Below are 72089 nucleotides of genomic sequence, written 5' to 3'. Positions count from 1 at the left end.
TCTATTGAACTTTGATTTTGTGCTTTTCAAATATTTGCAAATGTGAAGACACTTACCTTCTCACATACATGAAATGCTTGTCATCCATTAGAGTGCCATAAAACTTACCTTCCGCTATATAGTGATCTATTTACACGGCTGTCACTACAGCCCTCTGAATACGAAGTTCCTATTTATATGCATAATTCTCAGAAGCGTTGTGGCATATGACAAATGAAAAATGCATAGGAGCACTTTATGGTTTCCTTGTTGTTGTTGTTGGAACCAGATAAAATTTCACATCTTGTTTGTGTTCCTTTCTGACATTCTAGCATTGTTTTTCCAGTTTACTCCATAGTTTCGTTACTTTCTTGCACTTTATCCCATCGGTTACCGCGTATATCTCATTGAAAGAGTTTATATGCCAGTATGACGTGCATCATGCACCAGCTATGATTTTGCGCTTTCAGATTTGCAAACGTAAAGACACTTACCTTCTGTAAGTCATGAAATGCGTGTCAGCCCTCAGAGTGCCATAAAACTTACCTTCCGCTAGTGATCTATTTACACGGCTGTCACTGCAGCTCTCTGAATACGAAGTTCATCGAGAAAGGAGTGTAGAGGCGGTCGTTTGTCGGCATCGCAGGAACAGACATAATTCCCCATATCGAGTAAGCCTTCGATCTTGATTTCTTGGCCGACGAAGCCGATCAATCTGCCCAGCTGGAACAGGTCGCTCAACTGTGATGTTGGCTGGTTTTTCAGGGCACATTCGGGTGCGTAGTGGCTGTAATTCACACCCTGCTCGTACTCAATAACGGCCTCCTCGTTCATGTTCAACTTTCTGGGTCCAAATGATGACATTCCAAAGTCAATCAACTTACCGTACCATCTGTCCTTCAAAACCAACAGAACATTGTCCTCTTTTAAATCGTTGTTAAGAATGCCTATCTCGTGCATAGCCTTCAGCCCACAGACTACGTCGATGAGGATGTCATACCAGGCAACGTATGTAAGTTCGGGTCCTTTTCCATCGAACTTGTCGGCGATGGAATGTGCCTTTCCAGTACTGGCATCGCCGAGAAACTCCATAGCCATAGATAGCTTATCCTCGGAGATTCGGAAGGCGCCATAAAACTTGGGGAAATACTGCAGTCCGTCTAGGGCCATGTGAATGTCGATTTCTTTCTGGAAGTTCTTCTCGATCCGCTTTTGATAATCGATGGCAGTACTAGACGGAAGGGTGAGGATTTTGAGGGCCACAGGTGTACCAGTGGCGGCATGGCGATGGAGTGAGACCACACCAAAGGCACCCTTGCCAATCTCCTGACAACTTCCTGACACATCCCACGGGGTCAGATCGTCCAGGCCAGCTACAGAAATATTTTTCGCTGGTGGGGAAAGATCCAAGGGGTGGGAGGCTGCACGACGTCTTGGTTGAGGACTGTTGGCGGTTAGTCTGTTGGATGATTGAGCCACTTTGGTACCTCCCAGTGACTGTGACTGTCCAGGGTTAGAAATCTTGACAGTGGAGGATTCTCGTGCCGCTTCCGGCGATCCTGACAGGTGGACAGTCTGGACCTGCTTTGTAGCGAGATGGGGAGATTTCGTGTTCGATTCCTGCTGAGACTGAGGAGTCTGAGTCTCTACATCTGAGAAGGTAGGCTTTGGTGTCCTGAGATAGGCCTGTCATCAATTGAATAAAAGGGCAAAAAATCTGCTAAAATTACCGTGACATGAAGATGCAAATTTCAATTCACATTCTAAAACGGTGCATCAACCAAAACATATTGGTGTATCCTAAATTCCATTTAGACATTGGCCATAAATTTTGTTAACTTGCAATAAGCTATGAGCGATGAATTACTGCAAATGAGAGAATAGATCCAACCTTTGACTAAATACTCACACTTAAAGTCTCTTCTGCCTCCTGGGCTCTCAAACGCTCCTTCTCCAACTGCCTCTCCATCCCCTGCTTCTCCTCCTTCAGCGACCACCACGCCTTCTCGATGTCTTCGACGATTCGCTCATTACTTACCTTTATGTCTAGAGTTCTGGCCAAGTTCTGTGAAAGTGACAGACATGCATTCTTTATCTGGCTTTTTCTGCGTTAAGTTGTCCTTCATTCTTTGTCGATGTACTTCTGCACACTTATTTGTTGATGAGTGGATTTCTGTTTTAAACCCCGAAACTCGTTAATGCCATAACTCTCACAGAAAAGGAACATTCACATAATCGAAGAAAGTCAGAACAGTTGGCTTTCTCTAGAGATCGACATCTATTGCACAAAAAAAAAACCCACAAAAAAAAACCCAATTCCATGTCAATTTTATTTCAATGAATGAAATCTACCATTTATATGAACAAGAATGAATGTTTTTGTGCATTTTATCTTGCATGGTCAAAACTCTTACCTCTAAATCAGACTCTATTTGATGATATCTTAGCCGACTTTCCTCCATCCTACTCGTCAGAGTCTGAAATTTAAAGAATATTGAAAAGAAGTGATTTATAGGAGCGAAACATGATTTTTTTTTTTGACATTTCAATCTGGTGTGCCCACAATACAACTAGAGGTCATTAGATTAATATCCACCGAACAATATAATGACCCCCCCCCCCAAAAAAAAAAATAAATAAATAAGTAAAAATACAATGAACTCAAAGGAAAGATACTTACGCGAATGTTATCCTCTGTGTTGTTTTGTTCCTGCTGGAGGTGCAGGATCTGGAGGAGCAAAGCACCAGACAAGTTGAGGCCCGGAGGGGAGCCGGCAGACTTGATCCGCTCATGGCTTCGTGTGCGAATCACGAGGTCTTGCATGTTCTATTATAGGTATGGTGAAATATTTTGATTTCAATATGTTATGGGATTGCTTTCATTGTCATAAACTTCCGGTGGCCAATGACACCGGTTTGCGTCACTCATGAGCTTTTCATTGCATTAAACGTAAGGGTCTCGTCTGTCGGTTTTCTTGTTCCGTTATGTAGTTTGTTTTTTTTTTTCTACAGTATTCCGTATCTTCCCCGACGAAATATCATGTGTAAAACTTGCCTATGATGACACTATTGAATTATAACTCCAATTCCTGCATAAATTTATTTATTTGGTATCCGCAATGACAATTTGTAACGATCACATTTACTCTGTATTTTTGATTGCCAGCAAAAAAAAAAAAAAAATGAAATAGATAGATAAATTAATAGATAGGGAAATAAATAAAGATATTCGGCGAAATTCTAGTAATTACGCGGCTAGGCCCTATATCTCTGAGAACATCTACTGTTTCTTAAAATGACGAAAAAATATGTAACAACCATTTGGCGCCAAATTTTCGGGTATACAAGTAGCTACAAAAAGTGTCGATTGTATGTACTAATGTATAGCGCGTATATTGTACGTGGTATTACCACTTTTTCTGATCAGTCTAGCTACGTCGTGCAACATTTCATGTCATACATGCAACATACGTAAAGCCGACTCACCGATGTTCGAGTCCGCGCCTTTCTGATGATCTCTTGGCTGAGAGGTTGAGATGGTGATGTACTCATCAGCCAAAGAGAAAAGATTCGCAGAAATTCAAACATTCTGAAAGACAAATCAAGCGATTTAAACAAGTATGAGAGATTAAGTGTATTCAGGGTTCCTAGATAATATGAGGTATTGGAGAAGGGATTATCACATTTCTAACAACTTTACCACTGTACCATCCTTCCAATATAGGCCTACACGATACTTTGGTATTGCTACTTTTGACCTTGAGGTGACTTTGAGAAAACTGAAAGCTGTGTTGGCTTTCTTAAATGCCGACAGAATCCAAGATTTCCGGAAGGGAATCTATCTGTGTTATGATATAAGTGGAAAAGAGGGATTATGTTTACCTTGAAGCAAATTTGCTGGTGAAATAACCGTGATTCTGAGAAGAAATGAGGAAATTTCAAGAGAAATTTCTGAGAATAAGTGTACTCAAGCGAGAAGCTCAGTTATCACTGGCGTTTGTTGACACAAGCTGGAAGGACGTCTCCAAGGAGTTCAACCACAGAACTATATAGGTAGAATGATCAAGTGGGGTCTGAAAGCATAGCCAGCGCACGCGATCTCCGCCATTTTGGTTAGTCTTTTGTTACGTCACGGCTTGCGTGCGCAGAACAGGGTTAGCAGAGTTGCAGCATAGTGCAGGCCTACGCTGACTTTTTTTTTTCTTCTTTTTTACTTCCCCCAGCCATGTTCATCGCAAGCCGTGACGTAACAAAAGACTAATCAAAATGGCGGCATGTAATGTGCGCGCAACTGGCTATAAAGCTACGCGTGGGTTGTGAATGGGCTTGATCAATCTACCTATTTATATCTGTGAGTTCAACGCGTCATGCATGACACGCAGGTGTCTGACAGCGCTGTAGCTAAAACTCCAATCACGGGAGAGATGACAAGAAGTCAAAAAGCATTAGAGTAACTTTCAACCAATCGGGTGTATTATTAGAAATCAGATGTTCATGGCTGTTACGCGCAAAGGGGAGCGCGTACTGAAAACGGGGTCAGACGCGTGTACACGCTGCGTATTGATTGCGTATTGTGGTAGACGTCACAATGACCTTTGTTTAATCATCCGTCTTTAGTTCTCTACTTTATTACGTATGAACGTTACAGGTATGAAGATTTTAATTGAGTCTTTGTTGCGTTTGTAGTGTAATATCTGTGCTTTTGATTTGTGATTGTGTTTGTATTATTTCTTAGAAATGCTGAGATTCATGTTTCACCGTTGTTACATGCATCAAAATGAACACCACCTTGCCATTGCATTGTTCCTTATATGTTTTAGGAATTGTGTGTGTGTGTGTGTGTGTGTGTGTGTCTATGTTTGTGTGTGTTTACTAGTATATCGCATGCTTATGAAGTTTCTGTAGGCCGAGAAAAATATCTATTTGATTGATTGATTGATTGATTTATCTATCTATCTATCTATTTATATGTTCATTCATTCGTTCATATATTTATTTATTTCGTTTTGTTTTCAAAGTTTAGCCCTTTCTGTACAAACAAGGCATAACAAAACAAAAACTGATTTACACAAGACTGATACAAAATGACATACAAAAATGCAATCAATTTAAAATACAAATTGAATACAAAATTAAGATTATTAAAAAGGAAATTAGATGGGAGGCGAAACGTCATTCACACAAAGGCTCGGAAAACATTCCAGTCTGAATTATATCTCCCTAAATGTAGCTCATACAAAGAGAAGAACACACAGGAATATCAATTGAAATCCTAATGACCTGTCTATTTAACAATTTAACCAGATGATTCCAATTGGTATATGTATCCAAGAGATATAGGCCTACCAATGTATTGTCGAAGTGTGGAAGTCGGGAGGAGGGGGAGTAAGGTGCAAATATCACTTAGTTTTATTAATCCATAACACAATGTAATCAGTGGGAAACAGACATCGTTGATACAGGATCAAGTACTTCTCATAATGACATAAGGGTTAAGACCTTACTTTCTAAATGGGAAGATATTGAAAATGTGATGATAATGCAGATATGCTGTGTTTTAACCCCACTGCTCCCAGACCCACTCAACAAGTAGACCTGATACTTGTATTAGAGATGTAGGTCCTACATGCATTACAGTTTGTTTGTGACATAAATCTCCAAACATCTTTCTCAACTGCTTCATGATTTAGTGCTAAAATTATTACATTATAGCAGGATCAATTTATTGTCATCGTCAACAATAACGACAAAATTATATCTGTTGGACGGCTGGGATATTTGTCATTTTGTGAAGTCTGTAGGCCTATAGGGCATTGTTACAACGTTCACACTAGTTCAGGGTCTGACTGTACGACCGATCTCACGGAATGTTGGCTGTTATATCATTAGAAGTAAGTATTCTCATCTCATATTTATGTGCTCAAAACATTTAATTAACATTGGCATTGCAAAGGGAGCACAGTAGTGCAAAGATTTTTTTTTGGTTTTTTTTTTTTGGTGGGATGCTCCTCCAGCTTTCTGAACATTTTCCCATTTACCAGTACAAACTTGTAGATCCTACGAGAACTGAAATTTGTAGTGATACAGTACACTCCCGTTATAACGAACACGGTTATAACGAAATTCCGGTTACAACGAAGTAAAAATGGAGGCCGCAACATTATCCACTCTATGTATTTTTGTTTATTTGTTCGGTTATAACGAAATTTCGATATAACGATTTAAGAGAACAGCCGGTCCCGAGAACTTCGCTTTAATGGGAGTCCACTGTACTTGTCAAAAGCCTTAAAAAAAAAACAAAAACAAAAAAACCGCTGTGTTTTGTGTTTGTGTATATCATATATTTTACATTATGTTTATGAACAATTTGTTGGAGGTCATCACTGTTTTGAGTGAATGAAGATAGGAAAGAAACAGTTGGTAAACCTACGAATTCAACTTTCTCCTTTATTTTAATCTTTGATTCATGCCTCTAGTACTACATTCGTTTTGTTAATTAGATCCGTGTAATATGCAGGCGTGACACTGAATGTTGAAAGCACGACTCTTGATATGCAGTTCACACAAAACAGCAGTCACACACAAATTCAATACGTACACACACATTAATACATTACGACGTTCATATGTGTGTGTGTATGTGTGTGTGTGTGTATGTATGTCTGTGTCTGTGCTGGTATGTAACATTCCCTCATGTATACCCGTACATTGATATTTGTGGATCTGCATTTGGTTTATCTGTATGAGAGACTCTCTCCTCCTCTCTTATACTTCACTCTTCTCCCTCTCTCAATTCCATTTACATTCGTTAATCCTCTCTCTTTTATCCTTTAACTGCTTTACACTGTCTCTACACCATTTGGCTGTTATTGTCCGAACTCCTCTATATTTTTTCTCTACTTCTCAAACTTTCTCTTTTCAGCAATCGTTCGGCTGTGGTAAGATAACAGTTTTCCTCATCATACCTCACTCTCAAGAAATTTGTCTCTCCATAGCATTTCTCAACATCGGCTCGACTGTGACAAAGTAGAAAACCTAAGAACCACTCAGGGAAGCAGGTGTAAATTTTGGAAAAACGTATATACAAACTGTACAGATTTTATTAACTCTAACTTTAGTAACCAGATTTTTTTCCCATCACCGTGAGATTATAATCTACCATCTTATTGGTCCATTTACATTTTCAAATTGACATTGTTTGAACAGAAATCCCATTAATGTTTTCAGATTCTCAGTCCTTTTCCAATTTCCCGAGGACAAACTATGCCTCAATTTGTCATTGTAATGTTATATATCTTATAACATTTCTATAGAAAGAAGCGAATGGTTCTTCAGTTGCATATTTCCCTGTTTGTTTGTTTTTCTATACGCAACAGTTTATCATGAGCAAGAACTGAAGAGGTTGTTTTACTTTCTTGATGGCTGGCTATAATTTGTTTGAAAGATTGTGAAAAAAAGACGTAAAATATGTCCTTTCTTTATATGAATTTCATTCACAGCATAGAGTCCAGTCCAACCTGAAAAGAAATGCTGAAACATTGGTTGATAATAATTGTTTGCATCCGAGCCAAGATTTTCATGAAGATTTCATATCGAAATTTCATCAGATTCGCAAAATTCCTCCATTGTTTTATAAACATGCAATAACAGTGTGAGCATCATTTGCTGAGACTTGAATATACTCAGAATCATGACAAAATCTAGTGAAAAAATTCAATGGAGTACTTTATGGTATTCTTGTTTTCTTGTCGATGTTGTAACCAGTTAAAATTTTACATCTTCTTTTTTTTACACTTTCGATCAGTGTCTATTGAACTTTGATTTTGTGCTTTTCAAATATTTGCAAATGTGAAGACACTTACCTTCTCACATACATGAAATGCTTGTCATCCATTAGAGTGCCATAAAACTTACCTTCCGCTATATAGTGATCTATTTACACGGCTGTCACTACAGCCCTCTGAATACGAAGTTCATATTATATGCATAATTCTCAGAAGCGTTGTGGCATATGACAAATGAAAAATGCATTGGAGCACTTTATGGTTTCCTTGTTGTTGTTGTTGGAACCAGATAAAATTTCACATCTTGTTTGTGTTCCTTTCTGACATTCTAGCATTGTTTTTCCAGTTTACTCCATAGTTTCGTTACTTTCTTGCACTATATCCCATCGGTTACCGCGTATATCTCATTGAAAGAGTTTATATGCCAGTATGACGTGCATCATGCACCAGCTATGATTTTGCGCTTTCAGATTTGCAAACGTAAAGACACTTACCTTCTGTAAGTCATGAAATGCGTGTCAGCCCTCAGAGTGCCATAAAACTTACCTTCCGCTAGTGATCTATTTACACGGCTGTCACTGCAGCTCTCTGAATACGAAGTTCATCGAGAAAGGAGTGTAGAGGCGGTCGTTTGTCGGCATCGCAGGAACAGACATAATTCCCCATATCGAGTAAGCCTTCGATCTTGATTTCTTGGCCGACGAAGCCGATCAATCTGCCCAGCTGGAACAGGTCGCTCAACTGTGATGTTGGCTGGTTTTTCAGGGCACATTCGGGTGCGTAGTGGCTGTAATTCACACCCTGCTCGTACTCAATAACGGCCTCCTCGTTCATGTTCAACTTTCTGGGTCCAAATGATGACATTCCAAAGTCAATCAACTTACCGTACCATCTGTCCTTCAAAACCAACAGAACATTGTCCTCTTTTAAATCGTTGTTAAGAATGCCTATCTCGTGCATAGCCTTCAGCCCACAGACTACGTCGATGAGGATGTCATACCAGGCAACGTATGTAAGTTCGGGTCCTTTTCCATCGAACTTGTCGGCGATGGAATGTGCCTTTCCAGTACTGGCATCGCCGAGAAACTCCATAGCCATAGATAGCTTATCCCCGGAGATTCGGAAGGCGCCATAAAACTTGGGGAAATACTGCAGTCCGTCTAGGGCCATGTGAATGTCGATTTCTTTCTGGAAGTTCTTCTCGATCCGCTTTTGATAATCGATGGCAGTACTAGACGGAAGGGTGAGGATTTTGAGGGCCACAGGTGTACCAGTGGCGGCATGGCGATGGAGTGAGACCACACCAAAGGCACCCTTGCCAATCTCCTGACAACTTCCTGACACATCCCACGGGGTCAGATCGTCCAGGCCAGCTACAGAAATATTTTTCGCTGGTGGGGAAAGATCCAAGGGGTGGGAGGCTGCACGACGTCTTGGTTGAGGACTGTTGGCGGTTAGTCTGTCGGATGATTGAGCCACTTTGGTACCTTCCAGTGACTGTGACTGTCCAGGGTTAGAAATCTTGACAGTGGAGGAGGATTCTCGTGCCGCTTCCGGCGATCCTGACAGGTGGACAGTCTGGACCTGCTTTGTAGCGAGATGGGGAGATTTCGTGTTCGATTCCTGCTGAGACTGAGGAGTCTGAGTCTCTACATCTGAGAAGGTAGGCTTTGGTGTCCTGAGATAGGCCTGTCATCAATTGAATAAAAGGGCAAAAAATCTGCTAAAATTACCGTGACATGAAGATGCAAATTTCAATTCACATTCTAAAACGGTGCATCAACCAAAACATATTGGTGTATCCTAAATTCCATTTAAACATTGGCCATAAATTTCTGTTAACTTGCAATAAGCTATGAGCGATGGATTACTGCAAATGAGAGAATAGATCCAACCTTTGACTAAATACTCACACTTAAAGTCTCTTCTGCCTCCTGGGCTCTCAAACGCTCCTTCTCCAACTGCCTCTCCATCCCCTGCTTCTCCTCCTTCAGCGACCACCACGCCTTCTCGATGTCTTCGACGATTCGCTCATTACTTACCTTTATGTCTAGAGTTCTGGCCAAGTTCTGTGAAAGTGACAGACATGCATTCTTTATCTGGCTTTTTCTGCGTTAAGTTGTCCTTCATTCTTTGTCGATGTACTTCTGCACACTTTTATTTGTTGATGAGTGGATTTCTGTTTTAAACCCCGAAACTCGTTAATGCCATAACTCTCACAGAAAAGGAACATTTACATAATCGAAGAAAGTCAGAACAGTTGGCTTTCTCTAGAGATCGACATCTATTGCACAAAAAAAAAACCCACAAAAAAAAAACAATTACATGTCAATTTTATTTCAATGAATGAAATCTACCATTTATATGAACAAGAATGAATGTTTTTGTGCATTTTATCTTGCATGGTCAAAACTCTTACCTCTAAATCAGACTTTATTTGATGATATCTTAGCCGACTTTCCTCCATCCTACTCGTCAGAGTCTGAAATTTAAAGAATATTGAAAAGAAGTGATTTATAGGAGCGAAACATGATTTTTTTTTGACATTTCAATCTGGTGTGCCCACATTACAATTAGAGGTCATTAGATTAATATCCACCGAACAATATAATGACCCCCCCCCCAAAAAAAAAGAAAATAAATGAATAAGTAAAAATACAATGAACTCAAAGGAAAGATGCTTACGCGAATGTTATCCTCTATGTTGTTTTGTTCCTGCTGGAGGTGCAGGATCTGGAGGAGCAAAGCACCAGACAAGTTGAGGCCCGGAGGGGAGCCGGCAGACTTGATCCGCTCATGGCTTCGTGTGCGAATCACGAGGTCTTGCATGTTCTATTATAGGTATGGTGAAATATTTTGATTTCAATATGTTATGGGATTGCTTTCATTGTCATAAACTTCCGGTGGCCAATGACACCGGTTTGCGTCACTCATGAGCTTTTCATTGCATTAAACGTAAGGGTCTCGTCTCTCCGTTTTCTTGTTCCGTTATGTAGTTTGTTTTTTCTACAGTATTCCATATCTTCCCCGACGCAATATCATGTGTAAAACTTGCCTATGATGACACTATTGAATTATAACTCCAATTCCTGCATAAATTTATTTATTTGCTATCTGCAATGACAATTTGTAACGATCACATTTACTCTGTATTTTTGATTGCCAGCAAAAAAAAAAAAAATGAAATAGATAGATAAATTAATAGATAGGGAAATTAATAAAAATATTCGGCGAAATTCTAGTAATTACGCGGCTAGGCCCTATATCTCTGAGAACATCTACTGTTTCTTAAAATGACGAAAAAATATGTAACAACCATTTGGCGCCAAATTTTCGGGTATACAAGTAGCTACAAAAAGTGTCGATTGTATGTACTAATGTGTAGCGCGTATATTGTACGTGGTATTACCACTTTTTCTGATCAGTCTAGCTACGTCGTGCAACATTTCATGTCATACATAAAATGTTCGTAAAGCCGACTCACCGATGTTCGAGTCTGCGCCTTTCTGATGATCTCTTGGCCGAGAGGTTGAGATGGTGATGTACTCATCAGCCAAAGAGAAAAGATTCGCAGAAATTCAAACATTCTGAAAGACAAATCAAGCGATTTAAACAAGTATGAGAGATTAAGTGTATTCAGGGTTCCTAGATAATATGAGGTATTGGAGAAGGGATAATCACATTTCTAACAACTTTACCACTGTACCATCCTTCCAATATAGGCCTACACGATACTTTGGTATTGCTACTTTTGACCTTGAGGTGACTTTGAGAAAACTGAAAGCTGTGTTGGCTTTCTTAAATGCCGACAGAATCCAAGATTTCCGGAAGGGAATCTATCTGTGTTATGATATAAGTGGAAAAGAGGGATTATGTTTACCTTGAAGCAAATTTGCTGGTGAAATAACCGTGATTCTGAGAAGAAATGAGGAAATTTCAAGAGAAATTTCTGAGAATAAGTGTACTCAAGCGAGAAGCTCAGTTATCACTGGCGTTTGTTGACACAAGCTGGAAGGACGTCTCCAAGGAGTTCAACGCGTCATGCATGACACGCAGGTGTCTGACAGCGCTGTAGCTAAAACTCCAATCACGGGAGAGATGACAAGAAGTCAAAAAGCATTAGAGTAACTTTCAACCAATCGGGTGTATTGTTAGAAATCAGATGTTCATGGCTGTTACGCGCAAAGGGGAGCGCGTACTGAAAACGGGGTCAGACGCGTGTACACGCTGCGTATTGATTGCGTATTGTGGTAGACGTCACAATGACCTTTGTTTAATCATCTGTCTTTAGTTCTCTACTTTATTACGTATGAACGTTACAGGTATGAAGATTTTAATTGAGTCTTTGTTGAGTTTGTAGTGTAATATCTGTGCTTTTGATTTGTGATTGTGTTTGTATTATTTCTTAGAAATGCTGAGATTCATGTTTCACCGTTGTTACATGCATCAAAATGAACACCACCTTGCCATTGCATTGTTCCTTATATGTTTTAGGAATTGTGTGTGTGTGTGTGTGTCTATGTTTGTGTGTGTTTACTAGTATATCGCATGCTTATGAAGTTTCTGTAGGCCGAGATGATCTATCATGGCAGCAGTATTATTTCCAGTCATTAAATAATTTTGTTTGCCAGCAAACAGATGCTCTGCTTTGACGCCGATTGGGAGAAAAATATCTATTTGATTGATTGATTGATTGATTTATCTATCTATCTATCTATTTATATGTTCATTCATTCGTTCATATATTTATTTATTTCGTTTTGTTTTCAAAGTTTAGCCCTTTCTGTACAAACAAGGCATAACAAAACAAAAACTGATTTACACAAGACTGATACAAAATGACATACAAAAATGCAGTCAACTTAAGATACAAATTGAATACAAAATTAAGATTATTAAAAAGAAAATTAGATTGGAGGCGAAACGTCATTCACACAAAGGCTCGGAAAACATTCCAGTCTGAATTATATCTCCCTAAATGTAGTTCATACAAAGAGAAGAACACACAGGAATATCAATTGAAATCCTAATGACCTGTCTATTTAACAATTTAACCAGATGATTCCGATTGATATATGTATCCAAGAGATATAGGCCTACCAATGTATTGTCGAAGTGTGGAAGTCGGGAGGAGGGGGAGTAAGGTGCAAATATCACTTAGTTTTATTAATCCATAACACAATGTAATCAGTGGGAAACAGACATCATTGATACAGGATCAAGTACTTCTCATATTGACATAAGGGTTAAGACCTTACTTTCTAAATGGGAAGATATTGAAAATGTGATGATAATGCAGATATGCTGTGTTTTAACCCCACTGCTCCCAGACCCACTCAACAAGTAGACCTGATACTTGCATTAGAGATCTAGGTCCTACATGCATTACAGTTTGTTTGTGACATAAATCTCCAAACATCTTTCTCAACTGCTTCATGATTTGGTGTTAAAAATATTACATTATAGCAGGATCAATTTATTGTCATCGTCAACAATAACGACAAAATTATATCTGTTGGACGGCTGGGATATTTGTCATTTTGTGAAGTCTGTAGGCCTATAGGGCATTGTTACAACGTTCATACTAGTTCAGGGTCTGACTGTACGACCGATCTCACGGAATGTTGGCTGTTATATCATTAGAAGTAAGTATTCTCATCTCATATTCATGTGCTCAAAACATTTAATTAACATTGGCATTGCAAAGGGAGCACAGTAGTGCAAAGATTTTTTTTTTGTTTTTGTTTTGTGGGATGCTCCTCCAGCTTTCTGAACATTTTCCCATTTACCAGTACAAACTTGTAGATCCTACGAGAACTGAAATTTGTAGTGATACAGTACACTCCCGTTATAACGAACACGGTTATAACAAAATTCCGGTTACAACGAAGTAAAAATGGAGGCCGCAACATTATCCACTCTATGTATTTTTGTTTATTTGTTCGGTTATAACGAAATTTCGATATAACGATTTAAGAGAACAGCCGGTCCCGAGGACTTCGCTTTAATGGGAGTCCACTGTACTTGTCAAAAGCCTTAAAAAAAAAAAAAAAAAAAAAAACACTGTATTTTGTGTTTGTATGTGTATATCATATATTTTACATTATGTTTATGAACAATTTGTTGGAGGTCATCACTGTTTTGAGTGAATGAAGATAGGAAAGAAACAGTTGGTAAACCTACGAATTCAACTTTCTCCTTTATTTTAATCTTTGATTCATGCCTCTAGTACTACATTCGTTTTGTTAATTAGATCCGTGTAATATGCAGGCGTGACACTGAATGTTGAAAGCACGACTCTTAATATGTAGTTCACACAAGACAGCAGTCACACACAAATTCAGTACGTATACACACATTAATACATTACGACGTTCATATGTGTGTGTGTGTGTGTGTGTGTGTGTGTGTATGTCTGTGTCTGTGGTGGTATGTAACATTCCCTCATGTATACCCGTACATTGATATTTGTGGATCTGCATTTGGTTTATCTGTATGAGAGACTCTCTCCTCCTCTCTTATACTTCACTCTTCTCCCTCTCTCAATTCCATTTACATTCGTTAATCCTCTCTCTTTTATCCTTTAACTGCTTTACACTGTCTCTACACCATTTGGCTGTTATTGTCCGAACTCCTCCATATTTTTTCTCTACTTCTCAAACTTTCTCTTTTCAGCAATCGTTCGGCTGTGGTAAGATAACAGTTTTCCTCATCATACCTCACTCTCAAGAAATTTGTCTCTCCATAGCATTTCTCAACATCGGCTCGACTGTGACAAAGTAGAAAACCTAAGAACCGCTCAGGGAAGCAGGTATAAATTTTGGAAAAACGTATATACAAACTGTACAGATTTTATTAACTCTGACTTTAGTAACCAGATTTTTTTTCCCATCACCGTGAGATTATAATCTACCATCTTATTGGTCCATTTACATTTTCAAATTGACATTGTTTGAACAGAAATCCCATTAATGTTTTCAGATTCTCAGTCCTTTTCCAATTACCCGAGGACAAACTATGCCTCAATTTGTCATTGTAATGTTATATATCTTATAACATTTCTATAGAAAGAAGCGAATGGTTCTTCAGTTGCATATTTCCCTGTTTGTTTGTTTTTCTATACGGAACAGTTTATCATGAGCAAGAACTGAAGAGGTTGTTTTACTTTCTTGATGGCTGGCTATAATTTGTTTGAAAGATTGTGAAAAAAAAGACGTAAAATATGTCCTTTCTTTATATGAATTTCATTCACAGCATAGAGTCCAGTCCAACCTGAAAAGAAATGCTGAAACATTGGTTAATAATAATTGTTTGCATCCGAGCCAAGATTTTCATGAAGTTATCATATCGAAATTTCATCAGATTCGCAAAATTCCTCCATTGTTTTATAAACATGCAATAACAGTGTGAGAATCATTTGCTGAGACTTGAATATACTCAGAATCATGACAAAATCTAGTGAAAAAATTCAATGGAGTACTTTATGGTATTCTTGTTTTCTTGTCGATGTTGTAACCAGTTAAAATTTTACATCTTCTTTTTTTTACACTTTCGATCAGTGTCTATTGAACTTTGATTTTGTGCTTTTCAAATATTTGCAAATGTGAAGACACTTACCTTCTCACATACATGAAATGCTTGTCATCCATTAGAGTGCCATAAAACTTACCTTCCGCTATATAGTGATCTATTTACACGGCTGTCACTACAGCCCTCTGAATACGAAGTTCCTATTTATATGCATAATTCTCAGAAGCGTTGTGGCATATGACAAATGAAAAATGCATTGGAGCACTTTATGGTTTCCTTGTTGTTGTTGCTGTTGTTGTTGGAACCAGATAAAATTTCACATCTTGTTTGTGTTCCTTTCTGACATTCTAGCATTGTTTTTCCAGTTTACTCCATAGTTTCGTTACTTTCTTGCACTTTATCCCATCGGTTACCGCGTATATCTCATTGAAAGAGTTTATATGCCAGTATGACGTGCATCATGCACCAGCTATGATTTTGCGCTTTCAAATTTGCAAACGTAAAGACACTTACCTTCTGTAAGTCATGAAATGCGTGTCAGCCCTCAGAGTGCCATAAAACTTACCTTCCGCTAGTGATCTATTTACACGGCTGTCACTGCAGCCCTCTGAATACGAAGTTCATCGAGAAAGGAGTGTAGAGGCGGTCGTTTGTCGGCATTGCAGGAACAGACATAATTCCCCATATCGAGTAAGCCTTCGATCTTGATTTCTTGGCCGACGAAGCCGATCAATCTGCCCAGCTGGAACAGGTCGCTCAACTGTGATGTTGGCTGGTTTTTCAGGGCACATTCGGGTGCGTAGTGGCTGTAATTCACACCCTGCTCGTACTCAATAACGGCCTCCTCGTTCATGTTCAACTTTCTGGGTCCAAATGATGACATTCCAAAGTCAATCAACTTACCGTACCATCTGTCCTTCAAAACCAACAGAACATTGTCCTCTTTTAAATCGTTGTTAAGAACGCCTATCTCGTGCATAGCCTTCAGCCCACAGACTACGTCGATGAGGATGTCATACCAGGCAACGTATGTAAGTTCGGGTCCTTTTCCATCGAACTTGTCGGCGATGGAATGTGCCTTTCCAGTACTGGCATCGCCGAGAAACTCCATAGCCATAGATAGCTTATCCCCGGAGATTCGGAAGGCGCCATAAAACTTGGGGAAATACTGCAGTCCGTCTAGGGCCATGTGAATGTCGATTTCTTTCTGGAAGTTCTTCTCGATCCGCTTTTGATAATCGATGGCAGTACTACACGGAAGGGTGAGGATTTTGAGGGCCACAGGTGTACCAGTGGCGGCATGGCGATGGAGTGAGACCACACCAAAGGCACCCTTGCCAATCTCCTGACAACTTCCTGACACATCCCACGGGGTCAGATCGTCCAGGCCTGCTACAGAAATATTTTTCGCTGGTGGGGAAAGATCCAAGGGGTGGGAGGCTGCACGACGTCTTGGTTGAGGACTGTTGGCGGTTAGTCTGTCGGATGATTGAGCCACTTTGGTACCTTCCAGTGACTGTGACTGTCCAGGGTTAGAAATCTTGACAGTGGAGGAGGATTCTCGTGCCGCTTCCGGCGATCCTGACAGGTGGACAGTCTGGACCTGCTTCGTAGCGAGGTGGGGAGATTTCGTGTTCGATTCCTGCTGAGACTGAGGAGTCTGAGTCTCTACATCTGAGAAGGTAGGCTTTGTTGTCCTGAGATAGGCCTGTCATCAATTGAATAAAAGGGCAAAAAATCTGCTAAAATTACCGTGACATGAAGATGCAAATTTCAATTCACATTCTAAAACGGTGCATCAACCAAAACATTGGTGTATCCTAAATTCCATTTAGACATTGGCCATAAATTTCTGTTAACTTGCAATAAGCTATGAGCGATGAATTACTGCAAATGAGAGAATAGATCCAACCTTTGACTAAATACTCACACTTAAAGTCTCTTCTGCCTCCTGGGCTCTCAAACGCTCCTTCTCCAACAGCCTCTCCATCCCCTGCTTCTCCTCCTTCAGCGACCACCACGCCTTCTCGATGTCTTCGACGATTCGCTCATTACTTACCTTTATGTCTAGAGTTCTGGCCAAGTTCTGTGAAAGTGACAGACATGCATTCTTTATCTGGCTTTTTCTGCGTTAAGTTGTCCTTCATTCTTTGTCGATGTACTTCTGCACACTTTTATTTGTTGATGAGTGGATTTCTGTTTTAAACCCCGAAACTCGTTAATGCCATAACTCTCACAGAAAAGGAACATTTACATAATCGAAGAAAGTCAGAACAGTTGGCTTTCTCTAGAGATCGACATCTATTGCACAAAAAAAAAAAACCCACAAAAAAAAAACAATTACATGTCAATTTTATTTCAGTGAATGAAATCTACCATTTATATGAACAAGAATGAATGTTTTTGTGCATTTTATCTTGCATGGTCAAAACTCTTACCTCTAAATCAGACTCTATTTGATGATATCTTAGCCGACTTTCCTCCATCCTACTCGTCAGAGTCTGAAATTTAAAGAATATTGAAAAGAAGTTATTTATATGAGCGAAACATGATTTTTTTTTTTGACATTTCAATCTGGTGTGCCCACATTACAATTAGAGGTCATTAGATTAATATCCACCGAACAATATAATGACCCCCCCCCCCCCAAAAAAAAAAGAAAATAAATAAATAAGTAAAAATACAATGAACTCAAAGGAAAGATGCTTACGCGAATGTTATCCTCTATGTTGTTTTGTTCCTGCTGGAGGTGCAGGATCTGGAGGAGCAAAGCACCAGACAAGTTGAGGCCCGGAGGGGAGCCGGCAGACTTGATCCGCTCATGGCTTCGTGTGCGAATCACGAGGTCTTGCATGTTCTATTATAGGTATGGTGAAATATTTTGATTTCAATATGTTATGGGATTGCTTTCATTGTCATAAACTTCCGGTGGCCAATGACACCGGTTTGCGTCACTCATGAGCTTTTCATTGCATTAAACGTAAGGGTCTCGTCTCTCCGTTTTCTTGTTCCGTTATGTAGTTTGTTTTTTTCTACAGTATTCCGTATCTTCCCCGACGAAATATCATGTGTAAAACTTGCCTATGATGACACTATTGAATTATAACTCCAATTCCTGCATAAATTTATTTATTTGCTCTCCGCAATGACAATTTGTAACGATCACATTTACTCTGTATTTTTGATTGCCAGCAAAAAAAAAAAATGAAATAGATAGATAAATTAATAGATACGGAAATTAATAAAAATATTCGGCGAAATTCTAGTAATTACGCGGCTAGGCCCTATATCTCTGAGAACATCTACTGTTTCTTAAAATGACGAAAAAATATGTAACAACCATTTGGCGCTAAATTTTCGGGTATACAAGTAGCTACAAAAAGTGTCGATTGTATGTACTAATGTATAGCGCGTATATTGTACGTGGTATTACCACTTTTTCTGATCAGTCTAGCTACGTCGTGCACATTTCATGTCATACATGCAACATACGTAAAGCCGACTCACCGATGTTCGAGGCCGCGCCTTTCTGATGATCTCTTGGCTGAGAGGTTGAGATGGTGATGTACTCATCAGCCAAAGAGAAAAGATTCGCAGAAATTCAAACATTCTGAAAGACAAATCAAGCGATTTAAACAAATATGAGAGATTAAGTGTATTCAGGGTTCCTAGATAATATGAGGTATTGGAGAAGGGATAATCACATTTCTAACAACTTTACCACTGTACCATCCTTCCAATATAGGCCTACACGATACTTTTGTATTGCTACTTTTGACCTTGAGGTGACTTTGAGAAAACTTAAAGCTGTGTTGGCTTTCTTAAAAGCCGACAGAATCCAAGATTTCCGGAAGGGAATCTATCTGTGTTATGATATCAGTGGAAAAGAGGGATTAAGTTTACCTTGAAGCAAATTTGCTGGTGAAATAACCGTGATTCTGAGAAGAAATGAGGAAATTTCAAGAGAAATTTCTGAGAATAAGTGTACTCAAGCGAGAAGCTCAGTTATCACTGGCGTATGTTGACACAAGCTGGAAGGACGTCTCCAAGGAGTTCAACGCGTCATGCATGACACGCAGGTGTCTGACAGCGCTGTAGCTAAATCTCCAATCACGGGAGAGATGACAAGAAGTCACAAAGCATTAGAGCAACTTTCAACCAATCGGGTGTATTGTTAGAAATCAGATGTTCGTTGCTGTTACGCGCAAAGGGGAGTGCGTACTGAAAACGGGGTCAGACGCGTGTACACGCTGCGTATTAATTGCGTATTGTGGTAGACGTCACAATGACCTTTGTTTAATCATCTGTCTCTAGTTCTCTACTTTATTACGTATGAACGTTACAGGTATGAAGATTTTATTGAGTCTTTGTTGCGTTTGTAGTGTAATATCTGTGCTTTTGATTTGTGATTGTGTTTGTATTATTTCTTAGAAATGCTTAGATTCATGTTTCACCGTTGTTACATGCATCAAAATGAACACCACCTTGCCATTGCATTGTTCCTTATATACTTAAGGAATTGTGTGTGTGTGTGTGTGTGTCTATGTTTGTGTGTGTTTACTAGTATATCGCATGCTTATGAAGTTTCTGTAGGCCGAGATGATCTATCATGGCAGCAGTATTATTTCCAGTCAATCAATAATTTTGTTTGTCAGCAAACAGATGCTCTGATTTGACGCCGATTGGGAGAAAATATCTTTTTGATTGATTGATTGATTGATTTATTTATTTATTTATTTATTTATCTATCTATCTATTTAGATATTCATTCATTCATTCATTTATTCATTCATTCGTTCATATATTTATTCATTTCGTTTTGTTTTCAAAGTTTACCCCTTTCTGTAAAAACAAGGCATAACAAAACAAAATCTGATTTACACAAGACTGATACAAAATGACATACGAAAATGCAGTCAAGTTAAGATACAAATTGAATACAAAATTAAGATTATTAAAAAGAAAAATAGATTGGAAGCGAAACGTCATTCACACAAAGGCTCGGAAAACATTCCAGTCTGAATTATATCTCCCTAAATGTAGTTCATACAAAGAGAAGAACACACAGGAATATCAATTGAAATTCTAATGACCTGTCTATTTAACAATTTAACCAGATGATTCCGATTGGTATATGTATCCAAGAGATATAGGCCTACCAATGTATTGCCGAAGTGTGGAAGTCGGGAGGAGGGGGAGTAAGGTGCAAATATCACTTAGTTTTATTCATCCATAACACACGTAATCAGTGGGAAACAGACATCATTGATACAGGATCAAGGACTTCTCATAATGACATACGGATTAAGACCTTACTTTCTAAATGGGAAGATATTGAAAATGTGATGATAATGCAGATATGCTGTGTTTTAACCCCACTGCTCCCAGAGCCACTCAACAAGTAGACCTGATACTAGCATTAGGGATCTAGATCCTACATGCATTACAGTTTGTTTGTGACATAAATCTCCAAACATCTTTCTCAACTGCTTCATGATTTGGTGTTAGAAATATTACATTATAGCAGGATCAATTTATTGTCATCGTCAACAATAACGACAAAATTATATCTGTTGGACGGCTGGGATATTTGTCATTTTGTGAAGTCTGTAGGCCCATAGGGCATTGTTACAACGTTCACACTAGTTTAGGGTCTGACTGTACGACCGATCTCACGGAATGTTGGCTGTTATATCATTAGAAGTAAATATTCTCATGTCATATTCATGTGCTCAAAACATTTAATTAACATTGGCATTGCAAAGGGAGCACAGTAGTGCAAACAAAGATATTTTTTTTAATGCTCCTCCAGCTTTCTGAACATTTTCCCATTTACCAGTACAAACTTGTAGATCCTACGAGAATTGAAATTTGTAGTGATACAGTACACTCCCGTTATAACGAACACGGTTATAACGAAATTCCGGTTACAACGAAGTAAAAATGGAGGCCGCAACATTGTCCACTCTATGTATTTTTGTTTATTTGTTTGGTTATAACGAAATTTCGATATAACGATTTAAGAGAACAGCCGGTTCCGAGGACTTCGTTTTAATGGGAGTCCACTTTACTTGTCAAAAGACTTTGCAAAAAAAAAAAAAAAAAAAAACCCGCTGTATTTTGTGTTTGTGTATATCATAATTATCATATTTTACGTTATGTTTATGAACAATTTGTTGGAGGTCATCACTGTTTTGAGTGAATGAAGATAGCAAAGAAACAGTTGGTAAACCTACGAATTCAACTTTCTCCTTTATTTCAATCTGTGATTCGTGCCTCTAGTACTACATTCGTTTTGTTAATTAGATCCGTGTAATATGCAGGCGTGACACTGAATGTTGAAAGCACGACTCTTGATATGTAGTTCACACAAGACAGCAGTCACACACAAATTCAATACGTACACACACATTAATACATTACGACGTTCATATGTGTGTGTGTGTGTGTGTGTGTGTATGTATGTCTGTGTCTGTGGTGGTATGTAACATTCCCTTATGTATACCCGTACATTGATATTTGTGGATCTGCATTTGGTTTATCTGTATGAGAGACTCTCTCCTCCTCTCTTATACTTCACTCTTCTCCCTCTCTCAATTCCATTTACATTCGTTAATCCTCTCTCTTTTATCCTTTAACTGCTTTACACTGTCTCTACACCATTTGGCTGTTATTGTCCGAACTCCTCTATATTTTTTCTCTACTTCTCAAACTTTCTCTTTTCAGCAATCGTTCGGCTGTGGTAAGATAACAGTTTTCCTCATCATACCTCACTCTCAAGAAATTTGTCTCTCCATAGCATTTCTCAACATCGGCTCGACTGTGACAAAGTAGAAAACCTAAGAACCACTCAGGGAAGCAGGTATAAATTTTGGAAAAACGTATATACAAACTGTACAGATTTTATTAACTCTGACTTTAGTAACCAGATTTTTTTCCCATCACCGTGAGATTATAATCTACCATCTTATTGGTCCATTTACATTTTCAAATTGACATTGTTTGAACAGAAATCCCATTAATGTTTTCAGATTCTCAGTCCTTTTCCAATTACCCGAGGACAAACTATGCCTCAATTTGTCATTGTAATGTTATATATTTTATAACATTTCTATAGAAAGAAGCGAATGGTTCTTCAGTTGCATATTTCCCTGTTTGTTTGTTTGTTTTTCTATACGCAACAGTTTATCATGAGCAAGAACTGAAGAGGTTGTTTTACTTTCTTGATGGCTGGCTATAATTTGTTTGAAAGATTGTGAAAAAAAAAAGACGTAAAATATGTCCTTTCTTTATATGAATTTCATTCACAGCATAGAGTCCAGTCCAACCTGAAAAGAAATGCTGAAACATTGGTTAATAATAATTATTTGCATCCGAGCCAAGATTTTCATGAAGTTATCATATCGAAATTTCATCAGATTCGCAAAATTCCTCCATTGTTTTATAAACATGCAATAACAGTGTGAGCATCATTTGCTGAGACTTGAATATACTCAGAATCATGACAAAATCTAGTGAAAAAATTCAATGGAGTACTTTATGGTATTCTTGTTTTCTTGTCGATGTTGTAACCAGTTAAAATTTTACATCTTCTTTTTTTTTACACTTTCGATCAGTGTCTATTGAACTTTGATTTTGTGCTTTTCAAATATTTGCAAATGTGAAGACACTTACCTTCTCACAGACATGAAATGCTTGTCATCCATTAGAGTGCCATAAAACTTACCTTCCGCTATTGGCTATATAGTAATCTATTTACACGGCTGTCACTGCAGCCCTCTGAATACGAAGTTCTTATATGCATAATTCTCAGAAGCGTTGTGGCATATGACAAATGAAAAATGCATTGGAGCACTTTATGGTTTCCTTGTTGTTGCTGTTGTTGTTGGAACCAGATAAAATTTCACATCTTGTTTGTTGTCCTTTCTGACATACTAGCATTGTTTTTCCAGTTTACTCCATAGTTTCGTTACTTTCTTGCACTATATCCAATCGGTTACCGCGTATATCTCATTGAAAGAGTTTATATGCCAGTATGACGTGCTTCATGCACCAGCTATGATTTTGCGCTTTTCAGATTTGCAAACGTAAAGACACTTGCCTTCTGTAAGTCATGAAATGCGTGTCAGCCCTCAGAGTGCCATAAAACTTACCTTCCGCTAGTGATCTATTTACACGGCTGTCACTGCAGCTCTCTGAATACGAAGTTCATCGAGAAAGGAGTGTAGAGGCGGTCGTTTGTCGGCATCGCAGGAACAGACATAATTCCCCATATCGAGTAAGCCTTCGATCTTGATTTCTTGGCCGACGAAGCCGATCAATCTGCCCAGCTGGAACAGGTCGCTCAACTGTGATGTTGGCTGGTTTTTCAGGGCACATTCGGGTGCGTAGTGGCTGTAATTCACACCCTGCTCGTACTCAATGACGGCCTCTTCGTTCATGTTCAGCTTTCTGGGAGCAAATGATGACATTCCAAAGTCAATCAACTTACCGTACCATCTGTCCTTCAAAACCAACAGAACGTTGTCCTCTTTTAAATCGTTGTTAAGAATGCCTATCTCGTGCATAGCCTTCAGCCCACAGACTACGTCGATAAGGATGTCATACCAGGCAACGGTTGTAAGTTCGGGTCCTTTTCCATCGAACTTGTCGGCGATGGAATGTGCCTTTCCAGTACTGGCATCGCCGAGAAACTCCATAGCCATAGATAGCTTATCCCCAGAGATTCGAAAGGCGCCGTAAAACTTGGGGAAATACTGCAGTCCGTCTAGGGCCATGTGAATGTCGATTTCTTTCTGGAAGTTCTTCTCGATCCGCTTTTGATTATCGATGGCAGTACTAGACGGAAGGGTGAGGATTTTGAGGGCCACAGGTGTACCAGTGGCGGCATGGCGATGGAGGGAGACCACACCAAAGGCACCCTTGCCAATCTCCTGACAACTTCCCGACGCATCCCACGGGACCAGATCGTCCTGGCTAACTACAGAAATATTTTTCGCTGGTGGGGAAAGATCCAAGGAGTGGGAAGCTGCACGACGTCTTGGTTGAGGACTGGTGGCATTTAGTCTGTCGGATGAATCAGCCACTTTGGTACCTCCCAGTGACTGTGACTGTCCAGGGTTAGAAATCTTGACAGTGGAGGAGGATTCTCGTGCCGCTTCTGACGATCCTGACAGGTGGACAGTCTGGACCTGCTTCGTAGCGAGATGAGGAGATTTTGTGTCTGATTCCTGCCGAGACTGAGGAGTCTGAGTCTCTACATCTGAGAAGGTAGGCTTTGGTGTCCTGAGATAGGCCTGTCATCAATTGAATAAAAGGGGGGGGGGGGGGGAAAAAAAGCTGCTGAAATAACCGTGACATGAAGATACGAATTTCAATTCACATTCTAAAACAGTGCATCAACCAAAACATATTCTTGGATCCTAAATTCCATTTAGACATTGTCCATAAATTTTTGTTAACTTGCAATAAGAAACAATAAAAAAGATGAACTACTGCAAAATGAGAGAATAGATCCAACCTTTGACTATACTCACACTTAAAATCTCTTCTGTCTCCTGGACTCTCAAACGCCCCTTCTCCAACTGCCTCTCCATCTCCTGCTTCTCCTCCTTCAGCGACCACCACGCCTTCTCGATGTCTTCGACGATTCGCTCATTACTTACCTTTATCCCTAGAGTTCTGGCCAAGTTCTGTTCAAGTGACAAACATGCATTCTTTATCTGACTTTTTCTGAATTAAGGTGTCCTCCATTCTTTGTCGATATACTTCTGCACACTTTTATTTGTTGATGAGTGGATTTGAGTGAATTTCTGTTTTGAACCCCGAAACTCGTTAATGCCACGACTCTCACAGAAAAGGAACATTCACATAATCGAAGAAAGTCAGAAAAGTTGGCTTTCTCTAGAGATCGACATCTATTGTAAGAAAATGAAAAAAAAAAATTCCATGTCAATTTTATTTCAATGAATGAAATCTACCATTTATATGAATAAGATTGAATGTTTTTGTGCACTTTATCTTGCATGGTCAAAACTCTTACCTCTAAATCAGACTCTATTTGATGATATCTTAGCCGACTTTCCTCCATCCTACTCGTCAGAGTCTGAAATTTCAAGAAAATTGAAAAGAAATGATTTATAAGAGCGAAACATGTTTTTTTTTTACATTTTAATCTAGTCTGCTCACATTTATATAACCAGAGGAGATTAGATTAATATCCACCGAACAATATAATGACCAAAAAAAAAAAATAATAATAATAATAATACGATGAACTCAAAGGAAAGATGCTTACGCGAATGTTATCCTCTGTGTTGTTTTGTTCCTGCTGGAGGTGTAGGATCTGGAGGAGCAAAGCACCAGTTAAGTTGAGGCCCGGAGGGGAGCCGGCAGACTTGATCCGCTCATGGCTTCGAGTGCGAATCACGAGGTCTTGCATGTTCTATTATAGGTGTGTTGAAATATTTTGATTTCGATATATTGTGTGACTACTTTCATTGTCACAAACTCCCGGTGGCTAATGACACCGGTTTCCGTCACTTATGAGCTTTTCATTGCATTAAACGTAAGGGTCTCTTCTCTCTGTTTTGTTGTTCCGTTGTGTAGATTTTTTTTTCTACAGTATTCTGTGTCTTCCCCGATGAAATATCATGTGTAAAACTTGCCTATAATGACAGTATTGATTTATAACTCCAATTCCTGCATAAATCTATTTATTTGCTATCCGTAATAACAATTTATAACGATCACCTTTACTCCGTATTTTTTGATTGCGAGCCAAAAAAAAAAAAAGTGAAATGAAATAGATAGATAGATAAATAAAATATTGAGCGAAATTCTAGTAATTACACGATGTATCTCTGGAAACATCTACTATTTCTTAAAATGACGAAAAAATATGTACAACCATTTGGCGCCAAATTGTCGGGTATACAAGTAGCTAAGTGTCGATTGTATGTACTCATGTATAGCGCGTATATTGTACGTGGTATATTACCACCTGTTCTGATCATTCTAGCTAAGTCGTGCAACATTTCATGTCATACATGTAACGTGAGTAAAGCCGACTCACAGATGTTCGAATCCGCGCCTTTCTGATGATCTCTTGGCTGAGAGGTTGAGATGGTGATGCACTCATCAACCAAAGAGAAAAGATTCGCAGAAATTCAAACATTCTGAAAGACAAATCAAGCAATTTAAAAATGCATGAGAGACCAAGTGTATTCAAGGTCCCCAGATCATATGCGATATATTGGAGAAGGGATTATCACATTTCTAACAACTATACCACTGTACCATCCTTCCAATATACACGATACTTTGGTATTGCTACTTTTGACCTTGAGGTGACTTTGAGAAAACTGAAAGCTGTATTGGCTCTCTTAAATGCCGACAAAATCCAAGATTTCCGGAACGGAACCTATCTATTTTATGATATAAGTGGAAAAGAGGGTTTATGTTTACCTTGAAGCAAATTCGCTGGCGAAATAACCGAGATTCTGAGAAGAAATGAGGAAATTTCAAGAGAAATTTCTGAGAATAAGTGTACTCAAGCGAGAAGCTCAGTTATCACTGCCTTTTGTTGACACAAGCTGGAAGGACGTCTCCAAGGAGTTCAACGCGTCATGCATGACACGCAAGTGTCTGACAGCGCTCTTGCTACAAACTCCAATCACGGGAAAGATGATATAGAGCCATGAGCATAAAGGTTAACTTTCAACCAATCGGGTACGTTGTTAAAAATCAGATGTCAAAGGTTGCTACGCGCAAAGATAAGCGCGTACTGAAAACGGGGTCATACGCGTAAGTAAGTTTGTCAAACCGTATTATAGGATCCGCCCAAATACATTGAAGATGAATCAGTTATTCAATACAGAATGTAATAAGGAACTGCTAAATCTAGCTAAATTTTCGATAGAGATAATGAAGATCCATTTAACATAAAACTTTAGTATTGTTCCCTTTTTGATATCTTAATTCTGTTATTTCATTATTATGTATATATACTGTACAGTTGTGTTTCGTCGGTTTTTTTTTTCCTTGTTTGTATATATATTTAATTATTTGGGTTGTTTTGTTTTGTTTTTCACTCTTTTTAAATCAATCTCATATTGTAACAGTGTCTTGAATTCGATCCAGATAGAAATTATAAATGATAATGCTAATACCCGGTGTTGCCTAGCAGAAATTTTAATCAATATAATCTAAGATATTTAAAAAAAAAACCCATCTGCATACTTTGATATATTAATTAACCACATACATACTCAGTCAAGATTTTCATTCATGCATACATGCATCTATTCTATTGTTGTTTTTACTGCTGATTGTAAATAATGTAAATAGTTTATCAAACGCATTTCGTTCAAGATTTTCGCCAATTATATCAAATGTATATTATCTACTGTGCTTTGCTGTTGATTTGTAAATAATGTAAATAGTAGTTATAAATTGTATTTTTCTTCGTTTTCGTGTTATTACTCTGTGCTATGATTTGATTTTCCCCAATACTCTATATTTGAGTGACATGGGAAAATAAAAAAACATTGTCATTGTCATTGTCATTGTCATTGTCATTGTCAAACTGCGTATTATAAATTCGATACTGAGGTACACTTCACAAAGACCTTGTTCATTCATTTGTGTACTGCGTAATGTACTAGTCAAACGGAAATTGAGGCGTGCACGTCACAAAGAGCTTCTTCATTCATCCCATTACTGAGTAGTTTTTTTTTTTTCTCTACAATCAAATTACAAGTTGGTTGAAGATTTTTGTTTTCGAATAACTGCACGTTGCATTTGTCTTATTTGCAGCGTAACTGCATTTTATTACCTCCGCCATTAGGTGAAATCTACGGCTAGCCGGTGGTATGTTTTCGGTTCCGCCCGTTTGTCTGTCTGTCTGTCTGTTTGTCTGTTAGTGTACAAGGTAACTCGAGAACGGATTTTCACATTTGCAGGATGGAAAGAAACGATTAAAATTTGGGGTTATGAAGCAAGGTGTTTCAGGGGTTCCGCAGACCCCCCCCCCTTTTTTGCCAGCATAACAAATAAAAATGAAATTAAAAAAAAAGTAAAACAAAAACAGACAGACAAAAATGAAGGCACCAGAAATATATTTTCTTCGCCCCTGATGTGTACGGCACTGAACATAAACTTGAACCTGAAAAGGTCTACTTTTTCTAATTCTGACTCCCCCCCCCCCCATAAAAATCTTAGTTATGGGCCTGTTGTGTCTGTTTTGTTTCTGTGATGAGTAGAGATTCATGTTTCACCTTTGTTTCAAGCGTCAATTTGTTAACTTCATATCGCCATTGTATTGTGCCTACATTTGTTCATGGTTTGATTTTGTTTTGATGGTAGAAGTGTTTAGGAACCTTCTGTAGGTTATTTAGCATCATTAGGAATGTCCCCAGTCCTTTGCTTGACAGCAAATTGAAGCCTTTCCTTGGCTCTACGGGGAATGCTAAATCATATACGATAACTTCAGGGGAGCAGGTCAAATAAAGAGAAAAACATACAGTTGTAATTTTGTTCATTATCTCGTTTATAATTTCGGTGGATGAATCAGATTGGTGTGTGCAGTCAAGAGATAATATATTCGACAAAGTGTGACCAGATATGAAAGAAGTGCGAGTATATTCAGAAGAGAGAGTAAATTGTGGAGAAATTTAGTTTTCTTAACCCATTGCACATGCTGTAACCACCTGTACTATATGTAACATTTTTGGAGTATTCAAGGGACAACATTCAACATTTTAATACATACATCGATAGTACGTACCATATATAGATTTGTGCAATTTATTGTGATCCATGAGCGTTATTATAAACCAATATAAGCCTACTCTCTAAACACCCAAATATAATCCACTGAACAAGGATGTTAAAATAGGAGTCTCACATACCAATATTCCAGTTATGTAGCGATGTAATTCCATTACAACATACCACTTGCTTGACAAGTTCACCTGTGTTGAATTTATGCATGCTTTCTGACTTCTTTTTTGTTTGTTTGTTTTGGGTTTTTTTGGCTTCCTTGCGCACCCAATTATGCATTCTTATGTGAAGATGCTGTTCCATCTTCCTTGTTCATTGTGATTTGTTAGGAATTTTGAAAGCATTCTTATCAATCACCCTAATCACCATCAAATCTCAAACTCGGAACCTTGTAAAGCCAATCTGTAGTTGTTCAAGTACAAAAGTCTGGATATCATCCGAAGGTTTCTTTTAACAGACATCACATAGACGCACGGCCAACTATACTACTCTTTATGAAATGAGGGTTAAGATCTAACTATGCAGATCATAGGAAGATATTTACATTGTGATAATACTGCATTTATGTCGCATCTTAAACTCTGCCATTACCGAATCCATGTAACCTGCACTTGCGTTAGAAATTAATTGGAGTGTTTTTGTTTGGGGAAAACACGTCATACTGTAAAAGAGGACATATTTGCGGTGTTGAAATTTTCGCGCATTTCGCGCAATCAGAAACTAGCGCGAAAATAAAAGCGCGCGAATATTTTTGCTTGCCATATTATGTTCCTGTATAGTGTTGATACCGAGGAATTAAAAACACGCGAAACTCTTATCTGGCCGAGTGCGAAAAACTTAGTCGCGCGAAAATATCCACTTTTACAGAATAGCTGCCACAGCTACTTAGCGTATTCGTGATAGGGTGTTTCAAGCATTGCTGTATAGCAGGAACAATATATCATCACCTTAAGCAGCAAGGAGGAGGAGATCAGTCAGTTGTTATTCTATGTGTTAATGCAGAATACATTGTTACAACATCTACCACTGTCTCTTGGTCTGATTGTACAGCTGCCCAGGCAGACAATATGACAGGTGTTCTCAGAAGTATTCGGTTAACGTGGGCATGGTTAATGGAACGAAGTGTAGCTGCCACTCGAAATATTTGTTTTGTGGCTCACACCCTATCTCTCTCCCCAACCCCTTCTATCCCCTCCCTCTCCCCAAAAAAGGTAATAAAAAAAAAAATCAAATATGCATATATTTCTTTTTTTTGTTCCGACGTTGGATAATGTACAATAGTTGGACCAGAGAGTACATGCCCACAACGTGTTTCATGACAAGAAGGTTTCCTTTATCAAAATTTACTCTGGAGTTTTCTACCATTTTCTACCATTTTGCCTGTAGGATGATATAACTGTATACGAATATGCATATATGCACGTGTGGATTATCATATTCACATGATATAGGTATGTTAATATATTCATGGGGAGTGTAGGCCGAATTTACTTTGATTATCAAAGATGCCTATAACTGTAAAGCGCATAGAGACCGTACCGTGTAGAATGCGCTTTTATATTACGATATATATATCATTGTTGTAATTTACAAATAAAAACTCACACAGAAGTACAAAAATGTTCTCATAAGTATTCATTCTGAACACAAGGGATGGTGAATAAGTGCCAGAAACAGCAAGAAAACCTTATCTCTTCATCTTTGAAACTTACAGCTAGAGTACATAAGATAGGTTAGTCACATGAAACATTTGAATTACGAATAAAACGCAATGAATAAAAACAACAACAACAACTGTCAATCGTGCTGGAACTGTATATCATAATCTGCGACTTTATTACATATTCTGCTCAAATTTATACAACACGATTCTCATAAAACTTAGTATCGCAAAATATTTCTATAGCAAAAGAACACTACACAACCAGCTCAAGCACACGCGTGGGCACAAAACAAGGTTCTGGATCAACCGCTAAGGCTACATACATTATGAAACAAAATGAGAAGTTGCTCAAATGAAGGTCAAAGGAATAAAACATCTAAGAAATTGCAGGTTACTTACAAGTTCTTTACGTGAGTGTCTGATGTATTTGAATCGGTGACAGCAGTAACGCGTGTTTGGCAAATAACATCTCGAGTTTAGCACATGCATACTTTAGTTAGAATTTTCAATCTTTTCAATAAATATATTATATTTCAACTACAATTCAAATTTGGCTCATACGATTCTAGGGATATCTTTCCTCTGATATGTAAGTCACACCACCAAAGCAAATATGTAATAACTCTTTTTTTCTTTAAAAATAAATATTTGTAAGCCTTTAAACATTGATATGTTTTTGTAATTATTTACAGCTGCATTTTTCTCTCTACTGCAAAGCACAAATTACACAACTACATAAGGCTACGATAAAGTGCATAAAATTACGACCTTTAGGTAAATGTTTGTTAGAGTTATGAGCATACACAATTCACAGCATATTCTGGCTTAACTCCAACTTAAACTTCGACATGAATATCAAGATTGAACTAATGAGACATTTTGTACAATGCTGCTTGGTCCGTCAAAACTAATTTGCAAATTACATTGAACGCCGTTTTCTCCTTGTTTCTTTATATGCCGCTACGAAATTCTACATGTTCTTCTTTTTTTCCCCGCCTGGAACATGACAAATTGCACTTGAAAACATTTTGCATTGCGTGGCTCTATTCTAATTTTCTGAGATTGGCGAATTTTGCTTTCGTGGTAAATGTTCACATTAATTCTAATAGATCTGAACGAAACAAGCAAAATCAACTTACTTGCCTATAACTGAGAAATGAGAAATTGATAAACAGATTGGTAGATAGATAGATGATAGTAGATAGATAGATATACAGAAGGATAGATAGAGAGACAGACAGACAGATGGACAAAAAAATAAATAAAAGAAATATATGTGTGCGAGGGAAAAGCGTGCTTATAGTGCTGTGACTGATCCTTTTTTATTGAGCTGCAGAAATCAAGACATGCTTAACTTCCAAATGAAATGATTAGACGTACGGACGGGTTTCAGGGCATGATCATCAGGGGCGGCCTGTTTCCTTTATGAGATGTGACGCAATGTGCTATTAGATGTGCTGTTGTTACTATTCAGTAATTTTCAATTCATCCTTACTCAAGACATGCTCACTCATCGTGTCTGCAACTCTGTATGCAAAAGTATTTGTGGAATCACGTTCTTCTTCATTGATGTATAACTTTGTGCCTTGTTCGGAAACTATTATAGTATTGCGCGGATCATCGATGTTGCTGGCGAAATAGATTTGACATTTGAAACAATCACTTTAAGAAGCATACAATATATCACACCTTAAACGATTTCAAAGCTTATGTTTAGCTTGCCGTCATCTGGAAATAACTCAAGTATTGTATTATAATGATTAGGAGTGAGATAGTTGTTGTCTTGGTTGTTTGTTTGTTTTTAACTATACTTGCTGAAAATATTACTATTGTAACTGAAGCTAGTCTGAACCAATCACGTAATCTCCCTCTCCGAAAAATAGTACTATGAGGACGAGCAGATACATGTGGCACGGTTGTTGTTTGTGCAGATCTTATTTTGACTAATCAAATTGTCTTTCCTTCCAGATGCTCTATAGTTTACTGAAAGATTAAAGTGCACCTTGGTGTACCGTTTTATGTTTTTCTTTAGAGCCATAGTGATCTCTGTATCAGCATCGAAGGATCTATCAGCGATCATATTTTCTCTATATCTCATTGCCAAGGCTGCTGGATGTGGTTTCGAACTTCCAAACGCGATTCACACCGATGTCGGCCACGTAGACGGCACCTTCGGGAGGATACGTGGCGATGTCATGGACCACGCCGAATATCTGAGACAAGCAGGGTAAAGCGAAGATATCAAAGTTGATGAGTGTAAGTTAAACTTTTGACTGCTATAGTCACAGAGAATTACAGCTATGTTAGATCATGTTGGATTCGAACATACTTTTATAAAAACAGAGCCTTCCATGGTCGCCAACATGATGATTATTATTGCACAACATATTTGATATTAAAAGTATAAGTTCTCTCCTCTTGAAGAAATTAACTTGAATTTTGCAACAGTCCCGAGAATGTAGGATGGTCATGTCACGTTTGACGTAATCATCATCTTTATACAACTAGCTGAGATCAGGACTACTAGGACCAGGACTACCAGGACTACTACTACTGCAACGAATACTACTACTACTTCTGCTATTACCAGGATGATTACTGGTACTACGATAATAACAATGGAATCAACAAGGATGATAACATTTATGATCGTGTTTATCAGATTCATAATAATTACGTATTGCAACATGGCTAATTATCTAGATTCTGAATTTACACAATTTGACATTTAAACATGTCGCAGACATGCTTTCGAACGGTTATGCGTGCATGATAATTCCTATATATATCATTTCTAGCAAGGATGCCCAATTGCTGTGAAAAAATGAATAATTTAAATTTCCTCCAGCCGAGTTAGTGTACCTTCGGGTATGGGTCCCATGTGCTGAGGATTTCGCCCCTCTCCAGTTCGACAGTGAATCCCAGTGGCGGGAGCTCCTCGCCTTCATCAGGACCGTTCACGGCGTACAGGACATCTAGATGAAAGGGACAGGGAGTATAATAATCATACCACTAACTCATTGGATTGACTCATTTAATGAAGTGTAACTCTTTCACAGCTAGAGTACCATTCAATTTTGACTTTAGTTTTGACACAGCATTTACTTTCGTAAGATTTAATTTAATGTATTAAATTTAATAGTCTGAAGTTAGATATTGGTTTTGTCGAAAATACAGTGACCAAAGAAAAGCTCACCTTGTTGGAATTAGTTGTGCTAGATAGTAAAGATAAAATAACCATGGCAACTAAAAATGAACTCGGTACCTTCGTCGTCGTTGTAGGCGATGGCATAGATCTCGTTGCCGAAAGCAGGCGATGCGATCTGGCGCTCCAGGGAACCTGTAGTCAGGTTGAAGCACTGAATGCGCGCGTTTTCCCGGTCAGCCACGCAGATGATGTCTCGCGACTCGATGATAGCAAGACTGTGCGGGATCTGGAACGACCTCATCGGGGACCAGGGCGGTACGAGTTCTAACAGAAGGGAGATAAATATGATTTGGGAGAGAGAACCAGGAAGGAAGAGAAACAATGATATATAAGAGCCGAGGCAATTATGTGGAGGAAGAGGACAAAAGCTTCTAAGAAAATTTTTAATCAAAATCTTTATATTAGTCTCTCATAGTTGTGATGTGACTACCCGCTATTTGTAACCATAACTGTCGGGTAAATTCGGTAGTTTTGAACAAACATATATATATATATTCATATAAATATCAAACAATATTCTCACCTCCTGGAATCTTTCCTGCCGTTATCTCCATTAAAAACGTTCCATTATGGGTGAATTTTAGTACGCGGTTGTTACAATACCTGCAACATTGAAACAAGAAGAGAAATATACGTGATGGAATTTTCAAGTTTACGGACACCCAAATTACCACATCCTATAAGCTGTACGTTCAGTCAATATTCTTTCAAAATAACAATTAAAATACCCTCAGTGACTATTAAAAACAGAAAGCTTCAAACGAAACCAAGAATTTCAGATTTCTCGCATGTGGTCACTGTAGTTTGCAGGATGAAAAAAAAAATTCAAATGAAGACAAAGTAGAGTGTATAAGGTATGTACTTTACTCTTCGAATAATTTCGCGACTATTTTGAAGCTTTCACCTCATGACGGTTGTGTTAGATGATTATGTAAGTATGAATGTGCACGGTCTCAAAGGATATGCATGGAAAGTTTGTTGTTACGTATCTCGTCTTGTCCTGCATACGCTATCAATGCAAAGTTGGATGATCACGAAAGAATCGTGAAAAACATATCGACTACTTTTGAAATGTAGCAGCTCTTCTCACAACCAGACATACTCATAGAGAAATGACTCTTAAATCTTTTCCGAGACCTTCTACAAACTACTGAGAACACTACAGACTAAACAATGACACCTTTTGGAGAAGAAGTCTATTAAACTACATGCGGGCTATTATAACACATTTCAAAATATCTTTTAATAGTTTTAAACAATGACAGTATACTTCTCTTTACCGTATCAGGAATCCCCGACTAAATATTGATTAGTGATAGGGCTAGAGTAAAGATTGGGGTTAGGGTTAAGACTCAGTTCATGATTAGGATTAGGATTATGGTCAGGGAGAGGTCTGGGGTAAATGTCCGGGGGGTAGTTTTTATAGAATTCTCTTAATAAAATGCGGTCTTTTATAAGCAAACTGTTGTGTATGTTGAAAGTCTAGCCCTTTTCGTCCAGGGATCGTCACTAAACTGAATAAGGGGAGGTTGATGAGGGACATTATGTCTCGGTTTATATCTTTCGATCTTTCATAATGATAATGATGAAAATCTTGTAATGTTGTGGATGATTATAACTATTGAGTCACGATAATGATGGTAACAATACATAACAAATAGAAAATTATACGAATAAATAAATACCAGTACTTCATGAATAGACAGTATAAATTCATGGATAAAGATATGGATGTACATGGAGTGATCTAAAATGAGCTCTACGATTTGTGCTGGAGAGTGATGGCGCATAAATGTTATCTCTTAATATTTCGCAGACTCGGCAGATAGGGTGAAGGAACATTGTGTGCGTCTGAAAGACCCAAGTCTCTTACCCGTCAGCCACGTAGATTTCGCCCGTTCTGCTGTCGACCGCCACGTCAGTGGGTTTGCAGAACTGGTCCAGGTCGTTGCCCGGGTCGAAGGCCTTGCCGAGCACGAGGGTCGGTGTGCGAGAACCCGCCGGAAACTTGAAGACTTGGTGGAGCGCGACGTCAGTCAGCCACATGTTATCGTGGGCGTCGATGTACAAACCATGAGGCATGTAGAATCTTTTTAAGTGGACAGAAACAAAGAGATCTCGAACCAACTCCTTTTTACTGCAAATACGTGATACATTTAAATATCACATCAATAGTTAACAATACAGTGAGGAACTGCAACATGTAACTCTACGAGCAATCTTGTCTTGCAATATATTAGAAGCAGGTATACCTGAAGCCATCGTTGCCTGTCTAATTTTTCGATGACTTATCGAGCAGGGGAAAAACATCAAGAAGCCCAAGAGAAACTATATGCGGATACATGTTTTAGACATGAATATAATAGGGATACATCGACGTGATATGAGCTCTAGTTACTAAGCATGCATAAATCCACGTACTTTGCAAAGTATTTCACTCGAAATAAAACAACATTAGTGTATCTTATAAATATCTAGTTACTGCGTGATGTCAGTAATCTCCATGACGATTGTCTTTCCGCCATGTAGAATGCAATTTGATCCAAGTAGCAGTCAAAATTGGTTTCATTTTCTCTACATAATTATGTATTCTGATATCTGATCACACTAACTTCGTCATTTGTCGTTTGCTTGTTAGTTCCACATGGGAAAATCCTTTTTTTTTATGTGGAGGAGGGCTGTTACGCTCGTAGCGTTAAATTCTCTGACGGTATAATTGGCAGACATGTATCGTTATCAAATATGATTGTTCACTTTTATCATTAGTGCAAATATATTGATATGTTACATTCGCTTCATACAACTTTTTCCATTTCGTTTTCTTGTGAGGGCTTTTCTAATCAAAGACTGTCCAAACAACACAAAACAGACAACATGTTAAATCGACCAATATCTGACATTTTTACGTGAGTCTCGTTTTCTATTCAATTTCTCTTCTTTTTTCCTCAAATATTGAAGTGGAAGTGGACTAAAAATGTGACGAATAAAATCTAATCATCAATGCAATGCGTGTCTGGTTTATGCATTATAGATTTATCAGTACCACAATAAAACTTATTTCATGTGAACACAGCCATAAAGCGCTAAAAAAAAAAAAATTCCCACTGACATGAAGATTTTCCCATTTTTTTTTTAAAGCTGAACCAGCTTAATATCGTTTGGCTTAGGTGTACATAGTATATCTATCGTAACTACAATACCAGCACCCCAACGAATCCCACCTCGACTCAGCCCCCTGCCCCGTCATTATCCCCTGCCCAAGCTGTAAAAAAACTTTATGATCAAGACATGTGTAATTCTACACTACATGACAGAGTATATAGTACAATTGTTAATTCGGGCAATGTTGTGACAGCTTTGGTATATTGCATATGTTTTTTAATCATTAAGTAATACCTTGCAATAGCAAATCGTCGGTAAGCTTAAATACGCTTCTATCGTCATTTTATAGACTTGCAGCAATACCATGAATACATAAATTCTTCCGTAGATGATAAAATACAACATTCATGGAGAGTGTTAAATGATGCGTTACTGAAATCATAACATGCCTCATTTTCGGTGATGTACAAAGTGGCTTGATCTATTACAGATATAAGATTAATTGTTGTACTTTGCCGTAGTTTCATAATATTTCCGCAAAATGTGAACCTAATGAAATCTTACTTAGATGTTAAAATGTTCGATGGTTCGTAAAATACTCTTTATTCCCCCCCCCCCCAAAAAAGTTTGTTTCAATGAATTCTTTTTTGGCAATTTAGTTCTAAATGCCATGAATGCAGCAATATCTAATTTCATTGATGTGTTTTATTCAATTCTTTACTTTTATTTGCTTTGTATATACTCAAGTGATATTCTTTGACCTTTGTTTCAAATCCGAACTCAGGGGGCATGCCATACCGATTATGATTATAGTCTTACCGATCACTGCCCCAAGAAGTGAGGACTTCGCCGGTGCCAGGGTCAAGGGTTACGATGACGTCATCAGGAATAGGTTCATCCAACAGGAAGTTGTTCTCGTCATCAAAGACCCTGCGTAGCGCATGACAAAACAGAGTTGCGTGAGAGTACTTTGAATGACACAATGGAACGTGGTGAATGGTGTAGTAGTCTATACGGCAGACCGAGGTCATATTTGACCGGACTCTTTTGCCAGGCATCTTAATGGATCGACACAAAGTTTTACCCGTGTAGACAACCAAAAACTCAGAGTAACGTATTTACCAATTCAAACGAATCTATTCCCTGCCTTAACAATAATGATAAAAATATAGGTGTTTAACTCAGCTTCTAGACATCTCTTGAGGTCACCTCAAAAGGTACTTGCATTTTTTTTTTTCGTTTAATTCGTAGCAATTTATATCACCCTGCAAGTTTGAAATCACTGTAACGTCTCATGGATCTCCTCTTTTACTCCAGTGAATTCGTTCTTGTTATCGACAAGAAGGAATGCGTGGCTTGAAGTTCAGAAATGAATATAAATCACTCTCTGTCATACAATGGTGTAAATAATGACAGAATATCCAGCGCTAATGTAGGGCCTATAAGTCTTTTCAAACACTCGAACTTCCATATCCATATTTCTGATATTAAGGTGCGTTTTATAGTTCATCGTTATTTTGAATAGACAACGTGGTAGAACGTTAGTACGATTATGTATGGCAAACACTATTGCCATCACACGACCAGTGTGACGACGGTACGTTTTGCATACTTTGCCTCCCCCTTCCCCAACCCCCTCCCCCCCCAAAAAAAAACCCACAAAAAACAAAACAAAACAACAACAACAACAACAACAACAACAACAACAGCAACAACACTTTGCTTTGTATGACAAGAATCTGATCAGTCTAACAATAATGCAGTCGTCATGCTCTCACCCGTCTTTCCATTGACGACCGGCCCGGTGAACCAGGGAGAGTTTTCCACTGGAGTCTGTGGCAATACCGGCCACCTGACCGATCTCCAGAGCTTCGTCACGCGGCCACCAGCCACGAAGGACCATGCCATAGGCCTGAGCACCGGCGGAGTTCCACAGGTCCTATCGATGCAAAGCCGGATGCCCATTATTTCACCTCTTACGGTGTTAACCATAGTAACATCTTTAACAACCAGCTACTAATATGAATACACACGCACACACACACAAACACACACACATACACACATATTTTTATTTCATTCATTTATTTAAGCACGGCAACATACTAGAGTACTTCGATCAGTCCGAAGACTGAAGTACGTTGCCGTGGAAAAGTGGAAATGTCAGAAATAATGACCAGCTACTGAAAGTGTTGTGAAAGAAAAAGAAAAACCACAAATAGATCTGTAAAACAAATCCAAGAACAAAAATCAAACATTATGGGGGAAGTTGGTGTGTAATACCTACAAGGGACAATAAAATTATGACTTTGCGTCAAAACAGAGAACGCTAGTGTGCCACTTTACCTGTAGTCTGGCCATCCAGTCGGCTGAGCTAGCATAGACCGACCCTTCATCACCGTAGTTATTCATGTACGAGTCACCTCCGATTCTGTTCTGGTAAGACTGGTCGATCCCTTGGTCGCTGTAGTACTCGTCCTGGTTCAGGAACTCCGACATCGAGATGGACTCGTCGGCACCGTAATCGATCCGGGGTACCCTGCTACTCATCCAGTCCGTGTTCTGCTCCAGAATCGACCACAGTGACGACTGCGAGTACTCGTCGCCAATATCTTCTTCGACTGCCAGGCTGCTGCTGCTCGGCAAAATTTCAACCTCCTCCTCCTCTTCTTCTTCTTCTTGCATCCCGTTTACCTCCTCGTCTCCTTCATCGGGGCCCTCTTCCTGCTGCTCATTCACGGCTTCGTCCTCGTCTCTGTCCTCGTCCTCGTCCTCGTCCTCCGCCATGTCGATGAGTGGTTTTGGGTCGCAGCTTGGGCTCTTGAGTGCTCCTGAGTAGTAATTGACCGTCTCGATGATGCCTGTCTCCTCAGTGCTACCATTACCATTGTGACGTCACAAAAAAGAGACATTAACAATTTAAATGATGGGGCCTTGGAATGATAGAATGAGGACATGAACGAATCAAGGCGCAGGCGAGATTCATGACTAGGCCCGCGGAAATTTTTGATTTGTTTGTTGTTGTTTTTTTTTTATTGTTTTTTTTTTAAGTGTGTGTGTGTGGAGGGGGGGGGGGGGGGAGGGGAGTGCACAGTGCTCGTGGTCGTGGTTGGGTCAATGTTCCTTCCACTCCCCCCCCCCCCCCCCCACTCCCTCCCTCCTTTGATGGGGCGAACCCATGGAATAACCTGGGGCTTCTTGTGTGTGTATGTGTGTTTTCCAGAGCAAAACTTTTTTCTTTTCCCTTTTCTTTTTGAGGAGGATTGGGTAGATGGGTGCAGCAACCAATCACCCAATACCCCCTCCCCTCTTCCGCGACCCCTGCATGAATATGAAGGTTGAAAATAAAAATGATAGGGAACTGGCATAAATTCACCCTTTCATCGTGATGAAAAAGATGAAATGTTTCAGCCAAAATACAACACAGGCAAGTATATCCGATACGGTACATTAAACGTGTGTTCATTGCCTTTAAATTACATATACGTACACCTAAATTTAAATGGTTCATTGTTCTATTGAATGCAATAGTTCTTAATAGATCTACTGTTTTCTACCCGGGAGGCTCTTCACATAAAACTATCTGAACCATATTTCTTTCTAGGTACCATGATATAGCAAATGATAATTTCATCAAGAATATTCAATAGTCCAAGAAAATTATATAATATACATTATAATGTAACTACTTGTATATCTTGGATATATATATATATTAATACAACGTACGATAAACTAATATAAGGAGACATTCTTCTACATATAAAAAGTCAATTTCAAGCTAATTTTGAGTAACGCTAATGTAAGTAAATGATTACTTACTCAGAGGGCATCAACTTCAGCTGTAATCCGGAAGAATCTGAAAATCCACCTTTAAAGAAATAATCAACACCATAAAAGTGTATCGGGTGATACTTTGTCTGCTTTGCAATGTTTCAATCGTGAAAAAAGATAAATTTCACAAACGTCACTGAAAAGTTGAGCGAAGTGACGACAAGCAAATCGAATCACACTTGAAAACAGATCCTGTAAGAGGTCATGTGGGCAGCCTATAGGGAAGAGGTCAGGGTATACTAGTATAGAGGAAAAAAGAGAAAAAATATTCTCGCGAGTAAAAGCCTCCAATTGAGGAATATAAATATCTGGATATCTAACCTTGGACATGTTGTGAGTACCAGTTACCGTGATCGAAATCTTTGTATTAAAAAATAGAAACATGATGACAGATGACATTTGTTTTAATCTCGAAATTGCCTGAGACGCACTTCTCAAGTGCATCTTTATTTCATGATCAATCTCATCTCACATTATCATGACACCATGTGAGTGTTTTGTTTTCAAATCGTTTATTTATGCAACTTTGCAATTTATTCATGTACCTGCAACTGTCATTCATCCGTTTTTGCGTTACAAATTGAGAAGACACCTTAAAACAAGAAAATATAGATTTATATCAATATGCGGTTTTCTAAAGCATGCAACTGAACTGGATGATTATTTACTCTCATTGTAATCAATTATGTCTGACAACAATACAGCGTAAATGCAGACATCTTTTGTAACATTGCAAGCTGGAACGATGTAGACACGCAATCTAAGCCCACAGCGATCTTGGCATCTAGATCGTGGTATTTAGAGGGCAACAGCTCATCTCGCCTTACTTCACATTTTGTTGCCAGTTTCTTTCAAAACCAAATGACGCATGTTCATGTTATATCTTAAAATTACTGTTTGAATACAATTATTAGACACGCTACTCAATAATAAATTTTGCTACATGTTGTAAACACAACAGTATCCCATGCTAAATGTATGGTTTTCTTAATTTGAATACAAAATGGAATAGGTGTGATATCCTTATATTTTGTTTAGTATTCGCAAAATTCGGGTGGTCATAACCCAGGATTAGTTATATTCGTGTAACCACTATATGCTGTAAATGTCTACCTACCATCAACATATTGCACCATTAAAACGACATTATGAATGAATGCCCCTCCGACTGTGATAGCTTCACCCTTTGCGAGGTAATCGTCGCATCTGTCTCGCGTCCATTCGTACATCAGAGCTGTAGGACCGTGGCATATTCCACTCCTGTTCTGAGGGGTGCAAGACCTTATTTGATGGGGAAAAAAAAAAGAATATGAGAAGTAATAAAATAAGTGTCACATGAAATAAGTTACACTTTGTGCTCCCTCATGCTGTATTCATCAATATTTCAGATTATCTTCATTACTTATGAAATTAATTTCTCTCACACTGTTACAACGCTCTTAAGAATTTTTCCCCCGCAGTACGCAATTCACTGCATTGTGACAATAATTCCCAGAATCATCTGAGCATTATAAATCTTCCACAATGGCGCGAAAGCCCGAGTAAGAAGACATCACCAACATATTCTCGATGAATAAAAGCGAGCACCAGGGATATAGCGAAACATTTTTTTTTTTTTCACCCAGCACAATTCAGTAGGATAAGGTGATACTTGGGTGACTGTACAAAGACTTTTGTTTCATAGTCATTCTGCATGTGGGGAGGGGGATACATCAGATGTCCAAAATCATTTGGTTTTCAACACGGGAAGCAGTGTAGCTCGGACTCTACTCTCATTGTCATTATCGGGTATTGTACACTTTCGTTCATTCACAAGATATTTCTCGTTACTTCTCTGCCTGTACAGATTGTAACCAAAGGGGTTTGATGTACAGAGAGAAAACGAGTAAGCCATTAACAGAGAACATGAAAGGAACGTCAAATGATATTGACACTAGCCTTTAATGTATATTCTAAGTGAGCCGAGAACTTGAGACAATGGAATAACAGTGATACAATACTATATCTAGTTGATGTGATATGATTTTATTTGGTATTTCTATTTTTCATATCTGCAGAACAACAGATCGTTCAGTGCAATATATAACTTACATGACTGATATTTATACTGTTGTACAACTAATGTCTTATATAACATTTTTATTTTGACGTCATTATCTTATTATTAAATAAGATTATGCTCCTTTTGTAGTGGTTGGCCGTCTCTTCAAATTGAATATCTATTTGATACAATATCTCATTAATTCAGAAAAAAAGCATGAAAAACATTTTACACAATGAAAGTGGCGGAAATTTACTATCAGCTTTAAAGTTGTAGATATCACTGATTTGATGTGAGTCTGCGTTGTTGTATTCCTGCTATACAAAAGTACATTCATTAATTTGATACACTGCCGATGGCTTGAAACGCGAGCTTATGCTGGCGTAACGAAGAAATATTTTACAGATGAAATGACCATTCAAAGAATTGACTCGCCTAAAGTTATGTAACATGTCTACACCCTAAACTTGAAATCAAGGGATTTGTCTGTAGCACATCATTAATTTCGCAAATACGTAATATAGATATTATATCTTTAAAGTGTCGAAATGAATCGGAGCAGTGATTACCAGTAGTCTTTATTGCTGGCCGCTTTGTCCGGGCAACCATAGAGAGCAATGTGCATGACCGACTCCCGGTTGATCAGCGGGCTGAAACCGACTGGGAATGGAGAAGACATATAGACCAGTGACTATTAAGACAGGACCATCAGGGTGATTTTACGGGACGACACAGACCATTAGCTGTCTATCCCGTCTGAGATAATTTGAGGTAACGATGTATCAGCGACCTTGTGACGTGAATGTGCGGTCTGCTTTATAATCCACATAAGGTGAGAATGTATAGGTTGACAGCGTAGTTTGGTTCACCAAAATGTATTTCGAGAGAAACTATTCATACTTTGTTATAAATGTTAGAGGGATAAGTTATAAGAAATTTGTATAGGCTTATAGCCAAAGCCAAAAACGAAGGACCCTAACAAACCTTGATCTGGTCAAACTCAAAGCCACTGCCAAACGTTCCAGAGTTCCAGGAACAAAGAATTGAGAGATGAATTTGCGCTTTAATATGGAAAGTGCATTTCAACTCTGTGATTATTGAAATGTTAGCCTTTGAGAGATTCTGGTCAACATTAATTATGGCAATATGACGAACAAACTGCATGCAAACAAACAAACGCGAAGAAATAGACAAGTTCACTTTATCCAAGATGCACAAATATTTTCGGTTTTATTTTCATTTTCAATTTCAGTTTTCCTTTTTATTCATTTCTGTAACTTTTTCTTTCAAGAATACAATGTACAAACAACTCCAATAACATAGAGATTATGGTAAGATTAGATTTTCTATGATAATCAAGCTTTCCCAAAAATCAATAAATCATATAGATATAAAATACAATACGTTGTTTAATTTTCTTATTTATGACATACGTTGTTTAATTTTCTTATCCATGACATTGAAGAATGAAATGAATTAGTTTTGCGGAGTATACTAAATGATTATTTATTTATCTATTTATTCATTTATTCATTCATTCATTCATTCATTCATTCAATCATTCATTTATCCATTTATTCATTTGTTTGTTTTTGCTGTTGCTTTCCGTGAATGATATCGTGTACTCGATCTGTTGACAGGTTGACAATAATACAGATCGGGGCCCTGTTATAAAACTTGTTATCAAAAACAAGTTACGCTAGTTGTTATAAGCTACTGAAATCCTTGCATCTGATTGGCTGAGCGCTAATTTGTCATAGATATCTGAGAGACGTTACTGATAACAAGTTTTATGAAACGGGACCCGGGTATACGATCTTATTTACGAGAGGAACAACAAACGGAAAGGAAAACAAGAAAACCTGTGAAACTTCTGTTTTCATTTCCATGTCTGTAATGAGATGATATAAGCATAAGTCTATAGTTAGTACGTTTTAGGAACAGTAACGTGAATAATATTATGATGAAGATATCAACACGACGATAACTCCAGTATTTATAAGCGAGTGTCATCCATTGTCGTTATGATTTATATGATCATGTACATCAATATTGAGGTTGAATGATGACATTGGCATTTTATGAGTGAGCTAGAAGAATAAGATTATTCTAAAACTGAATATGCCGTCAAGATAAAAGAGTAAATTAAAAACAGAACTATGCTTGCTTTGCATTCCGTTGCTATATCGTCGAGTTGTTGAATATAAGAATGCAACAGGAAGGCTGTTTGCCTTTTAGAAATTAATCCTCAAACGATTTGCGCTTCTCTCTTTTTTATTAAGTTAGTAAAAGCATCACAATTTTTTATCAAGATTGTGGGTACGAGTCATAACCCACTTTATATAAACTATCACAAAGCTGCAAACTGCAGACAATTTTTGTTGTTGCTGTTGTTGCTTTCATTCCGTGAGAGCGCTGTAACAGACAGTGATGCATGGGATAATTTTGCCTAAGTCTCGATTGCTGTGAAACGCCAACGAGATGTCCTGAAAAAGAATGACCCAACTGAATGAAACATTTTCTCCTGTCTATTAAGGGGCCCATGCAGGCTTGAAGTCGCGCGTCCTGTCACAAAACGGTGTAAAATGGCAGCACATTGTATGCACTCCATTCTATACGTGAAGGTTTCCTACGGAGGCACGACATCTCGCCGAGATCAGAGCATGGTGTAACATTATCAAATACTAGTATACAAAATGTATGTTTAAACATACATACACATATTATATCATACATATTTCAATATATGCTATATATGTATATATAATTAAACAAAATTATGTATATTATATATATATATATATATATATATATAGAGAGAGAGAGAGAGAGAGAGAGACAGACAGAGAGAGAGACAGACAGACACAGAGAGAGAGACAGACAGACAGACAGACAGGGAGAGGGACAATCGAGAGCGATAAAGTTTTTCAAGCTTATGTATTTTGTTTCTTGTACATTGTAATGTTATGCACTTAATTTCTGTAAAAATCTGTTTTTGTCGGAAGTGGGAAAAAAGTGAATGACTGACTGACTGAATTAATGAATGGATTGACATATTTATTCATTTTTAATAAATAGGGGGATCTGATCCCAGAATCACAGAAAATCTTAGATTTTAGAGGGTTTGTTCCTTTATGTTCTGTAAGAGTACAAGCAACATCAACAATGACAACGATGACGATAACTTAATCCATATCACTCACCAATGTGTTGTTGAGCTTCCGTGAGGGAGGTGCCAGTGCACTCGATGTCTCCGCCCTGCACCAAAGAGAAAGTTTCCGTAAGTGTTTCTCTGTGTGTCTGTGCACGCGATTGTGTATGTGTGTATGCGTGTGTGTTTCTAATCAGCAAAGAATTAATCCTTACCAGGACGTCATAATCAGCACAGGTTATCGATTAGCTGACACCATTTACCATTAACAATTATTCAGCTGCTGATTCACGGCAAATTAACATCTCTAATCGATGTCAGCTCCTCACACAATGAAATGGAATTATGGAAATGATTATGAAGTCGTAATTAGTTATCACGGGAATGCAGGATAACAACATGTGAACAAACTCAAAACGAAGTTCCTGTATTGTTGACGTCTATTCACTCTTTAAATAAAACAAATACACACTTCTGTAGCATATAATGATTGATATACATATATGAAATATTTGCCCTCATTTTTATGTCAACCATTTTAATGTTTATGGTAACTAGCGGCACCATCTTTTGATCTGGTGTACTCAAATATTTATTTTGCCCGACGCGTACAGCGTGATAAAGTCTCACATTCCTCTTGTTAGAAAAAAAAAGCAAACAAACAAACGAAGAAATACAAAACAAAAAGACTTTATGTAAAAAAAAAATAAAGAGGATAAAAAAGGACATAAGAACATACGAAAGACAAGACCCAAAGTTTGCAGTTTTGATGTGCTTTCCATTAATAGCTAAGAGCACAAAAAGTAAACCTGTTTGAGCTGGATCTGTGCAGCTAACTTTCCAAAATCAATAATGATGATGACATTTTATGTACTGTGCGTGGGTGATGTTTTCTCGGCATTGTGTTGTGCTGTGTCTATAGAAGGGGAACGGCCGCAGGGAAACAGTATAATAATTATCATGGTTGTACGAGTGTCACATGACTGTGTATTTCATCAATCCGCCGGGCCTCCGCAAAACATCTATTCTTAATTGGATCCGTGATTTCGCACGGATTTCTGGTGACTCTCTCCCATCATGGCGAAAATAATTATCAAGTATCATTTACTGAATGAGTTACAAGCCCCACGCTCTTCCCTTAAGGCCATCAAGTTTGAAAAAGTCAAATTTCCATGATTTGGGGCTGTATCTGTTTATCGCAGGGCTTGTGATTGTTTAATGTTAGCGTTTTTCTTTAAAGAAGAGTACACAATCCTTTCATTTGAAATCTTTTACGTTCATATTGTCATTGTTGTGTTTTTTTTTTGTGATTGCAAAATTTTCAAAAATCCTCTCCATTTATAACTTATTCTTAGAGTAGTAACACAGGAGAAAAAGTAGAGTTCTGTTTCTCTCGGCATATCTTATGTATATCAAAATGTATACAAACATAATTATATTAATATGTAATACTTATATTGTATACATTCCTCTTCTTCTTTTTTGCAAACTCCTCTCAGATTTTGTAAAAATGCACTTAATAGGGTACGACGTTCTACATGTATTTCATTTCTTTCCAATACAAAACATGCAGTGAAATTCAGAGGTGCAAATCTTATGATGAAAATAGACGCAGCTGAATTCCCCTCGATTACTGGATTAAAGTGCGATTCATCTCTCATGCTTTCTAACATGTACAGATAAATAAAAAAAAAAAAAATTGAAATGAGGGGATAGCGGATAGCTCGGGGTTGATAATGCCATCTAGACCATTCACTGCCCCTAGCCCATACCACCTCATCTATAGGATCGACACCAATGTATTATAGGCCATGCACATACATAATATTATATATATATTTCATGAGCTTATCAAAAGCTGTATGGAAAATTCACATATTCCCAAATCTAGATCACACGAAAAGGAGCATGGTAGAAGACAACGACCTGAATGATGGGAGTCGTGGGATGGTATAAGAGTGTCTCGATTTTACACAGCCGCTATTGCATGCACGCATAAACGTGCTCCTCCTACGCCATTATGCCCAGAGTAGATTTTGTAGGCGACCCCCCTCTCCTCGCAAAGTTATTAATATCGTTCCATCTGATTTCACTTATAATTATTACTAAATTTGGCATCCGTCTCACTTTGTACATATCGGATGCCTTGTGGAGGAAACCACTTTTTTAATATCTTCAATAGTCGATTTGTGCATGAAATATATTTGTACATGGCTGCGTTGGGCATTAAGCATTCGCAGAATCATCGCACACGCTTGCGCGTTATTTTGTATGACATGAAATGTACCCTTTCTCTGCAGTCTGGTAATAGCCTTCAACGTGCGTCGAACCCTTGCTTTCCTGGTAATGGTCTTCATCCATCTTGTTCGCCATTGGAAATCTCATTCTCACATTATTAAAGGTCCCGGAAGCTCGGCCATATGGATTAAAAACTCTCGGTGTGGTTCGAGGACAGTGTTGTATAGGACAACGTACGGAGCATTGACGTGTATAAGGCTTCTGACTTAATTTCCCAAATGCCGATCAGTCCACGAGAATGCTAAAACTGGTCAGGGAGATCATCCGAAATTTGTCATTGCAGTCAGCAGTCATAATCATATGAAACTGGGTTAGGGAAATAGCGAATTATATATAACAAAGTCACGTTTATTTACCTCCACACACACACACACACACACACACACACACACACACACACACACACACTCAACACATACGTACAAACACCCGCACACCATTACACGCACACATGTACACAATGAGTTATTCATGGAATAATGATCATGTTTTCAAGAAACCCCATGAAGATATAGTTGCAGGCCCCTTTTCAAATACTCTATCAACACCCACCTCAACAGCATCTTCATTATTACTGGCAGACATCTTCGTAAAATGGGTTCAAGTGATTCATGTTTATCATGCACTTTAGGGGATATAAGATAATGACATGGTTTCAAAACATGTCACACTGCACCACCTCCGGCCTCTTAACTAATCGACTATTATCACAGAGATTGATAGGAGTGTCATATCGCAGTACGCTCTCGATATAAAAAAAGCTCTGTGTGCGCACGTCCGCCATTACTGGGCTGAAAATACCCGGATGTCCCTTTTTATCCTGTGCTGAAAATGCAAAGTAATAAAGGCTAAAATTTAATGTTGGTTTATCAGTTCTCAAATATGACAGCACTGTGTTAAGTAAAACCTATATCAGTAACCAAACCTGATTATCTGTCTATAATCTACATTTTCACTTTTTACACATACTGTTTGGGTGTTTGATTGCTTTAATATTTGTTTGCTTGTTTGGGGGGGGGGGGGTTGGGATTGATTCCTTGTGTTACTTTTCCATGATGACAAAGAAATCTTGATTTAGATGAAAATAAACTACGGATTATAGGCCCTACAATCGCATTTTCAGGCAATAATTGATCTATAGAAAAAGAGCTACGCTCACGCCGCGCGGCGAGGGCTTTTGTGGATACAAGTTATCTCAAGTGAAATGGCCATACATTATTCATGAGCATTGCTCTGATGGGCTGTGATAAGCTTGCTTGGAAAAAAAAAAAGTCTTTTTGTGGGAAGAAAGGGAAGATCAACGTGAGACGAGCTTCAGAGATTGTGTGCCTAATCAAATTGACAGCGCTAGCAATCTCATTGGAATACGAAGAAGAGTCCAAGAGAATGGAGAAGGGAAAAAAAAGAAAAGAAAAAAAATTTATCTATAACAATAAAGATCAGAAGGAGAGAGAACAAAAGTGTTCTGTATTCTATACTCAGCTTTCCATCATAAACAACTCGGTTATTTCTTACAAACATAGGTACATTGTATGTTACAGGCATAATTCGATTATAGGTACTTAGTATCTCCAGGTCTTCGAACGCCTCGGCTGTGGAATAGCTACGTTTTTAATGGAGACGTCCAGATGATTTTTAGGCTTGCATTTTGAACATCTATAAATTAGTTATACAGGGTAGAGAGTTTCTGAATTTATGGTGATTGGTATGAGAAATGAGAATGTTTTAGAAATTAATGACAAATCGCAATGAACAAGGATGATGACATAGCAGGTTCACATAAGAATGCATGATTGGACGCTAAAAAGGAAGCAGAACAAAAGATGAAAGCATGCATAAATTCTACTCTGGTGAACTTGTAAAGCAAGTAATATTGTAATGGAATTGCATTGCTACGTTACAGGAATATGAGAGTCTCTTAGTCATCATCCTTGTTCAGTTTTATGATTTGAAGTTTTCAGAGTGGTGGTTTATCTGCTCAAGGACCACAATGAATCCCACAAATCTATATATGGCACTAACGATACATGATGTAAGATTGTATGAATTGTCTGGAATGCCCCTCTACTTCATTCTCTCCAGACGTACGATCCAATGAGAGCTATGATAGGTAAATAGGTAAATAGATGTGTGCCTTCTTTGATCTTTAGAAATTAACATTTCAGCATCTCGGCTACAAGGCCAACAAGGACCTGAGAAAAAAAAAAATCAACCATAGTATCGAGCACCAAGTGAGATCTATATAGTGAACTGTCTTTCTTTTTTTAAAGTTTTTACAATTATCTGAAACAGAACATGGAGGTACTCGTGAGGTTTTCTCATTCGAACGTAAAATAATATGTCAACAATCCCGCACTTTAACTGGTTTATATAGATAGGCCTATCCAAGAAAATTGCTTTCTCCAAAGTGCTGTGAAAAAGGACACAAGCATCGCAGCACTGATTTTAAGCATTCAGTCGCCCATGGGTCCGTACCCTAAACGCACCATAGTGAAAAGCGATTGATAGTGCATGCCCAAATGGACATCAATTTTGTCGAGTGAGGTAACCTTTCCCAACATTCCCTTGGCATATGGCTTTATGCTATATATAATGCGTTGGCTTAAGTTAGTGAGATCTGACCTTTTTCTTAAAGTCATGAACACAACATTGCAGACTTCCTTCTTAAATTCCCCATGGTTGTCTGCTCTCCTGTATTGCTTTGGCGGGAATTACCTATCATGAGCCTGAGCTACTTGTAGCAAGGCCGGCTAAATCTCAGACCACAGATTGCAGAGGACTGATGGATCGGATTTGGAATGGTGCCTGCTCTTTTTTGTTTGTTATCATTTCAACAGTAAAAAGATCACCAGATACAAATAGACACAAATAAAATGTTCTACAATAAAGCTATATATGCATAATTATATACAGCTTGTCGTACATGAGGCCCGGTTTTGAGCTATCATTTACAAAACTTGATTAAATTCATAAATAGAAGACAATATGATACAATATAACATCAGTTGAAACTGTTTTCTCAATACTGTCAGAGTCATATTTGTCTTGAGTGCCTTGAGTACCGTCATATTCTGTAGATAGCTTTGTTTCTTTTTCTTTTTTAAAGGCAGGGGGAAGGAATTGAAGGGAGTTTGAATAGGTATTACCATAGTCCACCCGTATGAGATCATGTATCACCTCATCTTGTTACGCGTCGACGTCCTTATCACAGTTTCTCCTGGTGGTAATAGAAATATATATATATATATATATATATATATATATATATATATATATATATATATATATATATATATATATATATATATATATATATATATATATATATATATACTACACTCTTAAAACATCCGAGTCAGAACTGACCAGGAACTGGGTCCGTTGGGGTCACACACCAGTCCGGGTCAAAAATGATTTGGAATTTGGTCATGAAGACGCCGAATGGGGTCACCCTGACCCAATTCATGACTCTGAATGGGTCATATCTGACCCCATTCCTTGTCATTTCTAACCCGGAACGGTGTGTGACCCCAACGGACCCAGTTCCGGATCAGTTCTGACTCGGATGTTTTAAGAGTGTAGATAGCAGAAACGTATAGCTCTCATAGTCTGCCTTTAAAATGTCTGTGAAAAAGATTTTTCGTTATGTAACTGGATCCGAAAAAAAAAATGTATACATAATATCGACACCGCCTTGATGGAGTGTGGCAAAAAGCCCCTACATAAATTTCACAAGTGAGTTAACTACTGTATTATTATAGTGTGTTAGCCTCACAAGAACACAGCGAGAGATTTATTGTGCACATGCAGGTGTGAATGGAATTCAGCGTGAAAATCGTGAAATTAATCCGCCTTTAAGGGAGGCACAGTAGCATATACACGCCCCTACAAGACCACATCCGATTCATTTGCGCGCGAGTACTATAATATTTGATTATGGGGTTGAACGACACCGGATGGGAGGCTGATCCCCCCCCCCCCCCCACATACTGCCGATAGATTTTCTTTCTCTTTTTTTTTTTTTTTTTCCTGCAAGAACACCCATTTAGACGGTCAGCATGTATTGCTACATAAGAGGGAGGATGCAGACGATCAATGTGAAGAAATGGAATATTCCGCGTTTAGATAAAGAAAGATACACGCGAAATGTGTGTGTGTGTCGATGTTTTTTTTATCATTATCAACATTATCATTGCCGTTATTGTTGTTCCAGTTTTCCGCTCAATTTTCACACTCTGAAATTGTAAAAAGTGAAAAGATGATATTGTGAACATAACGATAGCACAATAGACAAAACTGGTTAAATGCGATCGGAGGATTCGATAAGAGTAAAGAGGTAGACAAACAGGAATGGAATCCCTGTAATACATGATTTATCATCCCAACTATAGTATTCCTATAAATTCCTTTCATAATTTATATCAACAAACACTGCCTAAGTTCAAAACTCTGGGGCATGTTTCGTACAATTACCAAGTATTTCGTTCTTCTCACTATTTTGAAAACAATCTGCCAATAACAATTTACTCGTAGATTAATAACAATGAGAATAGGTATGATGGCAGTATCGCCTATAACTTTCACAATCTTCACATCAAAGAATTAAAGACACAACGAGATAAGTAGGTGAACATGCGACCTTATAGTTCTTCCGCGTCCCTGCACCCAGCTGAAGATGGATGAGTCTCCGCCTAATGATTACCATTACCATGCATTCACACGATTAACCAACCATGTTATCAACAGATTTTATCCTTCATCAACCCATACGTCTTTGTCCAAAGTAAATGCAGCCACCCTTAATCGGTTCTATCTCTCCGCTGAAAAAAACAAACAAACAAAAACAAAAACACAAACCAGGTGGGTATTTACTGCAAAATCGATAGCTTGCGGTCTAAACATGCAAATACGTACACTTACACACACACACACACACACACACACACACACTCACACGCAAAAACCCCACACCACCAAAGGAGGGATAGTCACGAAAACACATAAATTTTACATCCCGCAAACCACACACGCGTGCAGACACACACACGAACTCTCACTCAAAAGCACACACACATGTGCTTGTTATGAAATGTTTTCGATGTTCAATATTATTTCAAATATAATCGTACATCGAAATTGATATTGGAGACTATTTCCTTTATTGCTGCGATGAAATATGGCAAAGGTGCCAGATGTCATCGCTTCTATCGTTTATTTTGTAGTTGTTTTTTTCCCAAAGAGAAGAAGATGGCATAACCATTGTCAAAAAGTGAAATGACCGTGTCTGTATGGACTGGATATTGCCAGTCGCATGACTGTTAGAAACAATCACCAACATTGGAAGACGTCACAAAGTAATTCAGACAGCTCGAGAAGCGAGCACAATTGGACGATAAATTTCTCTCCCCGCGGTGACTATAGTATTTCTCTTTCTAAAAATCTAGAAATTTTCTATGCCCCCTGCCATAAAGAGCTTATGAAACAACAACAACAACAAAATCCATCATTATACTTACGTGCAATGTCAATATCTAAATTATACATAGATTAAGAACTCCGAAAGCGCGTTTTATTTGTTCATCGAGGTCATTGACAATGCAGATGATGAAAATGAAAATAAGTGGAATTATTCATTCATCTATTTGCTGAACCAGAGTAATACCAAAAAGGAAAACAAACAAAATGAGATACATTAACGGTATTAAAAGCAGATATGGACAAAGATGAAATTAACAGTTGTGATGACCCAGTCAGAACTGCCAGCAGGCTGGCTAGTCTTCCATGCAAACTATAAGTTATAAGAGTATAGCTAAAATCGGCTAAGAGTATTATGATACATTGTGCAGCAATTATCGAAAGCATCGGTGTATTAAAGTCTCATATTGTATTTTACGCTAAGGTCATGACAAAAAAAGAAATCTTTAAGTGATGAAATTATATTATATGATATACAATATATATATATATATATATATATATATATATATATATATATATATACATTTCCATAGAGCAAATAAAGGGAAACTGACCAGAAATCTAAATAATGCAAGTAAAAATGAGGGGAAATGGTTATTTTTTATTTGTGTCATAGAATATACAGATGTAGTGAATTAGATATTTCAGTATGTGTTTTTGTTTGTGTGTGCGTGTTTGTGTGTGTATCCTATTACAAAACTTATTTATTTGAGCATCATTAACATACTTTTGACAACACCTGAATTTTTCTTTCAGTGTGACTTGTCAATAATGTTGAATAGACTTTACACTGAAAAAAGACACTGTTTAATCTTGTCATTTGACATCGCAGGACGAGTTGAGTGCCCATAATACGTGAAAAGTAGAGGTTCCGTATGTCCGAAAATCACTTTGTCACAAAGTAACTGAATTAATAAGACTTATTAGTGTGAATTGACAGCATTCAATTTGCTCAATCTACACATGAACAAGCAGTGTTCAACTTAAGTTATTAAGTTTTATAATCAAAATCCGAAACTTGAATATGCCAAATACTCGTATTGTGATTCCAAACCACATTTTGATAATAATCTAATAATCTTATTTTACAACATGTAATCTTTCAATAATCTTTCTGGTAATTTAAGAATCATCGGCAACGTAAAAAAAAAAAAGTTTCACGAAAGTGTTCTGAAGTTATAGCGGAAATTAAAGCGAGTGGCTACATAGATATCAACCTGTTTATTTTGTAATGCCTGCGAATATGCATGAATGTTGTGTTCTTGTTGTTGTTGTTTTTTTGCACTGATTTTTTCAACTGTTTTGCGTTGGTGTAGTAACTTGTTACATGGATGTCATTTATTGTATATGATTGTATACGTTTACAAATTCGCTGTGTATGTCCTCTGTTACTAAATGAAAAACAGCTGTCTAGTTTAAAGCAGGTCTTTATAAATAAAATAAACTCAAACCCAAACTCGAACTCAAACCCTTTTATCTGAAGAAAATAGAAAAAATAAAAAAGTACAAAGAAATCTCATCATTATCTGTGTGATATTTTGTCTTGGCGTCACTTTAATACTATTATCCTTTTAAGCTACCTCATTGTATTGCGTATCAAAAATTATGACTGCAAAATCGTTTTTCGACTACGGTGCTTATGATAAACACTATAGTTAAAGGAAACCAAAATCCAAAGAGAAATGTGGATTAAGTGAAATCAGCAACATTAGTAGGACACATCAGTGAAAGTTTGAGGAAAATCGGACAATCGATGCAAAAGTTACAAATTTTTAAAGTTTTGGTGTTGGAACCGCTGGATGAGGAGACTACTAGAGATTATGACGTATGTGTGGACAATAATATAAAGAAAATATAAAGGGAATTCCACAAAAAAAAAAAATCATTTTTCATGAAAATAACACATTCCATCAGCTTGATACTGACATATGTTAAAGGTAGCAATTATTCCCCCTGCCTTCTGAAAGCGGTTAGTCAAGTGCTCTTTTATTATGCCAGAAAAGGGAATTTTTGTGGAATTCGGTTTATAATTTCTTTATATTGTTGCCCACACATGATGTCATAACCTCAAGTAGTCTCCTCATCTAGCGGTTCCAACACAAAAATTTTAAAAATTCATAACTTTTGCATCGATTGTCCGACTTTCCTCAAACTGTCATTGATGTGTTCTTCTAATGTTGCTGCTTTCACTCAATCCACATTTCTCTTTGGGTTTTGGTTTCCTTTAAACTATATCAGCGCGTGCTTGATAAATCACAAATATGATGATTACTGAGTATTCACTATTCCCTTCAGTAGACATGAAATGGCATCCCTATATGTCAATGAATAATGATATTTACACACACTGAACCCCTAGATTATACAGTCCCATGCATTTTTTTTTTTTTTTTTTTTTGACACGAAGCGAAACGTCGAATTCAAATCTTGGCATTCTTTGGTCACTAAACTAACTCACTTCATTATTCAATACGACTGAGGAATGCGTACGAAAAAATGAATGTTGTCATTTTTTATTTGTTTGTTTTTGTTTTTGTTTTTGTTGTTTTTTGCTGCGAAAGTCTACGAAGAACCCAAACATGAGTGGAGACAAGACAAGACAAGACAAGACAAAACGATATATGCAATACACAACAAGGGCAAAAATAAAGAAATAATAGAAAGAGGCCATAGTTTTTTCCCAACTATAGGGCAGAGGGAAGCTTGATTATACGAAACCATGCTAGGGCTTCGTCAAAACATTGCCATGCACGAATTTGCTAATTTGATCACGTGACAAAGATGAGCTCCATTGTCAGGTAACAGAGGATACGTATGACGTCAAGACGTATGAAAATTATCGTTAAACGGTGACGTCACAATGATTCCCCATTGATCCGCGAGCGTCTGTGTATGATAATACGGGTATCTATAGGTTTGCAGTATTAATGCAGCCATGGTCTTTATAATAGCTGGGGATTTTAACACCTTCGCAATACACTGCTTGGGGACCTGAGGAGGGAGTGTCAAAGACAGCCAAATAACTATTTATGCTGTTTATTTTTTCACATCTCTTTCCGTATAATTATACCAGTGTAGACCTTGGCGATGAGGGATATAAAGCAGGGAGGTGAGGCGACCTCCCTGATATAAAGACAACGTTATGACCATTCACTTAAAAGGTCTGGGTACCGTTTCATGAAAGTTGTCAGCGCTGACAAGTTGTCAGTCTCTGACAATCACCATGGTAACAGTTAGTGACCAGAGCATCTCAGCCAACCAAAACCAAGGATTTTCCTGAAATTGTCAGAGACTGACAACTTGTCAGCGCTGACTAAATTGATGAAACACCCCCCCCCCCCCCCGATGTATTCTTTGTTTTGTTGTGGCCCTCATCAAACTGAGATATATAGTCCCTAAGAGTATTATACAATTTCGCCTGGAGCCTATAATAGGTTCATGGGCTCCTTATCAATATCAAACGCAGACAATAACCATCGAGTTACGAACACCCATGTCCTGTCATGGCAGTATGTCATGTTCATAAAGAATTGATAACTTCCACATACAGGAAACTGGATGAGGATCCATATTTCAAACTTGGTAAATGAATATTCAAGGCAAACGTTAATTCATCAATGCCAGATTGTATATAGGATAATTTGCTTTTTGTTAAAATCCTTCAAATATATATTTAAAAAACAACAACGATAATATTAGCTACTCAATTGGTTGATATTGTGTGAAATATGGAAAGTGACGTGTATAGGGAAGAGGATACATCGATTCTGCTCAGAGAAGATTTTAATTCTGATGTCTTAACTGTGCGAACATACTCGTTTCACACAGAATGGAGGAATGCCTGCATATCCACTGAAGTATTTTACCACAGATACAGGATAAGAGGGAATCTTCTTCTTCTTCTTCTTCTTCTTCTTTTTTTTTGAAAGAGATCAGTCCAGTTTTTACCCCAATTCAATCTAAGGGACCCTCCAGTTTTCGCAAGCGATATACGTCGTTATTAATCAGCTACAAATTGAAACCGCCTACGCAAATTAGTTTTGAAATTTGCCATCGTGTGCCTCATTAATCAGGCGATCAAGCAGTATTTGCCTTCAACACAGAGTCATTACAATCGAATATGCAATATCCTCCCAAAGTCTATTTGATCTGGAGGCCTCTACATTATGTCTTGTCCTGCGCCACCCCTATTTTTTTTAGAACAGTTAATCTCATTAATCTCTAAGACGCATGGACTGATTCTGATAAAAAAAAAGTAGTTTCTTTTCATTTTGATCGTTTTCCCCCTTCCCATGCTACAATGTACTATCACGAGCATGGGTCGGGGATGGCTCACCCAAGCACACACACGTACACACACACACACACACACACACACACACACACACATCCTTACTTTGGGCTTTAAACAATAGATAACAAGAAATACACATTTTGGAAACTAAAAAGGTTAAAGGTTATCTGTATAAAAAAAAAGAAAGAAGAAGAAGAACACAAACCCATATAGAAATTCAAGAGTTTTTTTTCTCTATGCCACTGCAAGACAACTCTGGACCCTCCCCATTTTTACTGGTCAGCTGCCCCCCCCCCCCCTTCCATACACACACACACAGACGACATTTCTTGATTCTTTTCAATTCTCATTAATAGTAGGGTGAAGAGGAGCTGATGGAGCCATTATGAGGAATTGCAATCACGAGTTCCCTTGATCGAATCCCCTAGGCAAAGCGCTTTATTCTCATCGCCTATAGTCCTTCGGAGGTGACTTAAAACTGTGAAAACGCTTCTTGAAGTACACCGCGTGGCGTCCTAAAAACATTACACCTCTATGGTGCGCGTCCATCTTATGCAGCAGCTTTTCATTAGAACAGAAGTCCTTGTGATAACTGGACGTACATTCACTCCTAATTTACAAAAACACTGTGTGGTAGCTATCGCATTTTTTCCCTTAATGAGCCTTGCGTCACCTCCATGAGGAGCGTCAAATCTGTCCAAGCCGCACAGCGGGTGCGTCGGCTAATTGCATGAACGGCACGCAAAAATCTCCTGCCTCTGGTTACAGCCGAGACTACTTTCCCTCTTTTCGCTGACATTGCGTGGGTGGAGGTCATGTCTTATCAATAACACGCGGAGTAATTCTATCAGAGCACCTATATGTAACCAAGGCCAACAAGGACCTTGACTTAAACATGTTCGTCTAACTCTGTTTGTAGTTTCTTCTTGACTTTTTTTTTTCGTTTTGCAATTAAATTCAGAATCATGAAAACATCACGTCTCGCCCCATTAAAGACCTTCACCAATGCGTTCAATTACTGAAAAAAAAAAATTTCAAAAGAAGACGTCAAAGGCTTGATAATCAATGAGAGACCTGTATATAAGCAAGCAGCAACTATGAGGGGGGCCAAAGTGTGTGTGTTTGTGTGTGTATGGTGTGTGTGTGTACATAGTTATGTAGATGTATAAGATGTGTAGTTTGCTGTTATGTGGTAAAACTTTTGTTTTTAACATTAGTTTACTCGTCCAAAGTTCATTTGCCCTAATGTGACTTTTTCAGAAAGTCACATTGAATGTCTGATATTTATAAAAACTACTGATATTTAGATCAACTCTCTTCTCGCTAAACAGGAAATGAAAAATCGCATATGAGCAGTACATTCAAGGTACGGATTTGGCCTTGTTCAATGCTAATCTTATAATCTCTATAAACTTTAGATTCATTTGTCAGTACAAAGTATATTTCAGAGCATACAAGCCTTTAAACATAATACTTTAAAAGCTAATCTCTTCCCTTTTAACCTTGAGATTCTTTTGTCAGTCCAAATTAAAGCATATACATTTAAACTTAGGAAAACAGAGCAGCAGTTTCTCTATAGAAAAAAACAAGAACACTGGCATTTCCTTGGAGTTGAAAGTTTCCAGTAGAAAGTTATAATTCATGTGTGTTTAGCCCCCCCCCCCCCAAAAAAAAAAAGAAGAAAGAAAACTTATCTTTCTTTTTAAATTTCCCAAAACCATTGGTAATCACTGCGCATCCTGTATGAATCCAGTGAGTGTTTAAAGGAGAGCAATCCCGAGAAGTCCCGAGGGAATACTAGGCTATGCTACGCCGAATTTCTCTCGTTGTTTGCATGCAGACGTATCCTTGCTTCCTACGCTACTTGATTAAAACCTTGTGACAACCACATCCGTCCTACTTCCTTGATTTTATTTTCAGTCTGTCAATAATTCAGATAGCAAAATACTTTTCGTAAAAGATTCTAGGCTGTAAAACGTGAGTACAGCAAATCATCAGGATGAGATGAAAGTTTTGAGCTAATTATCGGGATTATGTTACCCAAAGGAACTTGATCATGCTCATTTACTAGAAAATAATTGATTCCATAGCACCCAGACGTCTCTAGGCACTGTACATTAACATTGAATCCAAACGGACACTGTTCTATTAGAGCCGACTCTCTTGTGCAAAACTCTTCATTTCAAGATGTGAGACATTATTGATTTTTATATTTAAGCAATAGGTCATATTTTCTTATTTTCTTTTCTCCTCTTCTCTTTCCTTACGTGGCCTGCTGATCATTGTCTCATATCTATGTCTAGTAAATGTATATCGAAAATGCTCACTATAATAACTGTCATTGTAACAATACTCTTTTGATTACTATTACTATTGTCATCATTACATCAATATCTTTTGTTTTTGCCATGAAGTATTTTTACTTTCTTCTTTCCTCTTAATGTCAGTATAAGCTATATTTTTCATCATATATCTTTGTTGTTTTTTTTTGTCCGCCGAGCTGTAATCAATCGGTTGCAAAATGTATAACGTGTATTTCTCCCACAGTTGATATCAATATTCAAGAATCTGTAACGTCATTAAAACTCTGTGTGAGATACAATGTTGACCGACAAATATGTGTTTTATTCTAACAGTGCTTTCAAGTGCGTCATGTTAGGAATAAGGCAAAGAAGAGAGTTTTTATCTTATTATTAGATAGAAGAGAGAATTAAAGATTACTTTTTTTTCCAGTGAATGTTCGGCAAATATAGATGGCATTTGTTTTCTAATTTTCCCAATATTTTGTTATGCTACTTGATGTCAATGAAGGATCTCAAATAGGGCCTACTCATAATTCATAGTTTCTTGTTTCTTTTCTTCACTTCCTTCTCTTTGGCCCAGGTACATGAACATTGTTCAACATATCCTCTTATAATGCGTCAAATGCTTACCTTTTTTTTTTTTTTTTTTTTTTTTTACATAAGTTCTCCGAAGTGAAGATATTTTCTTTCCCCGTATAATTTTTTGGGCCTTTCTAGCAGATTATGTTCTTTTTGTCAAACATGATTTTTGATTCCTGCTAAAGTTCATAGATGATGAATTATTTCACATTTCAAAATCTCTTCCAGCATTCTGCTGTCTGATATTTGAGATCTTTTTGAATAAAAAAAAATGCCTTTCGTCTGTCTGTTATTAAGTTCTGTCATCTTTAAAGAGAAAATAGCGAAGCCCCGCTAATTTAGGACTGTATAAGGTTGTTTACTAATCATTCTGACATTATCTTCTCAGTCCAGCTATGCTGCGATTTCTGTTCTTGTGTGTTTTTTTTATGCTTCATTTTAGGCTATATTTGAAGGCACATCCCTGTTGATTTCGTAAATTTTCCCTGTTAGTGTCTCGGCAGCTTAAGTTGTCCCCATGACATTTCAAGATTAATTAAAACCTTTCCACGGTCACTATTCTATGGTGCAACATAATGTGTGGCTTTTTCTAGTGCCGTTCTTGTGCACAATAGAGTTTAGAGATTGTATACCACTTAACAACCGCAGGGAGGGCACAATAAAAATTATTACTACAAAGCGTAACTCCGCAATACAGAAATAAGATGAAGTTCAATTTGTTCAAGAGACAAAACGTTTTAGAATAGGTCAGCCTATACCTCATTTATAGTGTCGAAAACTGTCAGGCTGAGAAGTAAATAGAGGGTTGTTTAAGTATTGATAAACAATTTTGTGTGGCAACGAATGTTAAAGGGCAAGTTCACCTTCATAAACATAAGAATTGAGAGAATGCAGCAATATCTTAGAACACATCAGTGAAAGTTTGAGGAAAATTGGACAATCGATGCAAAAGTTATGAATTCTTAAAATGTTTGTGTTGGAACCGCTGGATGAGAAGACTACTAAGGCTCGTGATGTCATATGAGTACAACAGTATAAAGAAAATGTAAAGAAAATTCAACATATTTTCACTTTTTTTCGCATAATAAAAGAGCACTTGACTTGCCTCTTTCTAAAGGCAATGGGAATAATATCACCCATAACATATGTCAGTAACGAGTCAAGGGAATGTGTACTTTTTTCAAAAGATGAAATTTTGTGAAATTCTCTTTTACGTTTTCCTTGTATTGTTGTACGCATGTGACATCATACACTACAGTAGTCTTCTCATTCAGCGGTCACCGCACAAAAACTTCAAAAATTCATAACTTTTGAACGGATTGTCCGATTTTCCTCAAACTTTCACTGATGTGATCTACTAATATTGCTGCATTCTCTCAATCCTTATGTTAATGAAGTTGAACTTGTCCTTTAATGGAGACAGATATAAATATGTAAGAGACGTAAATATCACAATAAATGTGTGTCGTAGAATCGTCACGCACAGAATGCCTCATTCATATTTTGTCAGGGAATGCGTGAAAATAATTCAACGTTGCATGCTAGTGCCAAGCTTCCTAAGCTGGATCTTATACAATTCAACGATCCAACTAACCACCTTTTCCTTTAATACTTTCCTCTTTCTATTAGGCTAAAATTAAGTCCACCTCCGTTTGAATCAACCCATTCACTGCAACAATCTGTAATCGTCTTAGTTTCAACTTGTTTTATTTCTTTTCTTGTAGAAATGACTCATATTACAACAAATTAACCATAAAATTCTCATGAAATGCAAATCAGGACCCTGTTTCATAAGAAATGTTAGGATAGCAACTCTTGCTGGAATGGTAACTTCCAATACCAACAGCCAATCAGGAAGTTGCATTCTTGTCATTACCATGACAACTGCCATTCCAGCAAGAGTTGCTATCATGACAACCTTTTGTGAAATGGGGCCCAGGAGTACTGAAAGGAATAGATACAATTACGTGTAGGCCTACATACAAGAACATCGCATTTTAAGGTTTAGGGGAGGCGACTGTATTCCCCATAGGCAGTTTGCCTGACTGGGATAAATGACCTTGGGCCGATGTTGAGTCTTGTACTTCTCTTTTTTTTTCTTTTTTATATAACTAAAGGAATATTAAAGGAAAACATGCCTTAAACCTTGAGTATGTATAATAACATCAAACCAAGGAGGATAGCATGATGAGTACGATGGGGTAAGATTAGAAATATCTGAGCGGAAAGAAGTGGAGAGAAGAGAACGGAAAGTAATTGTGATAAGTAATTTGGAGCTACATCATAATCATGTACACAAAAATAACTTTACCTATGGGGTGATGATCAATTCAAACATATAAAAATGAATAATATTTTTTTTTAATTATCTATTATGGTAGGTATCTTTATAGAAGATCGATCAGGTTTCCATGTATGGGAAATGTGTTTACACTCCTGGTCTTTGTTAATAATGCATTACCTTGACCTTTCCTCATCTCTCTCTCTCTCTCTCTTCTCTTTTCCGCTCTCTCCTTCAGTTTTCTGTGTTACTCGATTGTTCAGGGTTTTCCACTACCTTCCGATATTTTAGTTGCCATGACGACGACCCCATGTCTTGTTAGCTTTAATATGTATCTCTCTTTTCGGTAGTGATGAATACTTATTATGAAATAGTCGTCTTGATATTTCGTATTTGTCAAGGTTTCATGACGGATAATGTTATTTGTGATTTGCTTCATGATTAGTAGGCCTTGCCTGCAGAGTGTATTATTGATTTTAGACAGAGATTGTCTTTAGTTTCTTTACCTGCAACGAACCGTTGTCTGCTTTGAGTGTTGTTGCTTTGAATCGTGTTAATACTGAAGATATTATTGTCTGTTTTGACTGCTTATCTTGTCAATGCTGGAGACATTATCCAAATATATATGGATCTAAAATCTGACATAAAAACCCCAAACCAACTGTCATCTTTTTGAAACCGCTTACCGTCTTGATGGAGGCATCAGGCAATCTTATATCAGATGTCTTCACGTTAGGGGGATCTAACAAAGCAAGTTCCTCGTCAAGTGTTTCCTCTTCTTCCTCTGCAAAGTCAGCGAGTAGTTCTTCGGCCAAGTTCTCCTTCTGTGCTGCAACTGCAGCCAGAGCTCCTCTCAACCCTTGCAGGAATTGTTGTCGACCAGCTTTAATGGCGTCCACAGCGTCTGCAGTCCTCACGCCTTCCGCCCACGCTTCCCGGGCCCCGATGGCGAGCAGAGCCGCTGCAACGAGAAGGCATGTTAGCAGCCATTGTGGCACGCAGGTAGCCATCGCCGGAGAAAACGCCGTAACTGCTCAGTGTGCGAAGTCAAGTCTTCAACACACAGTCAGACGCTCATAGCACACTGCACTCGGATCAGGTGAAAGAAGAGAACCCACTGCGCGACAAACAAAGGACTGGCCTCCCCACCGATAGATTGCTAAACGACTGCTTCCACTCCTTTCAGAATCGCAGATGGACAGTCTTCCAGGCGAAAAGAAAACAGATGGAAAAATCCCTTCTCCTTGTGTTTGCAGCAAAACCTGACACGAACACACACACGAAATTACCCTTTCAGTTTATGCTTACATATTCCGTCTTTCGATGAAAAATGAACTGCCTGTGAAGGAGAAGGGAATGTAATTGGATGATGCCTCTGCGCTGTCGTGCTTCGTGTGGTGGAGATTTTTAGCGAACAACTCAGCATCTAATGAAGATCGTTCCTCCTGCATGCGACTATGCTGGGGACAACTGCGCAGAGCAAATTGCATCTCATCGCATTCGCTCTAGTGTATGGAATTCAGACCTTTCTACATGTATAGCATAGCGCAGGTGTTATATCTGGCAAAAACTATCAAATCCGTTCCGACTAGCACAGAATGTCGTGACCAATTTACTCGACTTGACCTTTTGTTTAGGTCTGTATACTACCAAAAAGCAAAGAAAAGGATTTACTGGATATCATAGTGTGAGTTTAGTGCAGAAATAACTTTTGGGTCTCGATCAACAACTAGGTCTTGCCACTCGTACAGGTCGTCGTGCTGACGTCATCAAAAGACAAAAACACGATTGCACATCTTCCGCATAATCTATGACAACCAGCACATTCGGAGTTATTTTCAGATGATAAAAGCAAACCAGAGAATTTGATTTGTCCCCATACGATCAGAGTTTACAGCATTGCATGTTGCATATAGATGTATGCGTCGAGGATTTATCTCGCAGTGGAATTATTGACAACCACGAGTACTACGTGTTTAATCATGCTTTTATTTGTATTTACATGTGTAATGGCCTATATGTAATACGTTAAATCCTATGCATAGTCATGTATATGTATATATTTATATGACTGTATGGGCATACATATATCTATATATGCACATATGTTAATATCATGGTTTTTATGTGTATATGTATATAATATCATACACACACACACACACACACACACACGTATAATAACATCTAATCACTTGAACATTATGATGCTTGCCAATAAGAATTTTTTTAATAAACTATATTGAGAACATCCACCATTATCACGAATAAGAATATAATGTGATAAGCATAATCTTCTGAACACAACCATGCCATCGTCTGCGCGAAATGTGCCATGTAGCATGAAAAAAAAAAATCCAATTTAAATGTTAGCATCTCAACTGACATGGTATGCTAAAAGGACTGGACTCTTATTGGATTTTTGCCTCCACCTTCTATGCAGACTATACCATTAATGCTCAGCAGGCAAGAGGACATTAGCTTTATTGTTGCTATGAACGCCTTCTTTTAATATTTATCTTGATGGAAAAGTGATATTACAAGACACAATGTAAGCGTTCCCTTCGCACACTAACAGCAAAAACAAATGACGGGGGGGGGGGGGAGAGAAAGACTTTGACCAGAGTTGGACTGTCAATTCCGTTATTTGACTTAACCTGCATGTGTACAGTATGGGGTGATCACATTACGGAACGAACGAACAACAAACAAACATTGATCTCCAAAAACCATAGCGGGACTGTAACGATATTTGCAGACCTTATTATTTGTCATTTCATTTTATTTCAATTCGGTTTTTATTATTACTCATCAAAAAAGTCCGAACAATCTTGTTGGCTAACTGAAAGCCACCATTTCGTGAGTAATCACCGCAATAAGACATTGTGCCTGCCAATATTTCACTTACGGGCAAGTGGCGTATACATATACTGGATTGCTGTGCTGAAGTCTATAATGATATTACACCCCCCCCCCCCCCATGTGTTTAAACCACCCACTCAGAACCAACATCATGCCCGTTGTGCCGTCATCCATGAACACCAGCCGTCACCTTTTCTGACATTTTACGGAAGGCAGGGGGTATTAACTACCAGCCCCCGCTCTAGAATACTCCAAGGGGTTAACGGCTTATTGAAGGAGTTAGAATCAATTATCCTTTCAAGCCACATAGTTACAACATGCCTCACCTTATCCCTTCGTAGATACATCAGAAAAAGTATAATCTATGTCGAAAGAAATAAAGATACCTGATAGCAAATAAATTTTCAATACAAAACACTGCTGAACTGAGCAAGAAATTTCATCTATAATAAAGTAATGACATTTAGGATCTAGGTTTGTTTGGAGGCTAGATTTTGTTCCTATATCACTTTCATGAATATATTACACGTCTTCTTTTCAGCTTCTATCAATGCATCTGTTGAGAAGGACAAGGACCTACTGTATTCACACAATTCACAGTCATATTTCACAATCATGTCTGACCATCAAAACAAAAGAATTATCAGTCTTTATACTGACTTTACACTGTAGACCGAAAGAATGAAAAAAAAGTGTACTATTAACTTTGTTGTTCGACCAGATCACGGTCTTGCATGAAAGGCGCTTTACCTCTGTGAATATCAAGTGGAAAGGGGAAGCGTGCAGGGAAATGTCTGGTTTTGTTAATGCTTTTGGTTTCTATGAGTGCAATACCCTCGTTGCTATGAATGATAGGTGTGGGCTTATCTAAATAGAGCCATGCTTAAAGTGATGTTAGATGTCCACAAGATATCGTTGGAAGTTTCTGCATGATGGACATGGTATTGCCTCCACTGACCACAGCACTCATAGAGTGTCATGGTTTTGTAGAGGGATTATATCAATCATGGCTAGCCGCTGAGACAGGTTTTTAGCGATGCTGCCACGCCTAGCTCATCTGCACTTGACCACGTGTCATAAGCCTTCTCTGATTTACCGTTAACACCTTTCTCTTTTTGCTTCCTTCCTCTGAAGAAAAAAAAAATCCTAAAGAACAGCAGACATCCCTGGCGTCGACTCTGACTAGACGCTCGCTGCTCTTGCGATTATAATCAGGACCTAAATCCTATGCCGTCACATATGGTCGCTAGGCAACTAAATGACTTCCGGCGAGGAGCGCTCGAAGCGTTGTTTGTTGGCTGCGGCTGCTCATTAGACAACACTCGCTGATTCTCGTCGACGATGGTTGTTGCCGTTGCATCAATGAGGAAGCAATGCGCATGTATCTTTTTCCTCTGTACCTTTGACAATTTCCTTGGAGAGTTGTGCAATTAAGTCTTCACTGTAGGAAGAAGTACTGACAATTTAAGCCGTTTTGTCGTCTTGATTTGAACTGCACTATCCTCGCTTCAAAATACAACCGCTTTAGGCGTACGCACGAACTGAGAGTCAGTTTTACCAGAACTTGACGTTGAAGAAGCTACAGAAAAAAAAAAATAGAGCACTTATGGATTTATGTCAATATGATACTTTCCAAATCAACTCTCATCACATTATTATTATTATTATTATTATTATTATTATTATTATTATTATTATTATTATTACTATCATTATAATTAATATTATTATCATTATTATCATTATCATTATCATTATCATCATCATCATTATTATTATCATCATTAGTATTATTTTGTTGACAAAGATTTGACACTGACACGGAAAGAGAAAAGGAAATCTCTAACAAGAATGAATACCAAACCCGCTTCAAAAAATTATAATCACAGAATTATCGAGATGTATTTGATATCAACAGACGAGATTATCTGGCAAAAGAGGCGCCCGTCTCATCGCATATACTGAATGCGTCTGGTGTATAAATGACATTTTGCTTACGTGCAACCTCCGTAATGGTACTATCGATATTGTGGTGCTAATCGATTTCCAGTCCCTAATGATACCGACGGAGTCAAAACAGGTGACGGAGAGGGGGGGGGGGGTAGGTATGGTGGGAGGCTATTAGATTGACACCAGTGATTATATAAAGAGAGAGTTAGCTTCATCTTCGTCTCTGTTGTCGTTTTTGTTTTTTCTTGTTGACGCAGGACTTGCACCTAATGCTCCGTTGCACGTGCATCAGGCTACATTAGGCTAGAAAATTCTAAGGTCGGAAAAGAGCAAACCTTGGCCAATCCTACTTGCTTCTTTACCTTGGCATTCACATCTCCATTTCCCTTCTCTTCTTCCTATACTTAGTCAACTAATGACTGCCAGCGGTGCTTTTATTTTCTTTACTGAGCGACGGTTATGAATGTTTTACTTCTTTTGCATCTAAACAACTTCTTCGGACCTAACGAAACACATTGGATTCCCACAAAATGTGTGTCCAGACGAAAAGACATAGAGACATATGACATTTATAAATACTAACAGGAATGGACATATTCACTTGTTTAAAAAGAGTGTGAAAGCATGCAAGCGAACGCCAAAGCACATCAATATGTGTAATGCTTGATATCCTTTGCCGCGCGCTTTGATATTTTACCCGGTTCCATGACATTAAAAATTTGTTTGTGTGACTGTACGCTCCCATAAAATATTTGCACGCTAGGTCAAATATAGAACCTACCCACAAACAAAACTCTAACCCTTAATCTACTAACAAACAAGCACAAACAACACTGGAACCTAAACCCTTTCACAACCCTAACCCTATAGTCCCTGGAGAAAGTAAGACAGGAGCAATTGTTGCAGGAGCAAAAAAGTTGTATCACCACTTTCCCCACTTGTTAACAAAAAACAAAAACAAAAACAAAAATGCGAAAACCCAAGTTAAACAGCTGTAAACTCAGACACATGAAAAAACAACAATGATAAAAACAATCTCACAAAAACACAGGGTTTCAGTTGTACTTGTATACTAAGAATCCAACTGCAGTGAATGCCGAACCCATTCCCGTCAAATAAATTTGATCGATGAGCAGCCCGCAATCTACAATTTTCTCCTTCCTTTTGCAAACAGCAATAAATTGCGTCAATCTTGCCTGCAGTATCTTTTATTTTTTGTGCGTGTCTTTGTCTTTTCCCCCTCCTTCTCCATACAGAGAAGATGCTACCGCATTTCTCGTTAGCTCATCTGGCAGCCTAATTCCCAAACGGTATTTTGGGAGACGCGGGACAAACCGATGGGCTATAAATAAACAGTCACAACAGCGCAGACATCGAACGCCCCCAACGGGCCGCTGAGAATAATGTTTGAGGAATTCACTGACGGCTTATGAAGTGGGAAATCAACTGCATTTCTTCTTGGTGTAGAATCAACCTGAAGGCTTTCTCCTTTGTCATTATTATCAAGTAAATCCACGCAAATATACTCGCCACTTTGAAGTAGTATATTCTTTGTTTGCTTGTTATGTTTGCTGGTTTTATTTCTCCACTTGTATGAAAAAAAAATCAGTATGACCCCCCCCCCCAAAAAAAAAACAAACAAAACAAACAAACAAACAAACAAACTATTACATGAAAATATAAACAAGAGTACTCATTTAATAATAATAATTAATATAAACAATAATAATTAATATAAACAAGAGTTTCTCTCTCTCCCTCAGACACACACACACACACACACACACACTCTCTCTCTCTCTCTTTCTCTCTCTCTCTCTCTCTCTGTCTGTCTTTCTTTCCTCTCTCTTCCGGCATGACAGCGACTTAGTGTATAGGGATTTGTTTGGGTTTTTGTTTCGGATTAGTTAGGTTAGTTATAGATCTTTTTGTCTTGGTTTCTTTGTTTCATCCATTTTCAATGTATATCAGTCAATCGATCATATAATTTCTTGTATTACGTGTGGGGGGAATGCACCCTACAAGCCCAGCTTTTTAGCATTCCTCCCCATTTCCAACATTTTCGTATACTTACAATTTTTCTGTATTTTCTGTTATTTTGTATTATGATGAAATCTATGTATTCAATTTCTGTAATATATTTATATGTTTCTGTTGGAAATGAAAAATAAATGAATGAATGAATAAGAAATATATAGCTATGTGATATACGTGGTATAACTTCATGGTATAACTTAAAGTATACAGGTGGAGGAGACTGTCATCGATATGCAATTCACTCGACTTGGATAACGGCCTCTGGATATCATGGTTTGTTACTGTTCTGTCTTATTTCAAACCGAAGGAACAAAACACATTTAATATATACAAGCAGAAATAAATGACGTGAACTTCCGAGTATTTTCAGTGTCATTTGACCGAGGAGGACAACACAAAGGGACTATAACAAGACAGAAAGGAAATTAAGGGACAAGAAATTGGATATCCGAATAGGAAAAAGGTGAGAGAAGAGATGAGAAGAGAAGATAGGAGCGACAGTATACTGTGTTTAGGAGCTTAGGAAACCAAAACCAACTAATTTTAACTAATATATTGTAGCGCCCCACGTCTGATTTCAGGCCTGCTAGTATTCAGATACTCCTTACCTTTAAATGCAGCAAGTGTTATTTGTACAGGATGAATACTGATGTAAGCTATGCATGATCACTTACCGTTGACTGTAGATGCATCTATAGGCATTCTCTTAGTGCAGTCGGTGCAGTCGACGTGATGTAGACCTATAGCGAGTCTTTCTGGCCATATCTGTAATTTAACCGAATGAGGAGCATCCCTATATAAATTCTTGTAGTTAGATAGCTGGATTTAGGATGAATTGACGGCTCCATGTTGATATGACAAGCGTTAGACGGCAAATGAATACTGTACAGTACTTGAGCACTACGCGCAGCGCGTATTGTTCATTCATGATTGTTTCCGGAATGAAACTCATTTACATACGAGCTGCATTTGGATCCGTCAAACTTACTCTTAAATGTCTAAAATTGTTATTATAATGAAATAGTAGAATTTGAAGAGAGGTAAATGATATCAGTCAACGGCATTTTGTTATGACTTCGGAGATATATGTATGTTTTCGTATGTTAGTGTGTAGTAACTTCGAAATTTGAGATTTTAATGTCATAAGTGTATACGGTTATGCCGGGATTCGTGTCCGCGGAGAATGTGCACTGAAGTGAATTGTAATACGTTGTGTTTCTCGGATATTTTCACCTTTTCGGCTTATTATTGATTGCGCGGACAATAAGAATAAGGATAATCTACATGATATTGATAAAGATTGTATTTTCTTTCCAATGATGTATATCATACATCAGGTCTAAAGTTATATTTTGAGATAAAGGCGATTTTACGTCATTAAAATAGTACAAAATTGGCACGGATCGCCATTTTCGGGCAAGTGCACGCATTCTACGCGGATTACGATCACCGAACTAAAACATAGTGGAATGCGTGTCCCTATTCCCAACATACACGAGACCGTGCAGCCAAATTTACCGTGTTGCGTCGCCATCTTGTTAGGTCAATTTTTCCTTATATGGAGTGCACGCTTAGGCGCGGTCAGACTGGGCCACTGGTACGCGCGCAAGCAAGAGTACGCCGTCCAGTGGCTAGTGATTATGACATAACAATGCACGTTTGTACATGACAATGGCCTTGCGCTTCGGAGACATAGCCCGCAAACAGATCGAGAAGTTTGGCGGAAAGTTACGTGGAAAGTTTGCGGTCACACTGGCAAAACTTCGAGTTAAACTTCTCGATCTTTTGCCAGTCTGACAAAGTCGATAAAAAGGGTCTAGAGCTCGACGAAATCATGTGTGCACGGGCGCTGTGTGTAGGCTGTATGGCGGCTATGCGGAGGACTCACATTAGTTCTTTTAACATGTTTGCGACGTTTTTTTTTTTTTTCTTG

The 72089-nt window shown here is 38.0% G+C and overlaps 1 protein-coding gene and 1 long non-coding RNA gene across 2 annotated transcripts; one reads left to right on the top strand and one right to left on the bottom strand.

Moving 5' to 3' along the window:
* Window positions 1-21899: 21899 nt before the first annotated feature.
* On the top strand, window positions 21900-36956 carry LOC140230946 (uncharacterized). Its single transcript, XR_011901424.1, has 4 exons — window positions 21900-22155; window positions 25630-25746; window positions 32844-32994; window positions 35763-36956. It is a non-coding gene; the product is annotated as an uncharacterized lncRNA (long non-coding RNA).
* On the bottom strand, window positions 32816-71248 carry LOC140230944 (uncharacterized). The gene is made up of 13 exons (XM_072311085.1): window positions 70831-71248; window positions 46127-46181; window positions 43493-43583; window positions 42000-42163; window positions 40871-40919; window positions 39395-39923; window positions 38827-38987; window positions 37868-37978; window positions 35820-36035; window positions 34470-34549; window positions 34004-34210; window positions 33601-33713; window positions 32816-32951 (listed from the first exon to the last, which is right to left on the bottom strand). The coding sequence occupies exons 1-13, from the start codon at window positions 70846-70848 to the stop codon at window positions 32826-32828; spliced, it is 1920 nt and encodes a 639-aa protein (XP_072167186.1). The 5' UTR covers window positions 70849-71248; the 3' UTR covers window positions 32816-32825.
* Between the last annotated feature and the right edge of the window lie 841 nt (window positions 71249-72089).

The sequence above is a fragment of the Diadema setosum genome, chromosome 7, assembly GCF_964275005.1.
Source record: "Diadema setosum chromosome 7, eeDiaSeto1, whole genome shotgun sequence".
NCBI lineage: Eukaryota > Metazoa > Echinodermata > Echinoidea > Diadematoida > Diadematidae > Diadema > Diadema setosum.
The sequence above is the reverse complement of the archived record's forward strand: the minus strand, read 5'-3'. Positions and strand labels throughout refer to the sequence as shown.

Excerpts from the sequence above, each read along its gene's own strand:
- LOC140230944 (XM_072311085.1), bottom strand. Across the intron at positions 43,584-46,126 it reads GGAAGCTCAACAACACATTG|TCGGTTTCAGCCCGCTGATC; the intron begins GTGAGTGATATG and ends CTCCATTCCCAG. Across the intron at positions 37,979-38,826 it reads GGTCGTCAATGGAAAGACGG|GGTCTTTGATGACGAGAACA; the intron begins GTGAGAGCATGA and ends TGCGCTACGCAG.